Source organism: Protomyctophum parallelum (assembly GCF_964188405.1).
Source record: "Protomyctophum parallelum genome assembly, chromosome: 7".
NCBI classification, from domain to species: Eukaryota; Metazoa; Chordata; class Actinopteri; order Myctophiformes; family Myctophidae; genus Protomyctophum; species Protomyctophum parallelum.
In genome coordinates this window covers 9,052,793-9,124,881 of record NC_139705.1, presented here as the reverse complement: position 1 = coordinate 9,124,881, position 72,089 = coordinate 9,052,793, and the positions used below count along the sequence as shown (strand labels likewise).

General features: G+C 41.2%; 3 protein-coding genes across 3 annotated transcripts in view; all 3 read left to right on the top strand.

The window, feature by feature from the left end:
• Nucleotides 1-19,038: 19,038 nt before the first annotated feature.
• Nucleotides 19,039-25,940, top strand: sall4 (spalt-like transcription factor 4; the record flags this gene model as incomplete). Its single annotated transcript, XM_083768986.1, has 5 exons — nt 19,039-19,105; nt 21,293-23,355; nt 23,752-24,178; nt 24,278-24,576; nt 25,506-25,940. 5 exons carry the CDS (start codon nt 19,039-19,041, stop codon nt 25,938-25,940), a joined length of 3,291 nt encoding a protein of 1,096 aa, XP_083625112.1.
• Nucleotides 25,941-28,083: 2,143 nt separating this feature from the next.
• On the top strand, nt 28,084-64,414 carry atp9a (ATPase phospholipid transporting 9A). Its single transcript, XM_083768364.1, has 28 exons — nt 28,084-28,207; nt 31,152-31,296; nt 33,256-33,369; nt 33,600-33,708; nt 35,418-35,476; nt 36,501-36,552; nt 37,728-37,822; nt 38,148-38,228; nt 38,358-38,433; nt 38,880-38,956; nt 39,163-39,323; nt 39,530-39,672; nt 41,791-41,903; nt 42,939-43,148; nt 46,008-46,169; nt 47,228-47,320; nt 47,945-48,028; nt 50,465-50,635; nt 52,259-52,357; nt 53,377-53,466; nt 53,671-53,815; nt 55,116-55,180; nt 57,232-57,387; nt 59,009-59,073; nt 59,383-59,491; nt 60,117-60,174; nt 61,025-61,228; nt 62,438-64,414. Exons 1-28 carry the CDS (start codon nt 28,140-28,142, stop codon nt 62,572-62,574), a joined length of 3,141 nt encoding a protein of 1,046 aa, XP_083624490.1. The 5' UTR covers nt 28,084-28,139; the 3' UTR covers nt 62,575-64,414.
• Nucleotides 64,415-71,554: 7,140 nt separating this feature from the next.
• Nucleotides 71,555-72,089, top strand: part of nfatc2a (nuclear factor of activated T cells 2a) — a 27,295-nt gene continuing 26,760 nt past the window's right edge. Inside the window, exon 1 of the mRNA XM_083769095.1 lies at nt 71,555-71,865. Coding sequence (XP_083625221.1) covers nt 71,799-71,865 — 67 coding nt within the window. The 5' untranslated portion in view covers nt 71,555-71,798. The remainder of the gene's footprint in view (nt 71,866-72,089) is intronic.

Genomic DNA, 72,089 nt, shown 5'->3' with positions numbered 1-72,089 from the left:
ATATATTTTATATAATAATTTTAATTATTAGTTTATACTAGGCTACTCCTGATGTATACTATCTACTTCTACTATGACTGTGTGTTGTAGATCAAGTGAAATACTGTATATCCTAGATATACTTGTAGTGTATTAGAAATTCCAGCTGTGGTGCTGCTGAGGTGCATTGGAATCGTTGGTCAGCAGAGAATGTTTAAAATGGACAATATATAAATAGACCATGAGTCCAAAAAATACTGGTTTTCTCCCCCATCTGTCACCTGCCATAATTGATTGCTAAACCTTAAAAACCTGTTGGACTTGCTGGCCCATATTCCTTCACTAAACAAATGCAATTATGTGACTCTTTGCATAGCATTTCCAGTTCAACTTCAAATCGCATGAGCAAAGCTAGAGTGAGACCACACTGAAAGACGTGTGTGTGTGTGTGTGTGTGTGTGTGTGTGTGTGTGTGTGTGTGTGTGTGTGTGTGTGTGTGTGTGTGTGTGTGTGTGCGTGTGTGTGTGTGTGGGGTTGGTGTGTGCGTGCGTGCGCGTGTATTGGATGTGTAATTGTAGATAAGCCATAGATGCTTGTGTCTCCAAAACTTCTGGTATGGACCACTTGGACCTCCCAGCAGCCAGCAAGAGGTGACAAGTAGCCAAGCCGTTATGTGATCCAAGAGGATCATGTGACTACTAAAATGCCACTATAATCCAATATCCCTGTCTTTTTTTGTGGGTCCCATTCCAGAACTCCATTTAGGGAATCCCTGTGGTATGCAACCCAAAGTCAGTGATCCTGCTTTACAAAATGTTGCTAGGTCGTTATCATGTGAAGAACAGGCAACAGGCTAAGTTTTTTAAACATTTTCTTTACCCTGCCATACAAGTATCAGTTGATCACCGATTTTCTAAGATTTTGCATGAAAAAAACGATTTACAAGCTCACAACACGTAGTGCATGTTGCTGTGCCTCCCTCAACTTGTAGATTGGCTATTTTAGCTGTTTGTGGTATGGCGGAGTATAGGGGCTTAAGTGGTTAACTAACTAGCCCATAGATAGCTGTGCGGATATGCAGTGACAAGACAAAAATAAACTTAGTTTGGCCTTTTATGTAGATACCCCTGCCCCCTTCCAAATTCACCTCTCCCAAGTCAAATACACCCATCCCCCTCCTCTCCCTATGGGAGGAGGGGTGGTGGAGAGAGATCCCAAACCAAACCAGTCAGTGAATACCTTTTAGTGGTCAGAGTAGAGTAGAGTAGGGCATTTATTCCACAGTAATGCATTCCTTTTCAAAAGAGGATGCCATCACTATGCAACACATGGAATGCAAGCTGTGTTATGGGCATTTATGGCATGCCTCCGTGTGCTTGTGCTCAAACAGAGAAACAGGTGCTCACAACATTCTAACGAATGACAGTGGCATGAGCAGTGGTCCCAATTGGAGGGAGATAATACATTTGACATATTTGTCATAAATCATCATTCTTTGAACCCCATGAAAGTTTATGTACAGAATATCAAAGCTTCTCTAGAACCTCCAACCAAAAATATGCATTACTAAATGTTTGCAATCTGTTTTTACGGCTTGAATAATATTTTTTGCTCCATATACCGTAGCAACATGGAAATTGAGATTCTTAGATACAGTATATTAATTTCAAAATACAGTATATTCTATGATATTTTGTCCTGGAGGCATATGGTGAATTTAGTTTGCTCCCCTTGTCCTCAGAAGACCCAGGTGAAGAAGGTAAATAATCAAGGTTATACCGGTTCAGTGATGTAATTACACACTTTTTGTGCAAATAGCTGGCCGCAAGCTGCACTGCGTCACTGCAGATTATATATGCCCTCTTGTTAGGACGTAACTTTGATGATTTACGTATTTGTCATTTATGTTGCTGGCCAGTTCCAGGCACTATAAACACAGGCTAATGACGGAGAAATGCAGCTGTGGCATGTCTGAATAGAGAAGCCTACAATTAACAAAGATTAATAATGGTGTGGTCTAGATGCTGCCCCTCCTCTATACTGCCCCCCCCCCCCCCCCCCCAGGCAAAGTTCTGCAAGAGGGAGGGAAAAAAACTGTTTGTTTGTTTTCGCCATTCATAGTCATGCTGATTATGAGAAACTGGAGACGTCGCATTCTTCACTGCATGGAATTTTAGGTTTTCTTCTCTCCCCCCCATCACCTTTCATCGTCAATTCATTTCAAATGTAATCAAAGCGGGCAAATGTGTAGGTCTTGTAAACGATCCATTTGTGAATGAGAGTGTACAGGTCCATTTATACACTCAAAATTAAATTGGCTCTCAGGAATTTTGAGGTAAGAACTGCATGTGTCACTTATGTAATCCTGAAAGCCCATTTTACCTACACCCCACACATACTTTATAATGATGTATTGTATAATGCCCCGCTCTGACACGAGAGGCACTTGTTTATAGATACATGTGGAGAAGAAATTATATCCTCAACCGCACTTTAGTATGACAAAGGACACGGGACTTGATCGCTGTGTGGCCTGCACTTCCCAAAACCCCACCTGTAGCTTGCACAGTATTGATTGCTTGAGAGAGGCCAGCAAAGTCCACTTCTTCAGTGGTGTTTAATGAAGCTCAACATCCTCTACCAATTCACTCACTGTTTCCCCTGAAACTGGACACTTGGGACCATGTATCAGCCAGCATCACCTTTTCTTAGGAAGTGACTGGAGCGTGGAGCGAGAGCATTCGCACCTCTTTTAAGAGCGAGACAATAAGGACAAGACAAATTCCCTGCTGACCAGCTGTGTGGTGCAAAACACTTCCCTTTGTCTGGTCCTTCCTACTGTGATATAGGGGCTGTCATATGCTGAGTATTTGTTTGACTGTTGTAGATGGGTTTTTGAAAGCATGTTGGGTGGAACAAAACAAATTTGTATGCGTGGGAAAGTCAGTAGAGGAGAACTGGAAGGGTATGAAGTCAAATGTACGCATTATTCCATACCCCTCTCTCCGCACTCCCGAGTCCTCATCTTTGATGCGACAAGTCAACTTTCTGTGATTGAATCGCCAGGAATTTGGATATTGTACATTTAGCTGCAAAACAAACTCACTTGAGTGAGTTGACGTGCAAATCCACACATTTCAAACTATTTCAAACTCTTCCCTTTACAATGGACGTATTTCTGAATTTACTTCTATTTGTAAAAAAAACAAAAAATGAATAAACAGAACATAAAAAAAAAAAAGGCTGAAATGTGTGGGTTACACATCTATCGTCATCTGCTTTTCACAGTGACTGTATTGTATTGTGTTGGGGAGGGGGGCAGATTCCATGCTCTGACACCAAAAGCAATCAGCTAAATGTGCCTTTGTGATAAGTCTCAACCCCAGGCCTTTCATCCCCTGGACATTTGGACTGAGACACAGACAGGTCAGAGTTAATGACAGGCTGCCATTGTACCTTTTAATGTACTATGTGTTGATTAAAGGCTATTTACCGCTCTCCAACGTGGATAACTGTTTTGCATGGTAAAATATAAACGATGGTATCATCATGGACATCCAATAATTAAATAGTACAGGCAGACTCACAAATATCTACAGTCTCGCTGGCCAACAATTTTGCCATAATCAAGAGAATAATATCAAAAATAGTCTTAAATAGTTATGACCACTTCAACTAACCTTATCATAAGTGACGTGCCATACCTGTACCATATGGATCATATTCTGCTCTCCTCACAAACTGCTAAGAATGAACAATTCTTTTTTGTGGAGATGGCTGACTGTAATGGAATACTTGTTAAAAAGAGAAGAATGTGCTTTAATTTGTCAAGGGGATCTGAGCTGACAACTTTAGTAAAGTCCACTATAACAACCTTCCAGGGCCCCTGACCCAGGGAGGGGGCGACCCCTGACCTTATTTGGGCCTCTTTTATGAGGACTTTTTTTCGGCTCCGGCCAGATGGCTAAACTATCAAAGGGTTTTTTTATGAGAAAAATCTGCAGGCAAGAGTGGAGTAGTATATTTATCTCATTGTGTGAAGGACGAAGCCTCTGTAACTTCCGACTCAGTGGGGTTGAGGTGGAATTGAAAACATGGACGGGCGTGGTGTGAGCATGTGCTTACCTCTACCGAAAATTAGTTTAGCATTTTCTGTTGCTTTGGTAAATATAAATAATCATTTAGGCGACAAGAAGGGTATTCTTGCTAAACATATTGAGCGTCACTTTCCATCTTGGATTTCTACTTTGTGTCTTAAGCACGTGCCATGAACTTCACCGTTATGATATTACTGATAATTTTCAGTGTTTTGCATCAGTGGGCTCTTTTCAAAGATAATCTTCACGTTGCCCTTCATTTGTTTGTGTCTCTCTATTGACTTTCTCTTTCATTGACACCTAGCACTAAGAGCATCAACAAACATCAACTGCAATATTGATTTGACGTCTGAAACTAAAATAACGACCCTGGCTGCGTCATTATGATGATTTGCAATAGATGTTTCATTCTAAAAGATGGAATTAAATGAATGACTCGCTGTCTATTGGACAATTTCATATAACTGCTTCTCTTCCACCTAGAAACAAATGCTGCCAAAATATATAGGCAGTGTAATGATTTTAAAAATATTTTTTTTTAAATGAAAACAAAATCTATATAATCAGCACCTAGAGGTTGCCGGAGGTCTGGCTTGATCACAAATCAGAGGAATTTTCATGTTTGGAGAGGAGAAGAGTTGTATGGGTCCCTGGGTCACTATAACTCGCTCCGCTCACGTCACTCATGGTGTGTCTTTATGAGCGATGGACTGTTTTGTTGGATTAGGTTTCTGGGGAGCCATTCATACCAGGCGCAGGTATATAGGCATGAACAGAGGGAAGGTATAAGAAATGTTTATTTACATGTGGTGGCTGAGATGCAGGAAGAAATATAGGTTTATTATGCATGGCCAATATGTTTGTTTGTGTGTAGTTATAGGTGTGGTAATTTGGCCATTTTATGAGCTTGCGGCAGTTAAGCTGCTCTGTCTGTGAAGTCGTGGTAGTTACCTGCTCCAGGATGTAACTGTAATAATACACAGACACACACACACACACACACACACACACACACACACACACACACACACACACACACACACACACACACACACACACACACACACACACACACACAGCTGTTGTAAGCATTACACGTTTGCTGTCCACAGCAAAGCAAATTCATGAACCTTTTTGTCTTCTGTGAACTATAACTAATATTTTCCCATGTTTGATGTGCGCTAAATTGAGATAAGCATGTTCTGTAGCATCTTTACATCACCGGATTCATCTTGCAATCAATCAAATATTTGGAGAGAAAAAACAACAACACAGATCAATCACTCAAGATGTCTTTTTTTCCCCCAAAGTTGTACTCAGCTTGGTTCGCTATACCCTTCATAACTGGAGTAACCTAAGCTGTCCCCGGCCTGGTCGTTTTTAATGTGGCCATTCCTGCTCTTGATTGCACTGGAGCAGGATCTGAAGTCACTGGAAGCAGTTAAAATAATAGGAGCTGACCATGTGTTTGAGGTTATAAGAAGGGGCGTGTTGGCCCCCTGACACAGACCCCAAACAAGCACTATGGGAACAGTTGCAGTTTGCCTACATATTATGAGAATCTGGAGAATATAGTTCTATAAAATAAATGGGCTACAATACAGTCTTTCTTTGTAAGGTGCAAAATATAGATCAAAAGTTTTGGGAGGTATGATTGTAGTTGTCTTCCACTACACATTTATGCCCACAAGTTATACGGAACATATTTGTAGGTTTGTACAGTACACATATACATAAGTTATGTATTATATTTGTAATTGTGTATATATGTTTTAAGACAAATACAATAAGAAATATACAGAGTTTCCAACAGGGAATTTGTGTTGATACAGTATGCACAAAAGCTATAGCCTACTACTGACACAAAAAATAAGACAGGGTGGGGGCTAAAGATTAAATCAAAAACTAAAATGAAACTACAGTGAATGTACAGTCTACGAATATCCCAATAATACAGTAGGCCTATCTGAAACAAACAATAGTTTAATAAACGTGAAACACTTTTATTTACACTCTAAAAAAAATACTTCAGTTTCTAACCAACCAAAACTAAATTTAAGTTACTAGAGGCCGTTGGAGCCGTACTGTGGAATGATGAGCTGTACTTGGAATGATGCAAGTTGGAAATGAATGCCCCACCCAGATATTATGTCTGTGTCCATTTTATGCCCATATATGGAGGTCTTTGTCAGGCATGCCAAAATATGCAGTGCAGACGTCAGAATGATGTCAGAACCGACCCGCTCCATTATGGACACTGGGCAGGGGCCCTGTCCAGAGCCCGGGCAGAGGCCTTTTGGGGCGGTTCTGGACAACCGTGGATCTGACCGACTCGACACCGGGCACTGCACCCCCTGTGGGGATGTGGAACGCGTGAAGTCGGTTGGGCGAAGTTGGCGAACGGTTCTCGAGTTACGTGGATTAGTACACACACAGAGACAAACAGAAACTTGTTGCATTTATGGTTAGATTAAGAGAGAAACGTAAATCAGTAATCAATATTTTCCCAAAAATGTCAGTACATGTGGGTGTTTTAAAGTCAGTCTGTACAGCCTTCCTGTTTACCTTCCCCTGAGGGGCTCCCTCTTGGGCTCAGCACATGTACACACTACACATGCATGCACACGCGCATACTTAACTTACCCCCCTCTGCACACTCACACACATATACGCTACATAGCTGCGCCCACCCACTTTCATTCACAAAGAGATATGTGGTCATGGAGGTGGAGCTAGAGTTGACCTAAATTTGTATGTGTCACTGAAAGAGCACATCAGACGTCTGTGCCGCAGTGAAAGTCACTTGTCAGTCCAAATGATTTTGTTATTGTGCAATAATCCACCCAATGTCACCTGCTTTCTTCTGTTTTTCTGCTAGTCAAAGAACAATACTCACACATTGATTCTATTCTTTGACCAAGATGTCTGAAAATGTTCAACTGTATGGTTCATACAGTGTAAAGTCCAAAGTGTTAATTTAAAAAAAAGACTCATTACCCATAAATGTTAGCAGAAGAATGCAGTACTGAAGAACTGCAACTATTGCAGTTTGTACTTGCAGGAAAGTTTCAGGAAACCTCTCGCTTCTGAACATTTTCTTTCTTTGTACATCCCCTAAAGTTTGAAGATACAAAAGACCCCTCGGGTGCAGGCCAGCCCACCCTGCAGATGGAGAGGATCAGAGGCTGTCAGCACACTTAAACGAGCCAAGAGTCGGGGCTTCAGCCCCGTGGGGGAGGACAGCGCATGAATGGAGCGTTTCCACCAGGCTCTATAGCCCCCCGCTGGGCATTTGTAAAATGATTTGTGGCAAATTTGTTTAATCAATATGGATGCGGGGGTTTGGGATACCTCCTGTGCACTGTTTTCTTTCTCTTTTTGTCTGGGGATGCATCAGCGGGTCATTATGCATTAAATAGCTTGGAGCTTATGATGCTCAGCGGCGCTAACTTGGTTTGTGGGTGTGCCTGTCTCTCACTGTGTGGTTGAGCACAATTACTGAATGGATAAGTAATATACCTGATCAAAGGGAAGTAACCCATCAGAAGATGTCAAACAAGCTTTGCGAGTCAATAATACTGTATATGAATATACCGTATTATGAATGATTGGAAGGAAGATCAATTATCAATTCTGTTTCCTCCCTTTTGTTTTTGACCACATGAACCATAGTGTCCCTAATCTGGGGAGAACATTCTAGAAACATAACTGAACTGCAAGCTTGCAATGTTTATCTTTTTGCCAAAGTTATTTGGTGTAGAGAGAAAAAAAGGAGCGACCATAGACTCTTGAGGGACTAAGTTAGCTATAACACTTTCTGGATACAGTTATTACTGATAAAGTGTCTTAAAACAATTGATCCACATAAAACATGTGTTATATCTCTCCTTGGCAGAGATTTAGATCCTTTTAGTTTGGCATAGTTTGTGATTGTTCAGGAAGAAATACAGTATCAATTGTTAGCACTGATGTATTATGTGTGTGCATTCGGAACGCTTTCTTTCACAAAAAAAAGCTTAAATCCTTGCTCTGGCATAGGAGAGCAACAGGAGTCTCTATGCTTTGGTGTCACCGTGTGCATGGTGGCTTAGCATACAGGCAGGTGGCTTGAATCCTACTCTACCTCTGTCCATGCTGTCCATGTGGAACCAGAGGATAAAAGGCATCACCCCCCCCCACACACACACACACACACACACACACACACACACACACACACACACTTTTCACCCAGATAACATTTTTGTCCACCTGAGCAAGAGGGTCAAACAAGCAAATACAGTAATCGTTCAAGTTGTGATCAACAAATCCATTCTAAGCAATGACTTATAATTCTGGTGTGCCAAAGCAAGTGATAAGAGAGCATCTAAGCTTTTAGAACATCCATAACTTAAGTCTGCATACCTTTCTGGTTGCCACGTCCTGTTGTTATTTAAAGCCTCTTCCATTGGGGTGGTTTGGTCGATATAAACTCAGGAGAGCATGTAAGTACTTTTGTCACAGACTTATTGACCCGCTGAGCTGAATAACTTTGAAATATCCTCTCTCTTTCTCCCGTGCTCTACTGTGCCGCTCGCGTTGGCCAAATCGCACTTCTTAGACAGATGTTGGCAGAATTCCTAATTCCGCTCCCATTTTCTCAGCCTGTCAGTTTTGAAAGGGGGAAGCAGGACAGAAAATAATCGGCAGAACATCCCATAATTCTGAATGGAGAACAGCAGATGTGTAGGTGGAGGGGGGTTGCTACTGGGCCTCCCCAAGGCCCGTCCGACCATTGTGCGGCACCGGAGCCATTTATGTGGTTGCCATGACGACAATAATGCACTTTTATCCATTTCCCCATGTGGGGCACATAAGATGTCAGGCTTGCATTTCTTGTGATGGCAAACAAGTTTTGTTTTCTATGAAGTCATGCAAGTGGAAATATATCCAAAGGTTTATCATTAATATAGCATAATGAAACAAGTTTGTATTGAGTGTTTAGAACTCTGTATACTATATACATACTGAACAGGAGATTTGTGTAGATTGGCTCATGAGAGTGAATGTTGTTGTGGGACGACTGTGGGGACAAAGTGGTGAGTAGATTCACTATTCCTATTCAATGGTTTCCAGAAGGCTGACAGGTCTTCTACTGGTCGATGGTCGCTGTAAACCTACAGTGAAGAGCCTTAAAACACACCAGGTGTCTTATAGTCTTTGAGCCCCGCTAAAATGACCACATTCATTGTCAAGTGCTTTGTGCTGTGTGTCTCTTTTGTATTCAGTCAGGATGTTTTCCCCCCTCCTCCTCCACCGAAGGAGACTTGCATGTGCCCTTTGCTTATTCTAAATACTGTACATCCGTCAAATATTATATTGACCTTTTTAAATTGCTGTTTTTCCAGTTTCCAGTTCTGACTTCAAGTTCTGACTTGAAGACTGCTTTTTGAAAGGTTATACATAAACAATGTTGATCACATAGACAAGATAATCCAAAGTAAACACATAAAATCTCGTCACACCTGAATAGTTGAAATGTCTATCTCAACTCTGCTTTGTCTAAAATGTGTAATAGAAGAAAAAATATTTGAAAGTGTCTGACAATGCATCTTTGATGTACTGTACAATCATAATGTGTCATTTTCTAAGATACTACAGCTATGCTACATTATATTAATATATATCAGATTACATTTGGCAATTAACAAGCAAACAAAGCATGTTTGTTTTCTCTTTGCTTTTAACATAAAATGTAGCCTTTTCCTAAATGTGACAGGTAGATTATTTTTTTTACAGATAATTGTCCATATAAATCACTAGACTTCTCTATTCATGTGGTAAAGTCTCTGTACTATTGTATAGGCAGCCGGCATTCATATAATGATTTATATATTTTGCCTTGATGTATAGGAAATCACCAAAGTGGTCTTAAACAAGTAAACAAGAGCTGATTGTGAATTACAAAGTACACTTTTTTTCTTATGTTTCGTGTGAAATCTTTGTGAATGTGTGTGCACAGTGAATATGCATCTCTCTGTGTCGGTGTGTATGGGTGAGTGTTTACAGTAAATAAATGTGTATTAATATTATTTATATTTATATGGACTGGGGTGTATGTGAGTGAGTGCATATTCTCATGAGCGTGCTTCAATCATGAATGTTTCATCAGCACCATACTATACCAGAACCTCATCACTTTGCCATCTGGCTGCAGTTTCCACAAAACATAATCAATCAGTGGAAATCAGCATAACATGTGGGAAGGCCTGTATTGTCAAACCCTATTTGAGTTCTATCTCAAATTTACCAAAAAACTTTATCAGTATACAATAATACAATATGTGCTTACAACATTGGTGTCAGTGATACACTCACAAAACATGTTTTTTTTAAACTCCCTAACAATGCTGTTGAAGGAAAATATTTTATTCCTTTCAATTAGGATGATGTGATTAGTCAAACATACATTAGTTTACAAGATAACATACAAGATAGTTTGTATCCTTCCACTAAAACACAAGGTAAAAATAATCACAATGTCACTCAGTGCAGTATGGTACCACAATGTGTGATTATTGTTGCTATTAGGTTTTGTAATGTATTCATAAGGACATATACTGCATAACGTTGCTGGCGGTGGAAAAACAAATCACACCCATGTGAAGGGCCGGGCGCTCTTATCATCGTATACTTCATCACGGCGTAAATTCTGCATTCATTGTGAATGGGAATTTTTGTGTATAGGACAAAATAATGGACAAATAGTCCGATTTGCTCAGACACATAAATTCTCCATCAGATTCATACGTCATCATACATCATCTCATTCTGGCCAATCACAATTTGCATCCACACTTTTGTCTTCAATGTTTGTGTTTACACAAACCCTCAAAGCTGGACATAGGAGGGGCTAGCGCCACTCAAACAATGGCTTGGCCGGCCAGCCAGTAAACCACAGCCATGTCACTCTCCATACGGCCATATAGGCAGGCTGTCACGGCGTCACCCACATGACTCGGACATAACCATTAACAAACCTGATATGCCTATAGGCATATATGGCGAACCGGTTATCCAGAGCCACAGATCCGACCTATATGCACCTAATGTGCATAAACTGTATGGGACCGACCAACTTCAAAACTCTGCCTTCACAACGGCAAGGGTTCAAAGGAGTGCAGTGCCCACCGCTGAGTTGAGATAATTATGCGGTTATCCAGAACCACGATCCGACTGATATGTCCATATGTGGGCATATATGGATAAGGATATCCACTTATCCAGAACTGCCGATCTAACCAATGTGCCCATATGGGCATTCCAATATACAGGGTATGTAGGGGCATATACTAATGACATCGAGGATCTCCATATACAGTATGGGCATAAAAGGGACACTGCTAGACTATTCTTGCGTGGCTCGACTGTTGCCTCCCACACATTTCAAATGCTTCTGGGCATTTTCGTGAACGAGCAGATGCCAGCTTCCTTGTTCTGATTAAAATTTGGGGAGGTGTAGTTCCAGACTCTATATAGCATTCGGGGATTAAACTACTGGTAGAAAGACAGATACCAGACAGAGATATCCATACTTACTGGCTGCCTTTTAGGGCATGTAGGGATAGCAACAAAAGATCTCCACTCCTGTCTGTTCTGGGCCAGAGTCTTTATAGAACCCCTGGTAGCCGGAGAGCCCAAAAGCTCAAGTAATAGAGATTAACCTGTGATGTCATGACATACTTTTCATTTGTGTTTTTTCTATTCACTTGGTCATTTATAATGAGAGGTCTGCTCTGCCGGAAACATCACCAAAAAAAAAGTTATGGCCATTTTTGTATACCACACCATAGACAACCAATATAAGGCAAAATGTCATCATACTTTTAAGTAGCATGTGACATGTCAAACTAGGGTGTTTTGATCATTCTGAATCCATTCCAAGCATTCGTTTTGCACGAAAAACACTCCTTGGCCTAAATTCGGCCATATCCACTTGCCCAAATGTGCTGACCTCATCATCACATTTGTCCTGACCTCAGCTCTTCAGCTCTCTGTACAATGTCCTATGACAGGTGTTCTTGGGTCGGCCTCTTTAAGTTTACCGTCTGGCGTCCAGTGAAGTGAAGGGCAGTTTGGGTGATGTTGTCCTGCTTTCTACGCATTACATGCCCAATTCAATTCTGCCGAATGATGTTGGTTTATAGATATGGTTTGGGTCCGAATATTCTCTGTAGACAGACAGTGATGTCACTGTCTGCACCACCATTGTGGCTCACAACGTTGACTCTAGTCGGTGAAATGATCGGTTGTGAATAGGTTTATTCTGTCTATGGGGGGGGGGGGGGGTTGGGATGTTCAGCATCATCAGCTCTGTTTTCTTCTAAATACTCAGACCTACTTGCTTTGCAAAGGTGTTCAGATTACAGGTTTTTTCTTGTATATGTTGATGTGTGTGAGAGATCAAAGCCACGTCATCTGCAAAGTCGAGATCGTCCAATTGTGAGATATCCATATATGGGCACAAAAGGGACACAGACAGACGGGGTACTCTGACAAAGCCCCCGATGTAGGTGTGAGGGCACGCTGGGCAAGACATACTCGCTGTAGACTCTAGAGTGTATCGGCGGAAGTAGCAGGATTTTGCCAGAAGTAACGCTCAAGGAAATTACGTTGACGCTTTACAAATCTGTTTACATACATCTGACAAACGGCCTGACACTTCAATGTCAATGGCGTTTAATGTTTTGATGTTTAATTTATGTCATAAAAAGCAGACATCTGACGTCATTTCTCCGTTCACCGGCAATGGCAAAACTTGAGACGGGCGGGGACAAAATTTTGCTGACATTTGACCGGAATTCTCTTACCGTGGTCAATGGCAAATCTTGAGACATGTGGGGACAAAAGCTGTTTATAGAAGGGGCTAGCACCCCTTAAAAAACACAGACACATTGTGACACGTTGTGACTTGTGAGCTTGTAGATCGGCTATTTTTGCTACTTTTGTGCGACAATATTGCACAAAGTAGTAGGGCATTGAAGGTAGGTTAAAATGATATTGCTTTGTTAAAATACGTGTTAGATTGTGTGATAATAGGCCTACTCATTGCTAGATTTAAAGTGTTTGTTCATTAACAGGGGGTCTCCCTGTCTCTCCAGCTCTTTAATAAACAGAAAATAAATTTTCATGTTGGGATATCAATTTTATTTAATCAGGAGAGAGCCTCACACAGGATACAGGTTAAATAAGTGAAATTGGAAGTGATTACACAAATAAATGAGCAAACAAAATTGGAACTGGAACACTTCTGTTTGCTAAAGAGCTGGCGAGACAGTGAGCCCCCTGTTACTGAATACGGTAAACACACTATAAGACAATAATAACTATACGAATATAGTACTTTAACCTTTTAACAAAAAATCACTTACAAAACAAAAACAAAAAAAGTTCAAATGTGAAGATAAGAGGTACCTGATAGTGACAATATCCAATCCACTTTATTTATAAAGCACATTTAACAGTGTTGAACCAAAGTGCTGTACACTCACCCAAATATACTAAAAAGCAATAACAATAAACAAGGCGACATAATGCAGTGGAAACAGCAACTCTAGTCAGCATGTTCGGACGCCAAGAAGAACAAGTGAGTTTCCAAACGTGATTTAAAGGACAACTTTAGTTTTTTTCAACCAAGGTTCATGTTTTAGGTTGTTATTAGAGAAACTAAAAGATGAGTGTTAATCTTTTTTCATTTGCTGCTTTCTTTCGTTTTAGGGATTTTAGCTGTTTTTGACAGGGGGGCGGGGGCATTCGAGCATGGGGCTAAATATGCATTTTTTAACACAATTTTATGGTGATTTATTTTGGTATGGTTTACTATAGTCCTAATAAACGCCAGGAAATTACATCTGGCCACAAAAGATCACAGGATCTACTGAATGTGAAGGTAGCCTACTGGGAGAAGGCTTATACTGTGTGTATAGGCTCAATATGTCAGTTTGTCACATTCAATAGATCCCGTGATCTTTTGTGGCCAGATGTAATTTCCTGGCGTTTATTAGGACTATAGTAAACCATAAAAAATAAATCACCATAAAATTGTGTTAAAAAATACATATTTAGCCCCATGCTCGAATTCCCCCGCCCCCCTGTCAAAAACTGCTAAAATCCCTAAAACGAAAGAAAGCAGCAAATGAAAGAAAATTAACACTCACCTTTTAGTTTCTCTAATAACAACCTAAAACATGAACCTTGGTTGAAAAAAACTAAAGTTGTCCTTTAAACACAGGCAAGGTTTGGGAAGCTCCAACATGAGATGGAAGAACGTTCCACAGCGTGGGCACTAAAACGGAAAAATCGCCCCGGGATTTCAGCTTTGTGACTGGTGGATAAGTGACTGGTCAGTAGACCTCAGTCAGGACCCCCTTGTAGATTCTTTAGGCGACGGGGGCGATGGTGGCTCAGGGGTAGAGTAGCCGGGTGGTAAACGCAAGGTTGCCAGTTAAAACTCTGGCTCCCCCGGAGTTAGTGTCGAAGTGTCCTTGAGCAAGACACTGAACGCCTAATTGCTCCTGGTGTGCTGGTGTGCCTTGCTTGGTTTCCGCCGCCATCTGTGTATGAATGGGTGAATGTAATGCACAATGTATGTAAAGCCCCTTGGATAAAGGTGCTATATAAATGCACCATTTACCATTTAGGAGGTACAAGCTCTGATATGTGCAATGGTGCCAACTGCCAACCCATTAAAAAATATATGCAATACATGTAATGTAAATGTAATGCTACTTAGTGCACCACATACAATATAGAAATTTGTATTTGTAGTTTTGACTTTTTTTCTTCTCCATAAAGCATAAAATATTGTAAAATAAAAGGAAGTGATTCCTAAAGTCAATAATAAAATTAATACATTTAAAAAATGTACACTATAGCCTAATCTATTCTACTCAATGATTACTATAAGGTAATGTGGTTGGACAAGGCTGACTGACATCCTGCAGCCCCTCTCCCCAGCACTTCCCACCCTGTAAATGTTTATGGCCATGGCACAGATTGCATCTCAGATTTGAAGGATTGGCCCCCTGTTGACTCACAGCTTGATGGTGACTGCCCAGATTTCTTTCTGTATTCGCTGTGTCTCAATTCCCCTTCTAACTTCATCCCCAACAGCACGCCATTCAGTATCATTTCACACAATATTGTTCATGTACAAAGTGACCAAACACAAAAATGTAAATGCACACTTTTAAGACGTTTCAGAGAGATCTTTATGGGTTTCACTTTGTCTGATATGGGACTTCAGTTTTACTGAACCCACTCTTCTGGTAGCAATGGTTTTAACACACAGACTCATCATAATCGACAGACGGCAAGGTGAGAAGTAGACACACAGTGGGGTTCACCTCATACATTAATTCCTTGTTCCCCCGATCTTCTATTGTTTGTTGATGGAAGCAGTTGTCATAGTCATGTGATAACAAAAGCCTGACTATTAGGGTGTTTACCTCTGCACAGGAACCACTGGGCAATTCTCCATTAAATTACAGCCATGTGTGGGCCACTGCACTAACCCACTAGCCCCCTCTGCCACAGAAACACAGGCTCACACCCATGGCTGAACAAGGATATATGTTGACTGTTGCTAATGCTATAAATGGAGATAAAAGAAAAGACCACAGTGCTTTACTTTCGTAAACAGAAGAAAACAGAATATAATTCTAAACAAACTCTTGTACATTGCAATTATTATTCATACCTACAAACTCAACAGGCTACTGACCAGAGTTCAGTTGTTTGTGGAATGCTGTGGCACATAATTTCCTCCAGCCCAACCCCCACTTCCAAGTCAACAGTGTGAGACAAATAAGCAGTCATTTTGTTATCTCTGACAACTCACATCTCTGGGTTTAAAGACAGACATAGACATTTATACTTCCTGTGTCCTTACCTACTGACTTGCTTTACATAAGCATTTCTGTGCTCCGCAAGAAGCCGACTGAGCACCCACATGGACGTGTGGTTCTTTGTTATTATTATTAGAATATGTAGTAATTATATTTGTATGATTGTGATTTTTAAAAGCAACAAAGGAAACATCCGAGTTTCACAAAATGCATACATACATATGTGTGTGTGTGTGTGTGTGTGTGTGTGTGTGTGTGTGTGTGTGTGTGTGTGTGTGTGTGTGTGTGTGTGTGTGTGTGTGTGTGTGTGTGTGTGTATGTATGTATACATGTATGTGTACATTACAAATTGTCAAAGGACACATCTGCAGGACCCTTTTCCTTGTGTTTCTCTGCTATAATACATTGCCCTTTGATAGACGATTCTCTGCAATCAATCACTCGTCAAAGTGTGTGATTGAATGCAGCACTAAGAGGCAACTAATTAAGCACCTTGAATGAACCACTAGATAGACAGATCATAATGTGACATTTCTGAAATGCCACAAATACCCGAATCAGTGCTACTCTGAGGTTATTGTTAATAATGAAAGGATGAATGACCTTATTTAGATTTTTTATAAAGATGTCCATACTTTGCTTCGGGTTATTAAAAACAACCCTCAAAGCTCAATCTCAGATTTCCGGACCACACAAAGACAAACTTTGTTGTTCCTTTAGATTGTCTTTGGCATCACTTGTAAGATAATAATGACTTAAAATATTGACAGTTTAGATTAGAAGAAGGACTGTTCAGGGAGGTTTTGATGGCATTTATTACAGTGTTTAGTTTAGGGACTGTCATGCTGATGTGAACTAGCTCATCATTCCAACGCTGCTTCGTGCCTTTCATCTTTTACTGAGTCCTAAAAACATGTGTGCAATTTACAATTCATCAGCAAGTGTTAAGACTGTTATTGTTGGTCCACTGTAAGGCCTGTTTCCATTGTAAAGACTTTGAGTGTTCTGCTGGAAAAGTACACATCCTCACATGCCTCTCCAACAGCCAACATTTTTCTTGTCATTTTTCAAGTACCCACAACTCCATGTATGAAGCACGAATGAGAGAGGAGGGCATGATATAGAAAATGTGCCTTATGTTCACTGCCTCAAGGACCTGGTCAAGGTTTATTTTTCATCTGTATAATGTTGTCTTTGTGTACCGTGGCCGTGGAACATTGGTTTTTTATTAAAGCCCTTCTAAATAAATATATAAAAAAATGGCATTGACCAATTCAAAGATTACTATACATTGGGAGCAAGGAAATTATTACCACTTCAACAACAGGCATGAAAAGGCCAAGGTTCCGTCCATAGGCCTATACAGCCCCTACAGTATATGATTTGTATTGCTGGGGGGGGGGGGGGGGGGGGGACCTATATATATATATATTATTTTTTTTACTTGATTTTATATCTGACATACCATATACATCGTGTTCTTACACAAAATGTGTTCTATAAATCATGCTGCTTCATTTTCGGAAGGAAAGGCCAGTTTATATCCTTCGGTTCCCACAACTGCAGCTTTATGGCACAATTGTGCACAGTCTGAATTGTTTAGAGGACTGAACGCAGCAGAAACCGTGTATTCAAGCATTGTTTCTTATTGGGGCTATAAACTGTCTAGACAACACTCCCCTCTTTTTCACCTTGAAGGACATTTGTTGTTTTTTTCTGAATACATTGGCTTGTCTGTCTCATAATTATCAGCCAAGGTATCATAAATTCTACTCTGGATTTATGCATGCTTCATTTAACTTTAGAGACAAAATTAACATCCAAGCCTCTGTAAGAGGGTGACCTAGTGCCACGATTAAGCAAGACATACATTGTTTTAGGCTAAAGCTAAATGTGTAGTGTTAATGTATTTATTTTTCAAAGAGTGTGCAAATTGACCATTATGTGTCCATTTTGTACCAGTATTGGGTCAATTGGTATGTGAGACACCAACACCTTTCTGACTGGTGACCTGTGACAAATTGAGTCAAAGCATTGTATTCACAGCATACTGTAAATCTAAGAAGTTTCATTTTCATTGAATTAAACATTTACAAACTAATAAAACCTTGTGCATTAGTCTTCTTGATAAAAAATAATTAATAACTGTAGTACACAGTGTTTATTTAACTCTGAAGAGAGCACAGTCCATTTGTTATTCTTGTCTTGTCTCTACTGTAAACTTGTTAAATGTTTATATTGTGTATTTACACCCCAAATATTCTGGTACTTTCTCAATGGTTGCAAACAATTCTTTCTCGCCCAGAACATTCACCAATCCTATAATTATCATGTTTGTTTATCATTGAATATGTGAGTATACAGGTTTTTAAGGAAGAATGTTGAGTTTTCCATCTACCAAGCCGATTAAGAAGCAGGTATGTTTTCACAATGAATATACATTGAATCATAATCCCATAATAATACTTTGTTTATTCTCAACTGTCTTTATCTTACTGGAGCACAATTTCATTAGTCAATCAAAACGTAAATGATCACATCTAAACTGTTCAATCTATGCAGAAATAGGACGCAGTTTCTTTTAGTATGCCTAGAATTTAGAATGTGGCCTTCCCCAAACAGCTGACTACGATGAATTAGGATGATATTCTGTACAGAATACATCGAAATAAATGTAGGCATATTATATTTAGACTGTAGGGTAGGCTTATTGGCTACCCCTGCCCCGGACTGACTGCCCGGAGGTAAATAGACATTTTCGTCAGTGACAAAATTTTCATGAACAGGGACAGACCTATTGCCCTCCCTCCACCATCGCGTCCACCCACTAGTAGCTCTACACCCGCCCCCTCCTGGCACTCTGCTTTTCTCATCAATAGGTTGCATTTGAATAATGTGTGAGCTCTTGGACTGGAGCCAATCAGCTGTCAGAGGACCATGATAAATCGCAATGCATTATTGATAATAATAATTACGTTGACATGCGCATTTCTACTCAAGAGGCTAATTTTCCAACCCGGAGAATTTGTAAAGAAGGGAGGAAAATCGTAGCGTTATTTGCCCCCGATGGTTGCACCATGTCGAGGCGCAAGCAAGCAAAACCACAGCACATCAACTCGGATGAGCCTGGGTCGTCAGTAAATGGTAAGTTTGGACAGAAACTACACAAAATTAGCGATAAGTTGACCATGTCGTGCTGCAAACTTATGTATATATTTATCGAAGAGTTCGGGGCCATTTTACATTGTTCTGTCGCACTTTGACCTGTAGCCTTATGCTGACCCTTGGAACTGACCATGTTCCAAGAATAAAGCACTAGTGTTATGTCTTATGTTGGCTAAAAGATGAGCTTATCGTAACTTTTTAACGAGTGCAGGTGGGGTCACGTACGGTATGGCAAAATACGCTGTAGGTTCATCACAGTTTGTCAGACGATTCAGACTGACTCAACTTTTTATTGAAAACAATGTGAATATATGTGAATTAAACTTTATTAAGCTTTGAATCAGACGTCTTTTTGCCAACGTGTTTTCTACTGGTGTATAAAATACAGTTGAAAATGCAGTTGCAATTGTGTGAACGGTGCTCACCATCAATAACCTGCTTGAGTATAACTTTAATTCAAGCGCAGCGTGGTTATTTATTTGATTGGAAACTAGCTGTGATCAGAGCCGGCTGTGATGATAGCATAACTTTGATCTGTGTGATTTCATTGGTCGTTAAAAGTTTTTTTTTGTGGTCATGTCATGTTAGTTTTGACTGCGATTGACTGGTGAATAATGGGCTTGGGTGCTTTTTTGACTGAGTATTGGATGGTCGTCTAAAGTTATGGACTTGTTGCATTTCGGGTATACAAATATATGACTAAAAATGTAATCATTGTTCTCCACGTTTGTTGCTTAAACGTGTGTAGTATGTACACGCGGACGGGTACCGTGCGTATATAGGATATGTTTTAAACAAAGGTAACCAACTTTGTATGAACTATGAAATGTGACTAGTGGGGAGTAAGCTGACCTAAAGGCAATAAATCCCCCAGTTTTAATGCATGACTGTTTCCTTTCGTACATCTGTGGAGAGGTGGGGGATGGAGCAGTGGTCTTTTTGTGGAGACAACCAGGGTGGGGGTGCGTTTGGTGTTGCCATATGCAATGCCATATGCAATGCTCTTAATGTACAGTTCACCTGAAACCTCAGATCAGACTTCTAGATGGAGACGTTAAGTTGTATATTAATCGTTAAGAACATTTATTTTCGGCATTTTGTAGCCTTTTTTAATTTTGTAGTTTAACTTGCTGAGTCTCAGTAGTATATTGAACGAGTAGTCTCACCTCGTGTCATGAACCTAAATAAAGGTGATCTGATTCAGGCCATGCGCCATCAAGTGGTTATGTCCTTTCACTTCATAATTTCTAGCCTAATTGTGTTTCACGTTTCGTGCTGGACTCGTTTGACTTTGGTTGGTATACTATAAGATATTCGTTTTAAGGACTTTATTCATTTAGCCCCAGGCCAACAAGTATGCTGCTCATTTTAGCATATAGCCCTACTTGGCACAGGAGCATTTTGCATGGCAATGCCTGCAATATTGTGGGTCTGTGCCTCTGAATATACTGCAATGCAATATGCATGTTTATTTTTCACTTAACGCCTGGTGTGCAATTAACAACTAACTAAAAGTCAGATTCGTTGACGAATGCTAACATGACTACACCTTTTCTGGGAGGCTGGGAGCACATTATCATTTTGATGGTTGTGTGAAATGAGCCCTGGTGACCAGACATTATGAAAATATATCCTATAGCTACAATACAGTCTTTGGCTTGGCTGCAAAAACGTTTGCCCAAAATATATATCTGAGTGGTTTAAACTTACTTTGACTTTACATAATGCAAGACAAGCTGTGTTATTGATAATTAAGTTCGTTCTTTAATCATCAGTAGCCTATATCGGATAAGCATGTATTAAACAGCGATTTAGGAGTTTGTCTGGTTTATGCCAACATTAAAAGTTGATCTCTGTTGCAAATAAGTGCAGTGTCCTGATGGGGTTTACAGTAGATGTATGCCCTCTGCTGGCTCTTAAGTGCAATTGGCAAGTTCAAGTTTCAACTGTAAGCTGACATTCTCTAGAATAGATGCATCGCTTACCTGTTACTTCTCAATTACATTTGGCATTATCCACAACTGAGGTGTAAGTCCACATCATCAGACCTGCGTTAGGACATGCATTATGTGATTTATTTAATGGAAATTATTAAGTGTGGTTATATTCCTAGTATGCTGTGAATTTCTGTTTGAGATGTTAAACTTGATGTCATTCTGTTTTTAGGCATTGCTCCAGATGGAGAAAGTGAAGAGGCAGGGAACGAGGTGAAGAGGTTCAAGATGGACGAGACCAGGGTCTGCAACAAGTGCTGTGCTGAATTCTTTGATGAGGCAGAGTTTCTCGACCATGAGAAAAATTGCACAAAAAGTCAGCAGGTGGTCATCATGGATGCAGAAAGGCATGAAGTGCCTGAGGAATATTCACAAGGTTCTCCTGATGGCCTCACCAGTGACCATGATGATAGCCAGTCCAGCAGCCATTCCCCATCGAATATCAACACAGAGCTTATGGAAAGGGAAGAAGAGGAAATTAAATTGAACACGGAGGATTCAAGCCAACAGGAAGAAGCAGAGATGTCTGCTTGCTCAGAGGTGCCTTTCCATGCCTCGACCAAGGTGCAAAATTCAAATGTCACCCTTGAATCAATGCCTTCCACTAAAGTGGCTGTCACGCAGCATACGTCCACCCACATATCTGCCCCCTTGTCCCAGATCACACAGCACGCTATTCCAATGATTCTAGAACAGTTGATTTGTCTACAGCAACAGCAGCTCCAGCAGATACAGCTCACCGAACAGATCAGAGTTCAGGTAGCTATGATGGCTCCACAGGGTCTCCACTCAGCAGTGGACCCCCTGAAAGCCCTCGGTGCCCACCTCTCTCAACAGCTCTCTGCTGCAGCAGCTCTGATTGGTAAAAGAACAGGCTGCCAGAGCCTCTCTATAGAGACCCTGAAGCAAGGAAATCTACCTCAAACCCATGGCATGCCTACCTCTCTGGGTGGAGGAACGGGCACAGTGTCTTATTCTAAAACAGACATTTCGAAGGACATTCCAGATCTAGCAAGCCGCCTGCCAGCACTGCTGCCCCTTTCTCCGGCAGCTATGGCTTTCCCCAATTCTTTCCCCAGCCTCCAAGCAGGTGCTGAATCATTCAAGAAATTAAAGGCAAAAATGCCTAGCCTGCCATTAGACTTGCCAAAGACTGGTGAGTCATTGGTAATCAGACATAAGTGCAAATACTGTGGGAAGTCCTTTGGGAATGACAGTGCTCTTCAAATACATGTGCGTTCCCACACCGGAGAGAGGCCCTTCAAATGTAACATCTGTGGGAACCGCTTCACGACCAAAGGAAACCTCAAAGTGCATTTCCAAAGGCATAGGGATAAGTATCCTAATATTAGGATGAACCCATATCCTGTGCCAGAGCACCTTGACAATGTTCCCACAAGTAGTGGCATTCCCTATGGCATGTCGATGCCCATAGAGCTCTGCAACATGGTTGATCTGAAGCCCATTGATATGAAGCCCATACTAGGTCCTCCAGTTACCGGGATCCACCCATCACCCATGCCAAGTTTCAAGCCCACATCTGAGACTTTTAGGGCTGACCCATTCACCCAGAGACCATCTCCATCCACAGCAGGGGATGGGGCATCACTTTCCTCCAACATGTTTGGCCACGAGATGGGGTTGAATCAGAACCAAGATCCCAACATGAATGGAAATGCCGTCGCGGGAGAGCAAAGCTCCGGAACGGCAAAACTCCAGCAGATGGTGGACGGCCTAAAGAGAACCAGTGACCCAAACGAGTGTGTCATCTGCCATCGGGTCCTCAGCTGCCAGAGCTCGTTGAAGATGCATTACCGCACGCACACAGGAGAGAGGCCCTACAAGTGTAAGATCTGTGGCCGTGCATTCTCTACCAAGGGCAACCTCAAGGCCCATTACGGAGTCCACAGGGCCAATACCCCTTTGAAAATGCAGCACTCATGCCCCATATGTCAGAAAAAGTTCACAAACGCAGTGGTTTTACAGCAGCACATTCGCATGCATATGGGTGGGCAGATCCCCAACACCCCAGTGTCAGAAAACCAGTATGACACCGCTGGACCAATGGATTCATCTGTAGCAGACGATAAGCCCATGGATGCCACCAGATTCAACAAAAGCATAGATGAACTTGAGGCTGAGCTGGACGCCGAGATGGATTCTGATGAGAAGATAAATGACACCTCAGATTCCCTCCCACCGCCAACTTCTGAGGAGGAGCAGCAGCCTTCTCCAATGCCATCCATGATGCAGCAGCAGCCTCCTCCAATGCCATCCATGTTGCAGCAGTCTCCTCCTCCAATGCCATCCATGATGCAGCAGCAGCCTCCTCCAATGCCATCCATGATGCAGCAGCAGCCTCCTCCAATGCCATCCATGTTGCAGCAGCAGCCTCCTCCAATGCCATCCATGTTGCAGCAACAGCCTCCTCCAATGCCATCCATGTTGCAGCAACAGCCTCCTCCAATGCCATCCATGTTGCAGCAACAGCCTCCTCCAATGCCATCCATGTTGCAGCAACAGCCTCCTCCAATGCCATCCATGTTGCAGCAGCAGCCTCCAATGCCATCCATGTTGCAGCAACAGCCTCCTCCAATGCCATCCATGTTGCAGCAACAGCCTCCTCCAATGCCATCCATGTTTTCCAGCTTGGATGTTCTGAAGAATCTTACATCAGCACTCGCACTGAAACGCCAGAGCAGCACGGCATCAGAGAGTGAGAGGACACCCAAAGAATCCCCCTCAGCTCTCAGGGAGCTGGAATATCAGAACGGCCGTAGTCCCGCCGTCTCAGACTCGGCCATGTCGTTTCACTCCTCTTCCCCAGTGAATTTCAATATGGGAAGCAGCCTGTCAAAATCTCCTGACTATAGAATGGCTGATTCTGAGGACTTTAACCACAGCGGCTCGAGGCCAGACTCCGACAGTGGCGCTCAAGATGGCAATGAGTCGAGTGGGGCCCTTGACTTGACAGCACCCAATAGCTTCACACCTAGAACTATTAAAGAAGAACCAGATCTGTCCTTCTCTAATGGAGACTTCCCTAATGGAGACTATGGTGAGTTTATTGTTTTATTAAAAGTATGAACAGTTGTAACTTGTAAGGTTGAATGCAGAATATATGTAATCTAACCCCCCCCCCCTTCCATCTCTACAGCTGCCAGTCACATGCATTTCATGAGGATGCCTCCAAGTCTGGCCGGTCTTGACATGAAGATCCCTCAAGACAATCCTCTCGGACCCCATTGCTTGTTTGGTTCCCAAATATCTCAGGGCACAGGCATGTCTAACTCCAGTGCGGCGCGGCGATCAACTAAACAGCATTTGTGTAATGCCTGTGGGAAAAACTTCTCTTCAGCCAGTGCCTTACAGATCCATGAGCGTACCCATACAGGGGAGAAGCCGTTTGCCTGCACCATCTGTAGCCGTGCTTTCACTACCAAAGGAAATCTCAAGGTAAGACGTTTTACCCTTGTGCATATGATCATACTGTAACGGTTACGCATTAAGACCTGAGGCCGTTTCTACAAATGCCTTCTAAATCAGTAGTTTTTACACAAAAACATATCCCATTTATGACAAGTTTTCTGAAAAACTGCAAATATTTATTAAATTACAAAACATTAATGTTGATATATACTGTACCAAAATGGGTTCCCAACTTGAAAGTTGTAGTTACAAAAAGGAGTTCCCACTAGAGACCTGCGGATGAGCTATTTTGTCACCCGAATCAGAGTGTGCATATTCATATTTATAATGCGCCCGTTATCCGACTGCATTAATTAATTAATCCAATTTATATATCCGCAACCACCCGCAAAACCGCTGCAGGGACGCAGTCTACAAGCTCACAACGCGCCGCTGGTTCGTTGCGACGCGTTGTGAGCTTGTAGATCGGCTATTCATAAGTTGTCAAACCCCACTGCTGACAGTTGACCAAAGTTGCGTAGTGCCATGGTTGTATATTCCCATTTCCATGGCAACAGGGCTTTCTTTCATACTCTTAGCTGCCTGTTAGCCTAGCAGCTAGCAGACCACTCTGTTGTTGTGGTCCTTCCTTAGCCAATATAGGCGTCTAATTTGTGCCTGATGAAAAATATTAAAATACTACTAATGCACACAAACCGAGATTTTGTGTGTTATGGGATAGCAGATGTACAAGCAGTGCGGCACGATATGACATGCCGTGAGCTTGTAGATCTGCTATTTTTGAATGGCCAACGCTAAAATCTGAAATGACACGGATGCTTTCCCAGTTTTAATGGGCTAAACTTCAACCGTTAAAACAATTGGCTCAATGTGGGGGTTTTTTCACAGCAATGTCCATCGCTATTTTTAATACTAATTTTTGTGTGGTTTTTTGTGTTTTTTCTTTTTTTTTTTAGGTACATGTTGGAACACACATGTGGAACAACACATCAAGGCGAGGCCAGCGTTTGTCTTTGGATAATCCCATGGCCCTGATGGCAATGAACTCGGAAGCCAAGATTTTGCCAGAGATGATGCAGGTCCCCAAAGAGCTGGGCACTCCACCAATTAACTTTGACCCATCTCTGTGGAACCAGTATGCTGCTGCCTTCAGCAGTGGCCTGACTATGAAGGCCAATGAAATCTCTGTCATTCAGAGCGGAGGCATCCCACTCCCAGGGAGCCTCGCTGGTGGGCCCTTGGTTGGATCTACTGGAGGCCTCATGAAGATGGATGGGTCTCACTCTAGCATGCCAGTTACCATGGCTGAAATAGAAAAGAACAGCCCTGAAAGTGTGCCAAAATCACAATTCCCACATTTCATGGAGGAGGGTAAAATTGCAGTTAATTAGGCTTGTGACTCACCACACAGAGTCAATGATGGGTACAATCAGTTTTCATAGTAAACCTTCACTGAGCATAGTTATGTTTAAATTAATTGCTGTTTTTTCCCTTCCTGATTTGAACAAATCACAAGTGTTATTTTCTCAGTTCAACTTGATATAACTACTGTAGTTGTATTTACTGTTTTTTTGTTCATTTTTTTTAATATGCGGGTATTTTTGTTCTGTGACTTTTAGTTGCATATTCAGAAATTGAATGTATAACTTACTTGAAACTGCTTTACTTCAGACTGTCTCCCTGATGTACTTTTTGAAGGATTTATTTTACTCTAATTGTGGAGGGAAAGTTTCAGGGAGTGACTGATATTATGGACATGATGTTTTAGTGTTGATGGGAACAATAGTGTAGCTAACCATGTTCATGACTACTCTTCTATTGTGCCAATTTTGAACTTTATGGATTGTACAGTTTTGTAGTGTTACATGTTCTTTTGAAGAGTTTTGTCATGACTCCAATGTTCTGGCAAACTTTGTCTTGTTCCACATCAAGGCACTCTTGCTCAACCATCCATTTTTCGTAGTATGGTTTACGAGTGTCATTCACAAACGTCTTTTGTTGGGTGCTGAGATTCAGTAGTAGGAAACTGTTTTGCTAAGTGCCTACATGTAAATGTTGCTGTTGACTTTTTAATGCACCATAAGATTGTAATGAAGGTTCTGTTTGTGATACTTCCAATATGTTGTAGCGTTTAAATCTTTCATTGTAGCGTTTCATCCCAGTTTACAAGAATATCTAATGTTTTCAGCTCCTTGTACTGCTGAAGACTCACTTTGGATTGCTGAAGGCTACAAACTTCCCAAATGTTTTCATACCTGCACTTTATATTTCCTGTTTTGGTAAATAACTTTTCTTTTTTTGGGGGGGCGGGGGGGGGGGGGGTTACATTTCATATTTCTTGCTTGTTATAACCATGATGGTCATACTGGAAGAGGGCAAATAAACATTGTTGTCATTTTCTTTCCTTCTCATGTTTTTGTAATCTTAGGTTTGTTAGTTGATTCTGATTATTTTTCCTACATTATTGTGTCAACTGTCATAGCATTTGTACTATTTATATTGTAATATGTTTTGGAAGGGTAAATGTCTACCTCGTTTTGTTTTTCTTTGAGCCTTCCTAATCTCAGTGCCCTGTACATTCTCCAATACATTGAGTATGTGATATTATCTCATTCTCAACCTGCTGAGTTGGATCGTACTGAATGTACCACTGGACACTTTACACATCTCAGAATGGTCAGAATAGTTATAGGCTCCTACTGTACATTCCCCATTGATGTGCATTTACCAAGTTGTGCCTTTCAAAATGTGTCAGAACTGCTTTAAAGTTGTCTCCTACAATTCAAGAAAGTGAGCCCTTTTGGCTTGTTTACAATGTAAATGTTTCTCTCAATTTTTGTTCCCTCACCTACATGTTTTGGTTTTTTGAAAAATAAAATCAGGATGGCTTTTCAAATGTTATTCATTTGTATGGTATTTTAACCATAGACCCTACCAGTGTAAAAGTGTTTGGTTCAGTCTTGAATGTGTTTGGTCCCTTGCCTTGCCTAATGTTTTTTTTCCATGTTGGCTTGATAACATTTGCATCCCTCTCCCTGATTTCCCTCAAGTCACCTTCAGATTGGAACTTGCTGATCTCCAGTAGCCTACTGGCTATTCAACGACTTCTGTGTTCTGTTTAGTCTATTATCCCATTATTAATTTGCACCCTCGTATGAAATACATTTGCATCCACAACTAAAGCATAATGCCCAACGTAATTGTCTTTCCACAATCAAATTAAGTCAACTAGCCTGTTTTTACTATAGTGTATGCAGGCCTCTGGGAGAAAAAACTAGTAGGCCTCTCTAGGTATCACTTAATCACAATTAATAGAATTACTATGGTCCATAGATCTTAAAAACCTTGAAAATGCATGAGCTAATGTAAATTGTTACGCTAAATAATATAAATTCATTAAAATCCCTAATGTTTTACTGGAAAGACCAGTGAATAGTTGCCCTGGTTACTGTCGCCCTGCCGTTGCCTATACCAGAACCCAGAACCAGACAATCCCAAGAGTGACAGAACAGCCTCCGCCCAGAACATAGATTAGAGACAGCGAGGTGATTGTGTTGTGCCCGCAGCTTCGACTGTCCGGAGCTGCAGGAATGACGGACAATATTCCGCTACAGCCCGTGAGACGCCAGAAAAGACACGACAGTAAACATAGGAATGGGTAAGGGCATTGAATGTGGAATATAACATACGTCTAAATAACGAAGTAATCATTTGGCAAAGGCAGATGGGACTAACGCTCGTTCGCTAATGACGATGACACTTGTTTACAGAGGCGCGGTGGGTCGGCATTGTCCCGACCCGTACTACTGAACGATATCGTGTTTTATTTCTACATTTTAACAACGCGAATGCTAGTCGCTTACTCGCTGCGGTTCACTTATAAACGCGTTGATATTGATTAGGCTATGTTTCCATTCATTATTGCTAAGCTCAAAACAGCTACAGCGCCAGAAGACATATCCTTGTTCCGGTTGCTGCTATCAGAGCAAGTCAAGTGCAATAATGACGCCCATGCCAATATTTGCTCTGTTCGCTAGAGGACTGACCAAATTACTGCTATTATAGACCACAATTTAGATGTTATTTTAACTACCGTTTCCTAAATCTATCTGGGGTGTTATGAATTATTGTAGAATTACTGTAACTCGCACATGACCAGGCCTTTTGATGATGGAGAAACACCTAGCTGCTATCGCGACAAGTAGGCTAAACTGCCACTGCCAGTAGAAATGATGTCACACAAATGAGAAACACACTTATTACAAAAAATGATAGGTATTCAAACGCCAAAACATATCATGGAACTGTACAAAAAGAGCAATGTTGATTTGTGTGAAATTGTGTCAAAATAAGAAAGAAAGGCCCTGCATCCAATTCACCTGCCTCAGAGTTGGAATTATGGTGCATTCGTAAATATTAACGATGCATATGCCTATGTTATTTAATTTCAGATCATGTGATTGCAATGTTATGTAGATCTGCAGTAGTATACCTTAATGATTAAGGTTTTTACACAGAAGCATGTGCTAGATAAGATTATACAGAGGATTAGACTAGACAAACGTGCACAACTTGAACCCCTGGAGGTCAAGAATCGCTTGTGCAGTGTCATCTCTGACAGACTGACACTGGGGATCGTCTGCCGGGAGCCTGGCCGGGACATGTGGCTTGAAGACCATATGCTGTACTTTAATTGCTTTACTTTGTAGGCTAAAATAACACAATCCACGCAAATATACACAATCTCACAACGCTTTGTAAAGTTGTGAGCTTGTCGATTGTCTAAATTGATTTGACTAAGTAAAGTAAAAGTACCTCAAAATTATACTAACCGGTAAGTATAGTACTTGTGTAAATGTACAGTACTAACTTACTTTCAACCACTGCTTTCTTATTACTTGCGCAAGCAGAGCGTGCAAGTAAGCAGTCAGGTGCTACGATGCGTAATTGCGTATGTCCGGGGCCAGCATATGATATGACGTCATATGCTGGCACGAAGCTGACCGTGCAGGTATGTTTTCCGTCATGCTACGAAGCATATGTCCCATGACGTGATGAAGATATGTACCAATGTCCCTTAGAATGCACGTGATATGATGTCATATGCTGGCCCGGGACATACGGAAGCAGACCATGCAGGTATGCTTTCCGCGGATGTCCCATAACGTAATGAAGATTATGTACCAACGCCAGGGTCTAATTGGTTTACGATGGTGACGTAATGATATGTTTCAGTGTCAGGGACATACGCATCAAACCACCCGAGTAACCACATTATACCACTAACCAACTAAAATACATACATATAGACATATACATATATAGACATATGAGCATATGACGTGATGAATATATGTACCAATGCCAGGGTATAATTGATTATCGATGGTGACGTAACGATGACATGTCGGGTGGACTAAAGGTAATGCCCCTATGTATACTTGTATGTAATCTGACACCACTGCCGTAACAGGCATAAGTAATCATTACCATACTTCAAAATACTAACGAGCTAACGCTAGACCTTTCTGGCCTAGGTGGGAGGGCCGCGGCTCAGATTTGCGCACACCTTGATTGGTTCACCGATCTGTCCGTCAGCCCCGGTCTCTCCTCCCCCCCCCAGTGCAGCACTGTTATTGTGTCGACCATAAGCAGAAACCACTGGTTGCTGGAGTATACCATTCTAACGGACTGTCAAAGTTATTTCCACAGAGTCGGCACACGTTGGTTTTTTTCTTAGGTGTGGTGGGTTCTTCAGCCATTCTCCTCATTTTCCTCGCATAGCCTCGTTTGAAGTTCCACTGGTAATGATTTCCTCACAGTGTTATTTTGAGGGGTGCACACCGCTCAGAGCCCTGACGTCATATCATTTGGAGCGATCCCACTTTTAGGCCAGTGCAGCCCATGCGTAAATCCAGGCTTTCATTATTCGCGCAGACGAAATGAAAGCCTGGGTATCGAGGCTAAGTACCGTACGTAGCAAATAGCTAAACCTAATAATCCAATATTGCAAACGTTCCTTCACAGAGAGGCTGAGATTTGAAAGTTTGTAGCAGTCTACAGTACTTGCACACTCCGCTTGCGCACGACACTAGTAGGCCATTTATGGCCTACTAGTGTGCAACAAGCAAGTAGGCACTCGACAGAGTGCAGTTCTAGTTAGGTTTGCAATCAGTATTTGATAGTCCAGGAAGTAAGTATTGAAATCACTGCATGCTATGAGGTCAGCGGCCTCTGTGTTAATTAAAATGGAATGTTTGGGTAGGGTGGAGACGAGGAGGGACTGGAAAGAGCATATGAGTGTCCAATCCCATAGTCCCTCATGGTCACATTGCTCTGTCTGCTCTGTAGATTTGTAGCTTCAATAAGCAACGCATGAACAAGATGTCTGCTTTTTGGTTTAAATTAGCCAAAAAGGAGAGATTATCATCTCTAAGCGATATCGTCTCTTGAACAAAAACAAATTTCCCCCATTTTTTTTACACCTGTAAACCTGTGATATGCCAATAAAGATGTTTCTGGTTATGACAGGAAAAGCTGACCATATATGCTTTTCGAGTCCAGTTATAAAACAATGAAACCATTTGGCTGCTCTTCCCCAGGTGCTGCCCATGGTCGGGATGCTGTGGCATGGGGGACTTCCGTCCCCGTACGGTGTGGCTGGGCCACCCAGAAAAGAGGGAGCAGAGGTACCCCAGGAACGTCATTAACAACCAGAAGTACAACTTCTTCACCTTCCTGCCTGGGGTGAGTGTCAGTCAGGGGTCACTCCCCTACCCCTCTCTCTCTCTCTCTCTCTCTATCTCCTCTCTCGCCAAGGAGCACTATTATATATCCAGGGAATGTGTTCAAATGGAATTATGGAACCTTACATGTACAATTATATAAGACTCTGATCTAGACCTTTAGCCTTGTTACACTCATGTCTTACCCTGGATGAGAACGCTTGCAAAATGCCTATAATGTATGAGATTGTTGGCATACCTCTGGATGCTTGGAAGCATGGCCCCTGATGGATACCGGAGAACTCGCCAGTTTACAGACTCGCCGCGGTTTAGTGCATTTTAGTTTTACTTCACCTTCATTTACATTGAATTGAATTGAGAGAGAGAGAGGATAGTTGTTTAGAGTTTACACTAGATGAAGTGGTAATGCTAAAGTTGAAACACCAAAGTACCGAAACAATGTAATTCATTAGTAAACAATATCCTGAATTGGTAGGCCTAGTATTCACATACTCAACCTTTTATCATTGAATAGCTGACCATTTAATCCCACAAAATAATTTGATCACTTTGGAAATGAACTATAACATCTGTGGGTTTGACATACTACACTGATGAAGACGGCATGTTAGCATAACGATGAAGACATTGATGAAGAACTTTCGCTGCGGCAAGTTGGTAAATTGTCGAGTTCTCCGGATACCCCCCTGATGACACTTGTCACAGAATGTGACTGCTGTCATCAGGTCATGCCAGCAGTCATTTTGTGACATATGTTCAGTGGTCTGCAATGCTACAGGTTCTTTGAGGACAGATCTGTAGGCAGAGCTCGCTGTGCTTTTATGTAGATGCAGTCATTTTAAGGTGTTATATGTTGTTCTGTACTTTTGCCATTTAAGCCCGATTTATACTCCCGCTCCAGAAATGTCAAATCTACATGGTCCAATTATATTGTTTGTTTCCAAATGTAATAAATCATATGTGTTGCACAGTGCACACAGATTTTTAGACAATGTGTTGTTGACCACGTGCTGGCCTGCGTTATCATAACATCACTATGGCCCTCATTTATCAACGCGGTGTACACCCACATTTGGGTGTACACCTTGTGTACACCTGGTGTACACCTTGTGTACACCTGGTGTACACCCATAACCCCGTTGATAAATGAGGGCCTATGAGCCCACCCAAAAAAATGCATGAAAGTTCAGTGTGTGTAGATTTTAGATAGATAGATCTTTATTGTCATTGCTTGCATGAAACAACGAAATTCAGTTTAGATCTCCTATAAGCTACAGGTTTGGAAATATCTTGGACAGAGGTTACTAAGTAATGGTTTCTTACCATCAGATTGACTGAACATTCTTTACATAATTATGCATTTGTTTCCCACATTGACTATTAACATCTTAAGAGGCTTTTTTGTATATGAAGTCAGACATTAATAATAATAATAATTTACTTTCAGTTTAAGTGTCAGATAATATATTGCACTTAATGTGTAAGTCTATCTGTTCGATGGATGCTTATTCTTTTCTTCCAGTTTGCTAAGTCGAACAGTTTGGAAAATCCCCTGCAGTAGCTACAGTATGAGAATGCATAAGCATTCCCTTTACAGTAATCTTGCACCTCAGTTCTAATTAATCACAGTTGCAATGTAACATGACAGTTAAATTATTAATAACTTTGGTGTCAAATGTTTTAGCTGTTTGCATGGTGGGTTATATAAGTGTATTAAGACTTTTTGTATCAATATCTGTGAACAGTTTATGGAATCTGACAATTGACTGCATGCCATGCGTTGATTGACTTCGGCCTCTTCTAATATACTGTAGTGTACACTACACACTAAAATTGTTTATTCAGAGACCGAGTTAAATTAGCATTGAAGATTTGACTGTGTAGCCATAATACCTTTTACTTTAAGTAAACAAACTATTTTCATTCTGTGTTTCTATAAAATATCATTGTGTGTTCACAGGTGCTGTTCAATCAGTTCAAGTACTTCTTCAACCTGTACTTTTTGCTCTTGGCCTGCTCTCAGTTTGTCAACGAGCTTCGGTTGGGTGCCCTCTACACTTACTGGGTCCCTTTGGTATGTTATATCTTAAGTCACAAACACTGTTTTGTGCAACTACTGTGAAACTTTAAAGAATTATACCTGTTTTATTGATTATTAGGTAATCATTTCTTACTATAATGAAATGTTCAGGTGTTGGCTGAGTGTGCAAACAAACATTCAACAAGTATAGCACACTATAGTATAGTGTTTGTCACTGCCATTTTGAAGAAAACTATGATTAATAGTTGTTTTGCCTTCTCTAGGGCATTGTCTTGGCTATTACGATAGTAAGAGAGGCAGTTGAAGAGATAAGATGCTACCTCCGAGATAAAGAAGTGAATTCACAGATTTATAGCAAGCTTTCCACAAGAGGTAAGAATTTGACACCTGAATTCCCTTTTCTTTCTGAAACGTGGTGTTTTGTTTTCTTTCAGCATTAGTATCTATTAACTGTAGGAAGTTGGTCCTGTTAAAACTTATAGGGGCTAGGGGAAATGTGGAGTAATTGAAAGCAGAAATGTAAAAGTGTACATGAGAGGGCTTGGGATAAAGTGCTACTAGCAATAAAAAGCAGGAGACCTCTTGTGGTTTCCATCACTTTGCCCCTTTGATGTGGCAGCTTGTTTTACCCATAAACACAATGACTGGTTGCCTCCATGATAGTGGCCCCCGCTGCACGGGGGTCTGTGGTTTATGGAAACTCTGTGAGGTAAAACGGCTGTGATTTCTCTCATGAGGAAGGTAAGAATCTAGTTTTCATAATGTTTTGATATTGCAATAACATCACGGCAGTCTGCTTGATCAGATACATAAATAATAAATAAATCACTAAAACTGGTTTTCAATCGAATTTTCGGTGATCTTTAGCTTGATTAGTGTATCTGCATACCTCAACTCAAATAAATTTTAAGAATTCTGTTATTTGCAGGTCCCTATTCTTCCTAACATCTTTTCGTTCCTTTTGTTAGTGGAACAGAATACTATGGGAAGTGTTGTGACGCTAATGCATAGCAATATTAATGTGCTTTAATGTCTTGCATATGCAAAACCCAGAGGTCACAGCAGAGGTCATGGGTCAGTGACCCCTGCCAAACAATTTTGCCTGCTCATTCCAAATGGAATGGGAGAAAAGGCTCAACTCTGTCTCCCCCAGCATTCTTTCAAATCTGCATGGAAAATTACTTTCCCAAATTGCAATGGGGGTGACTGGAGGGGCATGTTGAACAACAGCTCACTCTGCTTTGTTACCCAGAGGAGATGAGTAGAACACTAAATGTATTTGCACGGCCATGGGAAGTGAGTATAGTGTTTGGGTGTTAAATCCTATTTCAAATAACAAAAATAGCCAGTCTGCAAGTTCACAATGGATTGCACTGCACTGCACTGCGATGCGTTCACTATAAAAAAAAAGAAGATCCTTTGCTTGCCCGTTTTTCCTCCCGGAATTTTCCCCAGTGAGGGGGATAACTGCTACAACTGCTATTGGCTGTTTGTATTCTTTTTGGAAAAATATAAAAAGATACTCCTATGGAAAGGCTTTATCATTTTACTTATATTGACCCTATAAACAATTTAGTATAAAGGTTTTGCCCATTCAAATGGTACCTCGTCAGATACACCCCAGATAGCCTACAACAACTTCCGTGAACCGACTTCACTGTAGTAGCCTTTTCATAAATTATATTTGTACTTAGGCTGTCTGCTGTCGTGAAAGTTTATAGATATTCAAAGTCCAGCTGTCTGCTGTCCATTCTCACCATTCTCATTCCGGGAGGAAAACAGAAAAGGGGTGAGTTGTCCTGTTACCCTTTGGGATGACATTAATGGTAACAGGATGTTCCACAGTGATAAAATCCCTTAACTTCCATGTTGAACGTTTACATGGATGGTTTGGATTTTTACTTTGTACTGTCTGTCTGCATTCACTCAAAATCCGATTTGGAATGTCCACTGAGTGATTGATAACTTTGAATCTCAGTTGTTTCTATTCTTCAACTTGCCTTCACCCAATGAAATGCATAGACTATCAATAAAATATACACTCATTAGCCATTCACTTTATTTAATATTATATCTTTCAGGCACCGTGAAGGTTAAAAGCAGTGGGATCCAAGTCGGAGACCTTATAATTGTAGAAAAGGTTTGTATGTTTATATACAATTTTATTTGTGAAATGTTGCCTCAGTCACTTTTCTAAAGTTTCCATTTTTATGACCAAGCATAATGAATGCCTTGTTAATCTTCTGTGCTGGACTGGTGATTGAGGTGAAAAGAGTTAGTAAAGATTTTGTGATCTTGTGATCAATGCTTAGCTTCGGTCTGTCAAACTCAATGCATACACAATTGACGCAAAGTTATATGCCTATAATTGGCTCCCAAACAAATCAAATGAAGTACCATTTATTGATACGATTTATTTTTTTAACTTGAAAGCAAACTAACACTATTCGATTGTTTAAAAGATGTAATTAAGCCCACCTTTGGTGGCATTCGGCTTCAGCTATCTGTGTCCTTGCTATCTTGTAGACTGGATTCTCTAAAGTCTTTGTACATGAAATATGAGATGCAAGTCTTGTCTTCAGTTTCCAACGGGGGACTTCTTTTGGAATCACTCACTTCAACACAGCTGAAGGAAAGGTCACATATGTTACTGGTCCACATATTTCACTCACATGATTGAGTGATTCAGAGTTTGCTGAATTAAAATGATAAGATATGGAAGCCGTAGAGCTTAAAATGAATGGCAGACAAAACAAAATCCCAGAGGTTTTTGCAAATTACCTCAACTCAAGAGCCATAATACATCTTTATTAAGACCATCGACCACTTAACAATAATCCATGTCCAGTCCAATGTTTGGAAATCTGTCAAGATGAATCGGATGGGGTATTCATCTTCCAATAATTCTATGTAGCTTTTGTAGCTGAGGGACTGGGTCAGGCAGAGTGTAAAACCTGTTCAGGGTCCTGTTCAGGCCATGGCAGGATGATTTGCAGGAGAGCTTATTATTTTGACTGGCTTGGATGCAGGTAAAGTGGCACATGAAAAGCTCAAAGTCCTGCTTCCCTGCTTTCTTCAGTCAAAGTGCAGAAATGGAGGCAAAGTGCAGCACCAGGATGTCATACTGACGGCATGTTTTTCTTTCTGTCTTTCTTTCTACGCAGAACCAACGCGTTCCTGCTGACATGATCTTTTTAAGGACTTCTGAAAGAAATGGTAAACATCTGCTGGTCATTCATCCAGATCTCCACAACAGGCTAGTTGGGCTGGCTGGGGGAAATGGCCTGTTTAAAAAAAGGTGCTGAGGTGCTGGGATTAGCCCTGAGCCAGGACAGGAAGTCCTACAATGTCTAAATTGTAATTGGGTCCAGTACTAAGTTATCGCTCAAAAGTGTGGTGTGTGTAGTGTACTAGTGTGATGGTGATGATGGGTCTGGTCAGAGGAACATTGGCCTTTCTTTTAGTCCGTGCCGTATAGTGAGGCAAATTTTGTCTTTCAAATGATAAGATAATGAAAAGTAAAATCAAGGCAGGTAAAACAAAATCTGGAATGCAAAGAGAAAAAGGCCAGGCGATCAGGCCAAGATGCCTCATTGGAATAAACAAATGTGGATCAGAACAAGATTTGTTGGCGAAGATGTAGTGAAGCGCATTGCAGTGTTCATTTGCACATATGCAAAAAACACTCATGTCCAATCCAAAATAACGTCCTCTCACAACAAACAGGCGCAGCAAAACAAACAAACAAAAGAATCTCCCATCTTACATTCCCGGTTGCTTTGCTTAAGACTTCTAGCTTTTCAATCAGGTGGCAGCTTGATGCCTGTTGTCATTACCTCTTCCTGTTGGGGGAAGAAAAACAACAGCTTTGTTTTACTGGAAATAGTGCTTGGTTATCTCTCTTCCATGTGGAGGCCATTAGGTCAATTATGAAGAGTTTAGGCCAGGACTGGGAGTTGTGGGCAGGATGAAGCATGCAGACTGGTGGTGGGGGATGGGCAAGGCTGGATTCCTCCCTACATTTTTACTCTCAACTTGATCCCAACAGACCGTAGCATGCAGCTGAGAGCCATTCATAGGAAGTGCCTATAGTCATTTGTGACTACATAATACATTGCACACGGTTATTGGTTTGCCAATTAAAGTACTACTACAATCTATTTTAAAGCGTGTATGCACATCAAAACAGCATGACAAAAGTTGGTTGCTAACTCATTAGCAGGTTGTATAGGTGGTAGAATATTACTAGGGTATCCCTTATCTGTATCTGTATAATGCCAATTCCATGGATTGTAACTGAGCTACAAGATAATGTAGCAGTGCCCCCTAGAGGTGATGTGTTCACATCTCACACAACAAGTAGCAGCTGCTTTCTTTCTCTCTTCTTCCAGGCTCTTGTTTCCTGAGGACCGACCAGCTGGATGGAGAGACAGACTGGAAACTACGCCTCCCAGTGGCCTGCACGCAGAGACTGCCCACTGCAGCAGTGAGTCCCAGCATACAGAGTAGGCCTGGCAATGAACCAAAAATATATAGAAACTGATATTTAGAACCAATAACCGACTTATAACGGAGTAACTGAGAAGCAAGGTTTATTTTTTCCTTCTGTTATTATATATCAACGACAAACAATTCTAAGAATGTATTTTAGTTGAGGTCAACCCTAGTACTGTTACGTTTACTATAACTTTGGTAACACAGTCTATGAAGCCAATGTCTATAATGCATTATGAACATACTTATAAAGCATTATAATCTACATCTGCAAAGGACATGTTCCTAAGACACGTTATCATTGCCTTGCCTCACAGGACCTTCTCCAGATCAGATCATATGTGTATGCTGAGGAACCAAACATCGATATCCACAATTTTATTGGTACTTTCACCAGGGTGAGTTCTGACTGTCCTCAGAAATATCCCTATTTCATAGCTACCTTTTATGTTTTTGACGGACAGTATTTTGTTGTTTAGCTACGATCCCTCACTCAGTGTATTTGTACATTGCCTTATCTTTTATAGGAAGATGGAGACCCTCCGGTCAATGAAAGTCTGAGCATTGAAAACACACTATGGGCCAGCACTGTCATCGCCTCTGGTAAGTATCTGACTGAGCACTGGTAAAGCCTTCACACTAGAGCCAGATTTAAGGGTCTGCTTTTCCTATACCACCGATTACCAAACATCGCCACTCTACAAGCTCACAGTGTGTCGCAAGATGACATGTTGTGAGCATGTAGACCTGCTAGTTTTTAATAACTTTTCGAAATGTCTAAAAATAGGGACGTTAGTGGTTATCAGGACATGACAACTGCATAATTGCTGTTAACAATGTTGTCAAATAATTACTGATATGTCAATTTGGCCAATATATCACTCTGGTCCTAAGGGGCTGTATCCACAAAGTGTTTTATGAGCAGAGCCCATATCTTTGGCCATCAAAAGCCTCCCCCCAAAAAAAGAATGTAAGTCTGGGAAACATCCTATCAAGACCGGGGGCTTCTCTTATATCCTGAGGTGATTTGTATTCCTTTCTTTCTCCAGGCACCGTGGTGGGGGTCGTGATTTATACAGGCAAGGAGATGCGAAGTGTTATGAACACCTCCGACCCTAAGCACAAGGTGCAGTTGTGTGTGTGAACCAAAATTTGAAGGCCTGCCTTCAATTATTCCTCATATACGGTAGCTTACTGAGAAGTATATACTATATAGATATACTATAAGTACATTTACTTGTTTTGAGAACAGTGACGTTTGATTAACTGTTGTTGAGAGTGTTGATTCAAGTCTGTCCCTGCATGTCCACCACCTTTTGTGGCCTGTAATAGGTGGGTTTGTTTGACCTGGAAGTGAACTGTTTAACCAAGATCCTGTTTGGAGCTCTGCTGGTGGTCTCCCTCGTCATGGTGGCCCTTCAGCACTTCGCCGGCCGCTGGTACCTGCAGATCTTCCGCTTCCTGCTGCTGTTCTCTAACATTGTGCCAATCAGGTGGGACTCGTCTCTTAAAGGGAAATGTTGTATAATCGGGCATACATAATCCTGACCCGATAACGTAAAAACAACCCATTTGATGTTATTGGAAGCTTTCACGCCAAGCCCATTTCTGTCCGTTTCCTCAGATTTAAGGGAACTTTTATTTAATTTAATGTGGTTTTGACTTAATTGACTATTCTAATTGACTTATTTTTATCTAGTTTGCGTGTCAACCTGGATATGGGAAAGATGGTTTTCAGCTGGATGATCAGAAAAGACTCCAAGATACCAGGGACAGTGGTTCGAGCCAGCACCATACCCGAACAGCTGGGACGCATCTCCTACCTGCTCACCGACAAAACAGGTTGGAATGGTCGAGAATTATATTCGTATACCAATGTAGTACACAAATCTGTTTTTGGAAGACAATGACGTCATAGTACTGACATCATAGACTGGCCACAAGAAGTCCGACAGCAACACAGTTATTAGACCCCTTATTATTTACTTTTTCTCATTCATGAGTCCAATAATTTAATGTATTTCTATATTTTTACGGCATGGCTCTGCAGTAGTCTGGTTGTCTCTAATATTTATTGTGCACAGTAGGCCACAGATATACCTCCACTCACTGTTTGTGGGGTTTTTTGTATTTGGCTTTGTCAAATAAGCACTGAAATAAAATAAAATTTTAAAGACAGAATGTTGGAGTAGTGCAATGAGAGAGGCCATATCCAGTAGCTGGGTGTTTTCCTTCCCTGGGGGGACTTACTCTGTGCTACTTTCAGAGACATTCTTCTTATTGCATCCTTAAATCAAAAAAGCCCTGAAGGCACGCACGCACGCACACACGCACACACGCACACACGCACACACGCACACACACACACACACACACACACACACACACACACACACACACACACACACACACACAGTAGCATGCCTTCCGCAGAACACTTCCTCATGAACAACAGGCACCACTACCTGTCAGATTTACAGCCACCCAGCCCAATAAAATGATCAGCCATTTTCCCATCCAGAGCGCGAATAAGAGCAGTGCGGTGTGCAAGGCTCATACATCAGCCTAATGTATGTGCGGGGCCCCTGAGGTCATTTTGATATACTGACGGAAACTGCTTTTAAAGTGAGTGTGAGGTTACAAAGGGCATGTATAAGGTAGCACAGAAGCTTCTAGCCTTTTTTCCTTTCTTTTTCATTGTAAATTCACACCTACTGAAATCACATTAAAACCCAAATATTTACTCACTGTTTCAGAGTAAATATGAATGTTATTTATTAACATACCTTTCATACACTTCAAGGTTCTTTACTGTACATATAAGGCATAAAGTCATTTACCGATATATGGGCGGTATATCATATCGCATGATATTACCTTACCTCGTTGACTGCTATCGGCATATCAGAAATTAGTTGACATTCACTGATGACAGTATTTATTGTCTCCACCAGGCCGAAGGCAGACGGACGTAAGTGCAGTGCATGTTTTGCACTCCGTCCGTGTGTGTGCGTCCGTCTCTCCATCCATCTGTGTACAGCTAATCTCCGGCACCGTTAACCCGGTCGAAGCCAAACTTTGCACACACACTCCCTAGATGCCAACGATGAACCTCTGCCCCAAATCTTCCAGAACAGCCTGTTATAGCGCCACCAGGAGACAGATGGCACCCTTTTTCACATTGGCTTATTATAAAACACATTTTTTGATAATACTCCTCCATATTTTGTCCAGAAATCCCACAAATTGTTACACAGTGTCTCTATAGTCATGTGCTCAAGACGGATCTGTTCAATATTTCATATTCCGTGATTGGCTAACATTGGCTTTCAAAGTTTGCAGGATTGGCCCGTTTTGAACAAAAAGCCTCAAATCATGAACGCAGCGTGCAATTTACGTGAAATCTTTCACAGACGTTCCTACTAGGCTGAGGAATATATCCCACCATTGGCCTGTTATAGTGCCACCAACAGATGGATTTTTGCAAAACACATTTTTTGGAACAAAATGCCTCAAATCATCCAATTGCCATTCAAGGGGTAAGAACAAATGGCACCCTTTTTCACATTAACAAAGGAAATAGAGCATGCACCTCCACTCTAGCCCAGGTGCTGGACAAAAGGCAGTACAAGAGGAAACCCTTTTTCACATTGGCTTATTATAGCGCCACCAGGAGGCCACAACCTGACCTGCCCTGGTGGAGACCTGTGCCCCGAGTGAATATGCAGCCTACCAAGCTGCATATTCAGAATAGTTTGTTTCTCTGGCACAAAAGTGGAAATAAATATCAACAAAACTAAATAAATAAATGTCGGAATTGGTATGGGCTATCGGCCAAATTGTTATCATCCCTAATTTGAAGACAAATATTTAAAGGCATTTAAAAGCATAAAATACAGAATGAGAAGACTTGCACTATTGTTTGTTTTTATATAAGAAAAAGTACACTGTATTTCACAGGGACTCTCACACAAAATGAGATGGTGTTCAGACGCCTCCATCTTGGTACTGTGGCATACGGAATGGACTCAATGGATGAAGTACAGAGCCATGTTTTCAGCGCATACACACAGGTAAACCAGAGTTATAAATGTAACTAAGGTTATGAAAATGATCGCCATAGACTGTTTTGATATCTGGATATTCATTGCGGACATGCAAACTCGGTTGCGCACTGAAAATTGAAGATCTACAATCTCGCAACACATCACATCGCAATGATTTGAGACCTTTTAAAGTGGCTATTTTCGGTGCGTGACTCGCCTGCACAACTAAGTAAAACTCAGGCTTACTGAACATCCAGTGGCAGTGCTCCATACCTCCTTTTGGGGCGAGAACAGAAATCTGCTGAAGATTCAGAAATTTGGGAATGTTTTGGGAAGAGAATGGTAGAGAAAATACCCTCATTTCAAATGCTTTGGAAAAGGTTAAAGAAAATAGTCGGAGCCATTGTTTTAAGATGCATATTAGTTTGTGATTATTGTTTGGTTGAATGCTTCCTGACCTCAGATGACACTCTTTGTCCATTTGACACCAGGGGTTAGCGAAGCAGGAAACAGGATTAGCCCACTGCTTTAATGACGCCACCATTAACCCCTGGAACACACACTCTCCAAAAATAGCATGCAGGGCCATCATGCAAAAAGCTAATTGATCACATTTTCTTCACACATCTGTTTATGTTTACATGCTACTACTGCCACATTAATGATATGGTTGGCTAAGTGGTTCTTTATCCTGTGGAAAAAAATGCTCATCTGAGAAAGAGTTTAGCAGCTTTCTCTTTTTTTTCTCTCTCTCTTTTTTTTAGAAATACTTTATTTTATTTGTTTCATTACTGTTTAAACTACATTTATTTAACAAATGTTTTATTACTATTTTATATTCTGACTTTATTCAGACCTTGTGTTTTGTCTTGCTCTATTTATTTATTTACAAGAATTCCACTGTCTGCTACTCTGCTGTGTTGCTAACAATCTTGAACCGAGTGCAAACTTTCATGCTGTTTCACTGTTGGTTGTTCTGTTTGACTGTAGGTGTACTCATTAGATAACTGCGGGTGTGTCCTCTGCTCAGACTGCTCTTGTCCTTTATTTCATCCTCCTCAGCCCACCCATGACCTTCCAGCCTCCAGAGCTCCAGCGGCCACAAAGGTCCGTAAGACCATCAGCAGCAGGGTCCACGAGGCGGTGAAGGCCATCGCTCTGGTCCACAACGTCACACCGGCGTATGAGTCTAATGGCGTGACGGACCAGGCCGAGGCAGAGCAGCACTATGAGGATACCTGCAGGGTCTACCAGGCCGCCAGTCCAGATGAGGTATGCAGAGTGGCGTTTGTTATTTTTAATCTATTGTACTGTGGACAGGTTAGACGGATATGTTTCCTTTTCTACTGTATACTCTTGATTGTATAGAGAAAATGAAAAATCATGTTATATGGCACAAACACGCCCACACACTGCCATATTTCAAGCAGGCTTGTCGGAAAGTCGCCATTAAAGCAACGAGAGCTAATTCTCCCAAGGCCAAACACTTAAGTATGATCAGAGAATAGAGTTCCGATCTTGAGATGCAGGCGTATTGGGGTTTATTTCTGTCATGATCTTTATCTGTGTGTCTTCACTGCTTTCTTTCCCCCCCCCCCTTAAACTGGAACCTTGAAAAGACAAACGGCATTCCACTTTTATGTCCTTGATCATTATGAATCTTTGAACTTTAGGAAGTGGGCTGTGGAATCCGACTTGATCCCTTTCCTGCCGTGTAAATACGGATTTCCTTAATGTGCTCCCCAGCCCATTGCACTTATCCCCCATTGAATGTCCTCCGTGATAGTACATATTTTAATATGGCTGACTGCATCTTTATGGCCATTAGAAAAAAATGCACTTAATATTGGTTAATTGTAATGTTGGCAGCCTAGGGATTTAAGATGATTCTGATTTGATATTCTGACACTGATAATGACTCTGGTCGAGAATGTCAGCTATATGTCTAAAACAAGCTGGGGGGATCCTTTTCAGGTACATGATCACCATTCTCTAAGGCTGGTGTGATCACCTTGTGCCACACAGTGAAGATGTCTCACTATAGGCTTCTAATTAGAATAATACAAGCATAGAATAAGTCAATAATTCAACAAAAAAAACCTAACACAAATGAGAAAATAATTGAATATTAATAATAAAGATGGGATAAATTTGGACTATCTGGGAAGACAAGTTTTCAAACAATAATGGTTAATACTTTTATTTGTATTTTCTTTTAGTTAACAAAAGTCTCTTCAATTGATTAACTCAATAGCCCAATTTGCTGACCTGGTCGATCAAAAAGAGGTGGTTGCCTACCCCTGGTCTAAAACATGAATGTAAATATCCTATTTCATACAGTGAAAGTTTATGCTAATTGCTAATATTAATCGTGAGACTCCCATGAAAATGCTGTTGAGGAATCACTTTCTCATCATCAATAATGCAGAATTAGTCACTGTGGTTGGTGATTATTCACCAACTAAACTGAACTGAATATTAATATTCAACTTCAGTTTGCTTTTCTATGTCTTTCAGTAAGTCTACTGTCTTAATATAGACATGTTTTGGCTGTGACGGTCACAGTCACAATGCAAGTGATGTTGCTTACATGGTTGTTACTTGTTAGTATAGGTATAGGACCTACCCTAGCCAAAACTACAAAAAACTAAAACAAATCTAACATGATCTAAGCTGCAAGGGTGCTGTGTGTGACGGCTGTGTCTCATGACAACGCACTAGATTCTATTAATCAATATTTGCAAATTACGAGACAAAAAAAATAATTGTCTTTCATAATTAATTTGTCTTTCATACTGATACACCCATGACGAAGGTTATATACGTCATACATATTAACTGGATTAACTGGATAGAAAATAGGACCACCAGGCTGATTGAGAGTGATTCACAAATATGGGACATCTGAATCATTTTCTTCGTTGACTTTTTCTTCATGAAAACCTGTCAAGTATAGTGGTTATGACTCATACGCAGTACCGTTCATCTCGGTAGCAATCAGCTGCAATTCAAGGCACTGGCATTACGAGGTGGTGGTGTTTGCGGTGGAGGCCAGTTCATAAAAATGCCTCCATGGTGAATATTTCTAGACTGTGACTAAGACGTAATCCTCATATTTCCCAACTTGGATGACAAGCATTACGGTAGTTGGACGTTTGCTGACGTTCAGAGTGCACTCTGCCAGGCATTGTCAGACTGCATGGTCATGGACGGTTCACCTAAATAAGTGGTTCCGGAGCTGCAAATTCTTTGATTTTGGGATAATAATCGGACCCCAACCTAGGCCCCACGCCCCTTGACCCCCCCCCCCCCCCCCCCCCTTCTCAAAACTCTTAACCCTAACCCCCCATCTGTGTACATCCGTGTGCACTGACATATGTCATTAGACTTCTGTCTCAGAAGACATGATGTATTGGGTTTGTGATCTTGTTCTAATCCCTGGTCTGGAAGTTATTGGGCAATTTGGTCTGCCCCCTCACACACACACACACACACACACACTTCCTTCGCATCCACCCCCCAACAATACACTAATGGATGTCATCTGTTGTGACCTTCAGACAGAGAGGAAGAGGCAGAAGCCAGAAAAACAGTGTTTTCATCAATAATAATAATTTAAAAAAAAATCATCTTTCCCAGTTTTTCAATCAATAGGCTTGAGTGCTAAAAAAGCCTGAGTATTTATTGATTAAGATAAGGCTGAATGGTTAGATTGCTGTACTCTCGGACAAACCGCTCAGACCAAAGTGTCCTTGAATGTTTCTAATTTATGAAATGTTCAAACTAGAAAATAAATAAATAAAACAAAACTCTTGATTTATCTGTATTTTGACTGCATCCTTTGGTTTATGTGCCCCCCCCCCCACCCCCTCAATACAAAAAGCTTTCCGTAATGGTATTGATTTTTAGTTTATTTTTCCCCATCGGCAAAAAAAGCAATATCAGCCGTCCGTTCCGTCTTATCCATCATTTCCCCTATGTTGTCAATCAAGGTTCTCTTTGTTTGTGTGACCTTCTTTCCACTAAACTGTGGTCCTTGTCTTTGGGGCTGTGGTCGGTAGGTGTCTCTGGTGTTGTGTGACCTTCCTTCCACTAACCGTGGTCCTTGTCTTTGGGGCTGTGGTTGGGTAGGTGTCTCTGGTGCAGTGGACGGAGAGCGTTGGCCTCACGCTGGTGGGACGGGACCAGTCCTCCATGCAGCTACGGACCCCTAGTGGTCAGATTCTGAACTTCACCATCCTGCAGATATTCCCTTTCACCTATGAGAGCAAAAGGATGGGCATCATAGTTCGAGTGAGTGCAGAGATGATACGATTTAAGATTAGATTATCCATCATGTATGTGTTATATCCATTGAGCAATTATGCATTGAATGCCCAACATTCAGATTGATTGATTTTTTATTTATATTGACTATTGTTTGAATGTAAACTAACCGTCACTAGGGATCATTGGTTGTTTGGCGGCATACACCCTGGGACTCCACCAAGGATGCTATCTTAAACAATTTAAAAAAATGAATTCATCTGAGAAAGGGTTCAACTTCCAGTGAACTCTGACTTAAGTCTGATGATGACTAACCTTATTTTTGTTGGCTTGGCGAGATCTGCTAAACGTCAGGAAGTCTGCGATTGAAACCTTGCTTCCTCATCATAATCGTTTCAATCTTCTTTTTTGTAATGTCCCTTATGGATATACCAAAATAACTTTTCCCTTTAGGCAACAGACAACAGTCTTAGTTGGTTTCGGGTTCTTCCCTGAAAACAATGAAACGATGCAGCTTGCATGAATGTCACCCACTTATTTAACCTGCACACCTGTGATTTAACAATAAAACTGCTCTCCGACTTGGACATGCATGAAGGAAGCATGAGTTCAAGTCTGTTGCTCTCCCCAGGCGGAGGGTGTGTAGAGCCCAGGATCACATTAGATAATTGACACAGGGATGAAAAATGTGTTACAAAATCGTGGGATAAAATGTTTTGGGGAAGAAAGTGATTCACACACTTCTGGCTCATACATGTGTGGACCAGTGGGGCTACAGTGGAAGTATACGTATTATATTTACATCGTCGTCTCTCTATCTCCATCTTAAATCTTGTTTTGTTGCGTTGTTGTTGTTTTTCCTCAAAAATTAACACCGTATTTGTGGCACATGTAAAATGATGATTTCCGCAATAATAACACACCCAAAAAAAGGGACGCCAGGTTGAAAATGGTTGAGTCTGTATGTGGGTTTTATATAAATGAAAGAAAGTGTGTTTTGTACATGGGTTTTACACCAGACGGCGACAATACAATTCTTATAGTGCAGTGGTGGATAATGATGAATGAATTGTTTTGTTTTCCAGGATGAAACGACAGGAGAGATCACGTTCTACATGAAAGGAGCGGACGTGGTGATGGCAGGGATTGTCCAATATAATGATTGGCTGGAAGAGGAGGTAATAATGAGCACCTCACCTGTGTTTGATTACTGAGTTTAACCACATTTCAAACATCCTTTTATCTTGTGTTGGTTTGTGTCATTAACCCATTTTGGGCGGGAACCCTTTTGGTGTTTTAAATAATTTAGCTATTGAAAAATAGCAGATCTACAAGCTCATAGCACGCCACTTGAGCTTGTAGATCTGCTAATTTTTAAGTGGTGCAACCACTTCTACATCCAGCATGCAATGTCCATGTACCTGTGTACGTGTGTGTGTGTACCTGTATGAGCACGAGTGGTGTGCGCATGCGTGAAATTGGAACGAGAGAAGTATGTGACATGGCTGCCACCTGCTGGACGCACGGGAGTTGCACCACTTGGTTCACACTGGTGTGATTTTTTTTTTATCGTGGCGCAAATCATTGAATATATATTTCAGACGAAAATATTTGCTTCTGGGGGGTCCCTTGAACTACATATTTTGAGATGGGGGTCCGTGGCCCAATAGAGATAATTCTGGGGGTCCTTGACATGAAAAAAGTTGAGTACCACTGACATAGAAACATGGTTTTCAGAAAAATGTTTAATATAAGGTTAATATCGTTGAAAATCTGTTGTGTGCCTCTCTCTTCGTGTCTAGTGTGGAAACATGGCTAGGGAAGGTCTCCGGGTCCTTGTAGTCTCCAAGAAGTCCCTGACAGAGGAGCAGTACCAGGACTTTGAGGTGAGCAAGCGGCCGTTCATTGGGTTGACTTACATGGATCTGAGACTCATGCTTAAAGATGTAATCTGGAAGTTATTTTTTACCACATGAACCTGGCCTCCCTATTCTGGGGGGGGCGAACATTGGGCAGGAAAAAAGGCAATCTACAAGCGCACAACTCGTCGCAACACAGTGCATTGCGAGCTGTAGATCATCTACTACTCAGTAAAAAAAGATTTGGTGTAAGAGGAAAAAGGAGGGGGCTTAAGAACACCCCTCGGGTAAATGGTTAACCATTCTGTATGGTAAAGTATGTTAATACAATATAACTAGCACTTTGGAGGTGGTCTCCCTACCCCTCCAAAATGTAGCCCCTGGTGACGGGTAGGACACCTACTGGTTGACAAGTAGCACTGCCTGAAGCTCATAGGTGCAATTATCTGCTCCGGGCAAGCGGCCAGGCTGTTAGCCTCTCGGTCTGTCATGGAGATGTCCCTGGTGGCAGTGTTGCAGGTTTACTAGCTCTCATGCATCATCCCCGGGTTCAAATCCCAGGTAGGACATAAAAAGTTATGGATAATAGCATCTTCTACAAGCTCACAACGTGACAAATTGCCAGAGATCTGAGCTGAGTAGATTGGGCCTCGAACCACAGCCTGTGGTTCGAGGCCCACGGGCTGACTCCCCTAACCTGACGCTGCCAGATCCAAGAAGCTTGCTACACAAATTTGTTTCACAGCTTATTGGGATCTGGGATCGCGGAAGCAAATTCGATGACGGGGCTGTTCCTTTTTTTCAAGATACTTGGTAGATGATTGGATGGGACCGTCTGTCTATCACCGTGTGGGCGTGCAAACACAACCAATCATATTGACGTGTCTATATAGCTTCACATCCGGTTTCGCACGTATCCCGCCCTTAGCTCACGCTGATTGGTTCGAACCACGGAGCGGTTCGGTGTTAGCTGAACTCCCTGAGAGGTCCCAGATGGTTGTGGTGTTGGGGAACATGGTTACCCAATACCGCCCCCATCTGGCAAAGTCAGGTTATGACTCCCCCTGTCCGTCTTAAAATAAGCAAATTTTGGTGTTTCAGTTTGTTTTGACTATGTTTTGCCAAACACATTATGAATGACATACGTTTGCCAGATATCAGAGAACGTCCAATAGCAGCTCCTGGCTGTACTCGCACTATACTCCAAGCAGGGATGTACTCGGCGGGATAATATGGAATTGTGCGTAGGCATTTCATTAACATTGTTTTTAAATGTCAAAGGCTGTCGTCTGGTGATTAGGGTCACCCTCTGGACACCCCATCCTCCCACGCACACGCCCATATCCCACCGACACGCAGCCCACACATGCATATTACCTCCCATTGTTTGGGGCTGGGCAGGGCAGTGCCTCCCCTTCGGCAGTCGAGGCCCCAGGCCCATTTTTCTGAAGTGTAATTGTGTGAACTTGGGGCTGGGCTGAGCTGGTGGGTAGCAGTGAGTCATGCACTGAGTCACACACACACAGTTTGCGTTCCTGTATGAGTCACATACAGAATTGTTTTTGCTTTATCTCACCAGAAACTTTCTCTCGAGCATTTCAGATAGGCGTCGACATAGCAATTACTATCAATAACATATTTCAGCGATGCAGCAAAATCCATAGGGTTACTTTGACTCCGTGAGTGTTGCTGTGTACATTGTGTCATAGTTAGCAGTAACCAACAAGTTATTCATGCAGTATGCAGCTTAGTTTTGGTCTCGGTAACATTGCTGCCTTCATGTTGAGCTGTCTTATCCCATTTTGGGACGGGAACCCCTTTTGGTGTAAAAATAGCAGATCTACAAGCTCATACGAGCTTGTAGGTCTGCTATTTTTTGAAAAATCGTAAAAATGTGGCGCAGATCTTTGAATATATATATTCTTTCAAAGTGAATGTTTTTAACTCTGGTCTAAATGGGTTATATCTCACTGCTGGCTAGATATATGACATTCTTACTTTTATTTCCCTGTTTTTCTAATGGTTTTACTTTGACCACATTCATTGCGAACGCAATGAGCACTAACTATGAGACCCTGCAGATCATGTCTGTCTGTCTCTGTGTGTCTGTCTGTCCCGCTGTGACACCACCCGCCCGCCACCAGAGGGCGCAGCTGTAGCACACACACACACACACACACACACACACACACACACACACACACACACACACACACACACACACACACACACACACACACACACACAAACAACCACACACACAAACAGTAGAAAACTTAAAAAAATTACTAACTAAAAAGAAAAAAGTACGTAATTTATTCTAATTGTTATTGCAATTTACGAGCTGCGTTCGCTTCCTGCGTTTGCGCGTCTTACTTGTAATAGTATCCATTCACCACCAAACATTCTCACCACCTACCTACGTTTACACCAGCCCTTCCTCCTCCTCTTGCTCTCCTCAAGGCGCGGTACATCCAGGCCAAGCTCAGCGTCCACGACCGCTCCCTGAAAGTGGCCACTGTGATCGAGAGTCTGGAGATGGAGATGGAGCTGCTGTGTCTGACCGGAGTGGAGGACCAGCTCCAGGCCGACGTCAGGCCCACACTAGAGATCCTCCGTAACGCAGGCATCAAGGTCTCGCAGGCCTATTTATTCTTGGTTTTCTTTTTTTTTCACTTAATCTTTATTGATGAAAAGACAGACAACAACAAAAAAAGACGACGAAAAAATAAACAAAAACAAGGCTGCATTATTCATATTACAAGATACATTCATTGAAATCCTCATACATTACCGCTAGGCTGAAAGAAGAGATCCCACTTTTCCCACTTTTTATATAGAACTTATCCTCTTGTAGTCTTAAGTGTGAATGTTAGTTTTTCCATAACATACAGAGTTCCTCAGTAATGTCCAATCCACATGCCATAAAACACAATACATTTCCCAAACTTAGGATAATAATTATAAGTTTGGGAAATGTATTGTGTTTTATGGCATGTGACAAGTTGTGTTTCTTCTGTTTGTGAATGAGGTGCTGAGAACATGAGACTGTTGGCTACAGTACTCAAGGGAATGCCCAATTATGTTATGGACCTTCGTCTAGGGTGAAGGGACATGACACAATTTGAGAGGAGACAGGGTTGAAAAGAACTTCAATTTATTTGTAGTAGCCCTTTTTGGTCAACAGCAGAGACAATTTGTACATTTCGGGTTCAAAACTCTCACCTTTTGGCTTCAGAGTGCAGGTGCTATTCTAACAAAACGAATCTAACTGGAAATCAAAAGTTTACCCCTACCTAAAGGCCCTAACAGAATGTTAAACAAAATTACAATTCTAAATCCCTAACTAACCAAAATTACAATACATTAACAAAAGAAAAGACCTGGCACCCCTACATGGTGGAGGTAGGAACCGGGCTTCTTATTTAACAAGGATAAATGATAAGTTACAGACTTACAAGAACAACAATGATATAAACGAAACATCTCTAAGGCAACTTACAGGAGAATGAACAGGACAACTAACAAAAGAACAAACTAAACAATAAGGCAGGCAAACGGGTGGAGGACTAGAGGGATCGAGTCTCTGCTGCAAACATGCTGTCGTCCCCTGGTGAAGTCAAGTTCAACTGAACTTTTATAGAGCAACAGGAAGAGTGCCCAGCCAACAGGAAACTGGTGTTGTCGGGGAGAACCAATAAGTAAGAGAGGGGCAGGTCCAAGCAGAGACCTGTCACTCACAGCCATGTCTGTATGCATTCCCTTTCGTTGGTGGGTCCTGTTGGTACCAGCGTCGCGTGATCGCTTTCTTACTTGTTGCCTAAGAGGATCTTGATTCAATATTTATGTATTAGAAACTCTTCAGGGATATTTCCCAGCAATATAAAGGAACAAGTCTGAGGCATCTTAAAACACAGAATGTAGTGGATATCCTGCCAGTATTTCTGAATTTTAGGACAAGTCCAGAATATATGAGCGTGGCCCGCCTCCTTGTGGCCACACTGTCTCCAGATACTGTTGGTTTTCAGTGGGGTCCAAGGAACCCTAGGGGTTCTAGAAGGGATACCAGCCGAAGGAGGGGTAGTTTAATTTCACAATGATTTCACTTAAAATGATTTTAACTAAAAAAAGGTTACAGTATGAGACTATTCTAAGATTACAGTAGCCACTATGAGACACCTGTGCTCCGGGGATCACTTTTTCGAGTTATTCTTTTGGACTACAAATCTTAAATACTATTATCTGATGTCTATTTAGGTGTGGATGCTGACGGGGGACAAGCTGGAGACAGCCACCTGCACCGCCAAAAATGCCCATCTGGTCACACGTAACCAGGACATCCATATCTTCAGATCTGTGAGTACAGAGGAGGGACCCCCTCTTTCCTCTCATGTGGATATAAAGTGACCAATAGTAGATTTTAGTACTCGTCCCAGGGCTTGTCCACAGTTCAAAAGGGCACTCGTGGTTTCCTGACTACGATGACCTGTGGTGCATCCATCCTTTGCATGGCCACGGCCCATTTGCTAGCGGCCCATTACGGTCCCACACAACTACACAAGCGACCAAGCCAGGATCCACAGCTGAATAAATCACCTCCCACCAGCGTGGCTCCATCCAAGTCACTGGCACACAGGACAAACAGGCCGCCGCTCACACTGAGCGGCGGAGACCAGCTGAGCCACTCCCAGAGGGAACACACCGAGGGCTCGCTTCCTAATTTGTTTTGCAGATTTTAGGGTTCTCGAAAACCGCTTTGATAGATCCCTTGACTTCCCCTCTGGACCCTCGCCAGAGCAGACGGAGAGCCGACCATATAGGAAGGTTACAAATTGCGTACAACAGTGGTTACTGGAAGAGCAAAACAATGGCTGGCACCGTTTGAAAACTGCTGTCCCAGTGGACACGGGGGGAGTGCTGACTGGGCCTGTAACACATGCATCTGGAATAAGTTTCCTGGTTGACCCCAATGCCATGATCGGGATTGACGTATGAATTGTTAATAGCTGAAGGATATTCATACCGGAGCGTCAACAGTTGCTGACAGATTGATCATATGCCAAGTCAGTGCCACATTTTTTAAAAACAACTCTATATTTGAAAGTGGCACGTTCTTGGAGTCCGCTTATTGCATAGCATATTTTTCTCCCCCGTGAGTTTAGTTGTCGTTGCGAGATGATTGTTAAATCGGTTATTGTAGGCCTTCCCGTGATTCTAATCATTGCAAAGCAAATGTCAGTTATAGTGTGTCGAGCCGTCACACATTTATGCGGTGGGTTTGATTGCCATGAAGTTAGGACCGACTGCCTTTTGTCCTGATACTGTTACATTATGCACGTGCACGTGTGTACTATAATATGGTGTCCCCGTCATAGGTAACGACACGAGGGGAGGCTCACCTCGAGCTCAACGCGTTCAGGAGAAAACACGACTGTGCGCTTGTGATATCCGGGGACTCACTCGAGGTAAGTGCCACGTGTGTCTCCACGTGCTACTGAAAGACCTTAGTTTAGTGGTATACATGTGGTTGTCATCATTGTCCAAAAAAAACAACACACTAACTGTAAGTTGTGACACGCTGAAAGATAAACACCCCACAGTCGTTACGTCGTGCACCGTGTGCCGCCGCTGCTCAACCTGTGTGTTTTTTTTCCGCTGCTTTGCCACAGGTGTGTCTGAAGTTCTACGAGTATGAGTTCATGGAGTTGGCGTGTCAGTGTCCCGCTGTGGTCTGCTGCCGCTGTGCTCCCACTCAGAAGGCCCAGATAGTGCGGCTGCTGCAGGAGCGCACAGGCAAACTGACCTGTGCTGTAGGTGAGTAGTAGCCCATGACAGGCAGTGTTGTTTTTGGCAGCAAATTTCAATTTTAGTTTTAGTCGTTGTCTCTTGAATAGTTTTCAATTAGTTTTAGTCACATTTTAGTCACCTGGAATGTTCTAGTGTTTAGTCTAGTTTTAGTCGACTAAATGTCATATGATTTTAGTCGACTAAATCTACAGTTGATTTAGTCGACTAAAATGTGTTTCGACAGGCCTTGATGTCGTTGTAATGACATATTTTACACTTTGGTTGCATGTACAATCTCACGTGAGATTGTATATCTGCTATTTTCAGCATGCAACCCAGCATAAAACTGGATCTCTTGTCCACTAGTCCCTTCCTAACATTTTAGTCTAGTTTTTATTTGTTGACGAAATTGTCAGTATATTTAGTCTTAGTTTTAGTCATCATAGATTCGTTTTTATTTAGTTTTAGTCAGTGAAAAATGGTAGTCGACGAACATTTTTCGTCTTAGTTTTAGTCGACAAAAACAACACTGCATGACAGGCTAGAGACACAATCCATAACCCATTTAGGCCTGACCTCAAAATAAATAAAAAATCCTCCAGTTTTCTGAAATAAATATTTTCACGATTTTTCAAAAATAGCAGACCTACAAGCTCGTAGCGCGCCACTCGGTGACGCGCTATGAGCTTGTAGATCTGCTATTTTTCAATAGCTAAATTATAACATAATGTTTAGAACACCAAAAGGGGTTCCCGCCCCAAAATGGGATAATATGCTTCTGCAACTTTTTAGGCACAGTGGCACACATTTGAAGCTTTGTTCCCTATTAGTTTTTATTCAGGGTTAATATTACATACATTTCAGGAACACTTTGCCATTCTCTAAAATGTCCACGTTCATAATGAAATGCTGAATTGTATTTTAGTTCTGTGCAACTTCTACTACATGGTTCCCCAAATAAAGGGGAAGATGGACATAATATTTGTTTGCAGGTTAGATAGATATGGCCGCCGTTAGTCAAATTTGGACATTGACAGCGGAAATATTGCTTACACACCAACATCAGGAACATAATGGCTCACAATACGAGCGAACCTCAGCTTCCATGCGGAACTCAGAGCCTTTATTGGCTTGGTTCTGTCAGTTAACCACCCTCAAACTAGAGGTGACTGTTGTCATTTTAAGGGAGTGTCTTACAAGCACACACACAATGTGTTTGGTATGTCATTTTTAAGGGAGTGTCTTACAAGCACACACACAATGTGTTTGGTATGTCATACACAGATATGTGAATCCTGACACTTCCACGTCTGTTGTTTTCTCTTAGGGGACGGAGGAAACGATGTCAGCATGATCCAGGAAGCCGACTGTGGCGTGGGAGTGGAGGGCAAAGTAAGACTCTCTTCCATCTCATCGGCTCACGCTGCTGTGCCGCTCTCACACTTTGTCCCCGTGTGTGTGTGTGCTTCCTTTTGAGATGGCTGTCACAGATTGTCACAGATGTAGAGCGACGTGCACAGATGATTCTTCTCCTGTGAAAGTCTGTCGTGTGCTGTGCACAGAGAAAACCCAAACACGAGTCATCGTCCTTATTACGACCTTTGACCCTATATGGGGTCTTGGCTCCAAAGGAGTAATATATGTTGTGGCTGTCAAGGATCACAAACCAGTTCAGGCAAAAAGGTGTACATTTATTGAAAATCTTCACAAAATTCACAATAACAGGGCAAGCATGAATATGTAGCTTTAGGGTGGCCAACGCTAAAAATAACAAACAAAACACCCCCCAACCCTACCTAGAAAAGAAACAATCCTAAACTACACCAAAAAGAAAATTACAATCTAGGCTCCCTGACTAAACATTAAACAATGGGTCAAAACTGGGGCACCAAAATAAATAGCAGCACACCCTTACCATACAGCTTCCCTGGGGTTTGGGATACTTGGACAGTGGTTATGAGTTGAGTTGATTACTAGTAACTGTGGCTAACAACCTTGTCAGACTAACAACTTTGTCCTTGTTATCGGGGCCCATAAAATACCTGGACGTAACCATAATCCACCAAATTGATTCCATGATCACAGAATCAAAGACCTGTTGTTTTTTCATTGCTGTTCATTTGCAAGTCCCATTCATTGACCTTAATACTTAAATATCTCTATCTATCTGTCTGTCTTATGTTTCAATATTTTTATTAAACAGAAAAGGACATGGACAATACATGAATGCATAAAACACAACATAACACACTTAATTAAGTTTTGTTAAAGGCATTTCTAAGATCAGCCATGGTCCCAAAGCAGAAGGCAGCCATGCTTCTACGTATTCGGCCAAGGTGCCCCGTAGGACACATGAGAGCCTCTCCAACGGTATTAAGCGTAGCACTTTTTCAGACATGTCATAGTAGAACACTAGGAGGACTGTCATCTATCTATCTATTTATTTATTTAAGTGTGATATTTATGTCTGCCCCTAAGACATAATAAATTGGATCTAATGGTATTCTAATTCCAATCAGTTTCAGAATTTCATCTTGAATGGATACCCAGAAGGGTCTGATTAGAGTGGGAATGTCCACATGTGGGTGCCTTGTTCAGTTTCAGCCTGAGGCCTACCATATAGTATGGTAGGCCTCAGGTCTACCATTCTGAAATTTAATTTAATAATATTTGGACTGCTGGACAGCTGACAGCTTCACTCTTAAAAAAAAAGTAATTCAATTGAATTTCTTTGATGCTGAAGTAGGCCTTAATTTCAAAGTTGATTTAAATGAGATGAAGAAAGTCACCACTCGCACCACACATTTCTCTGCAAATGGTTTTAATACTGCCACATGTCGACAGGTGTGTGTAGGCTAAAGAGGCTTTAGGGAAACGGGTTTGTGTATTCATGCAGGAGGCCTTACGTGCGCAATGAGGACGGGTATGGCTGTGCTCTAGTCTTGGTGGTGTATTTCTATGTTGTTGTGTTTGACAGTGTTTCCCAAAAAAGGACATGCCCTGCAGCCAATTAGGCCGCACACAGGCTTCATGTGCGGCCTAGAGGGCAACTGAGCATGTGCAACACCATACCTCTTACACCGTGGTGTAAGAGGTGTCCTTAGGGAAACCGGGCCATTGTAATTCAACCAACACTTTAAAGACATGAGGGCCAGAGATCTATCCAAGCGCACCCCAAGGTATTTTGGGTCTTGTTGGAACTCAAGGCGCTTGTTGTCAACGAACACATTGATTTCCCTCTTAGCCTCTCTGTTGTTGTATGCCGCCGACACTGTCTTGCCTGTGCTGAGCTGCAGGCATCGCCTGCAGAGGTAGGAAGCCAAGATGTCCATGTCCTGGTTAATCTTCCATTGCCTTCCAGGTCGGTCATCGCAGCATGAGCTTTACCAAAGACCTTCTATAACCTGCGTTCTTTTCTCTGTTGCTGTGTCTCTCCCTGACAGGAAGGAAAGCAAGCGTCGTTGGCCGCTGACTTCTCCATAACTCAGTTCAAACATTTGGGCCGACTCCTCATGGTCCACGGGCGGAACAGTTACAAGAGGTCTGCAGCCCTCAGCCAGTTTGTCATCCACCGGAGCCTGTGCATCAGCACCATGCAGGTAGGCAGGATGGGCCTGTGGAGGTGAATAGGTTTTAATAGGTATATGGGTAATGCACAATTACTAATGAAAGGAAGGAGGAAATCTGCACACAGTTTTAAAAGCTCCTACAATCATAACGGAGCACAATTGCTATCACTTTAACCACGTTCACCGAGGTGTCCATTGAAAAGTGAGCAATTTGGATATATATATTGGGGTGCAACGGTTCACTTAGCCCACGGTTCGGTTCGTACCTCGGTATGGAGGCCACGGTTTCGGTTCGGTTTCGGTACATAAAAAGACAAAACAATATATAAATAGCAATATATATGTTTTAAATATTTTCCCCCTATCCAGACACAATCCAGTATTTTCTGCCTTTTCATTATTTTCAAGAAGAAAAACATCTTATGTCGCCATATACTGTGCCTTTCAATATTATATTCAAGGGGGAAAAAATCACCCTATGCACTCACCCAGCTGCAAGGGAGAGGGGGGGAGCGGGCCAGGGGGAAATCAGACCTGTGTGAACTGAGTGGTGCAACTTATACTAATTCAAGCCTTGACATGAAAAACTTTTGAGAACCACTGGCATGGATAAATAAATCCAGGGCATGAACAATGACATTGAGAGGATTGACAGCAAGCTAACGGGATCAGATCAGAGCCAGGTCAGGGAGTTGAGGGATGGTCAACATCAACATTCATGATCAGAAGAGTGGGCCCTGAACCTACATCTTCAGTGCATAAAGTCCCGTGTCACAGTCCCAACATCAGCCCACACTGGGGCGTAGCGGGAGAGCCCATGACTCACTCTGGCTTTACAGAGGGGGCCACCCTCCACATGGCACACATTATAACACCGACCACTCCCACAGCTGTGACCCGTTTGGTAACGGACCTACCAATCTGGTTGACTGACTCGTTGACTGGCTCTACCCTTGTTAAAGAATCATACTACAATTAGTCAGTGAGGTTACCTTCTATGGCAGTGGTTTTCAACCTGTGGGGGGCCGGTGGATTTTGACAGTGAAGAGACAATTTAACCCTTTGGGCGGGAACCCCTTTTGGTGTTTTAAACATTATGTTATAATTTAGCTATTGGCGCGCTACGAGCTTGTAGGTCTGCTATTTTTGACTGACATAGAAACATAGCTTTTTCAGAAAACTGTCAGGATGTAGAAGACATTTTTAGAGACATTCTCAGGTCAGAATGGGTTAAGGACCGTTAAGACCTTCTTTTTTTATACCTAAAAAGACAAGACAATTTCTGCATGAAAAGTAATTAAACTATAGTATAAAAACTGATCATACATTGCCCATATTGTCAAAAGAAAGAGGCAAACATTGTGAAAATAGCCGATCTACAATCTCACAATGCTTCGTAGATCTGCTTTTGTATTGTTCATCAGTGGTTGTTTGTTTTAGTTATATAATTTGTTTTCTACAATTCCTTGTACATTTTAAGATTGTCATTTAATCATAATTAATTTAGTCCATTAGTGATATTTTTTGTGTTTAGCATTTGAAAGGTGACGGAAACGGTCTTCTTCCATTGATGCCATCAGAGGATTGATGGCAGCTAAAGGATAAATGATGATTCATTCATTAATCTCTCCTTTTTTTCTTCTCCCCGCAGGCCGTTTTCTCATCTGTTTTCTACTTCGCCTCTGTCCCCCTCTATCAAGGATTCTTAGTTATCGGGTGAGCCAAGCATTATGAATAGCGATGACTTATCACAAGAACATTTGGCCTGCTGTTTCCATGGCATTTCATTTGTGTAAAAGGACTGTCGCATTGACAAAACAGGAAACTATGCAATCTTTATGCTGTACTGTAACGCATCCGAGAACTAAATCAAAGGAATTAAGTGCCCAAATAGAAGTGAGTGGCTAAAACAGCTTAAAACTTCATTTTGGATCAAAGTGGCTTCCCTGGATGTTTATAATTAAGCTTCAAATCAATGAAGCCCAAACTTCAGCAGTTTAAATAACAAAATAATTTCTATTTCAGCTACTCTACTATCTACACCATGTTCCCTGTGTTCTCTCTTGTGCTCGACAAAGATGTTAAGTCAGAAGTCGCCATGCTTTACCCAGAACTATATAAAGACTTATTAAAGGTATTTATTTTACAATCAAAGATCATTCATACTTTGTCGCATGATCCTTTTAACAAGTCGTTTGACAAAAATAGCGATTTATGTTTTTTTTATATCTAATATTAGCCAGCTTTTCACATCTGTACTGATTCAGTTTTTTGCGCTCTTATTCGGAATGTTCTGCAAATTAGACACTATACACACTTAGTATTTACTAATATTATACCTGTTTTTTTGTATTATTTCATTCGTTATTTTCTCTTTTTTAATTGTTCGTACAGTGTGGTGGAGTATGCCACATAATTGTTTGAGCCCGAACAATAAATATCTTGAATTCATCTTCTATCCAAAACCAAAACCATTACTCTGAACCAAATGGGGGGAAAAAAGAAACTGTGTTCCAATGGATTCAATGTAGATATTTTTTTGTCTCATTCTCTTATTAATACTTTGCATTGGTTAAATATTTATAAAACCCACTTAACCACTTTCAAAACTGTTCAACATGAACAATGTTCATGTTGAATTAATGAATTAGTGAATTAATTTAATTTACAAAAGAATACATGTAAAGGTTTCAAGCTTTCTGCCGACAGCAACTATGGATATGAAGTCTAATCACTAGTCATGTTGTGTTTCTTCACAGGGCAGACCATTGTCTTTCAAGACATTTCTAATATGGGTCATAATAAGTATCTACCAAGGTAAGGAAGAACACATAAATGTAGGCAAGTGTAAAAACTGCAGAAATGTGGTATTGGTAGAGAGTACAGTGGCATGAAAATACAAACACATGGCACCAGGACAACTGGACAATGTACATCTTACATAATATGTCATGTGTTTTCAAGCAGCATTAGCGAATGTCCACTAACATGTAACTGCATGAGATATTTATACTATACTTTATGTGAGACTGTGGTATGTGGTATTAATACAGTGTTTTACCAACAAAGCTTACCTTAAGCTGCCCTTACAAAGCTACCAGAAACTACTGCACTCTGCATTTTTCATGCGTAAAATCTCCCAAACTGCCCACACACTTTCGTCTTAATTACTAGAAGAGTTTATTTATGTCTGTGGTGGTTGTGGATGTTAAATAACCTGAGGTGGTTTTCCGACATGGGCCATTTATGTTGCAAAGGCGTTGCCAGAGCCATCCAACGTTACACCCGTGTGCCCTTTGTGTACAGACTCACTCCCAAACGTCTCTCTGTCAAAACAGACTTTATTTGATGGATGCTCCACTTTATTCCAGATCCATCTTGAGCTATCTTTTCAAATCACCAGGCCCAGTTTCTTAGCATTCTAGAATTGTTGTTGTTTTTGAAGGCCTAGGGTTGCAATGGAAAATCATGAGTAGCCCTTATTTTTTTAACCTTTTTTTCTCTCCCCAATTTAGTAGTTATTACAATTAATCCAATTCAATAAAATCAACGCCATTACATACCATTTGACCAAAATATATGGCACAATGAGCAACAAGAGCATACAAATATTACCAAGAATCGTCATCAATGATCATAAATAATCATGAAATCTTTTGCCTTACAGGCAGCATCATCATGTACGGCGCCATGTTGCTCTTCGAGTCAGAGTTTGTCCACATCGTTGCCATTTCCTTCACTGCTCTCATTCTAACTGAGCTGCTAATGGTAGCCCTGACCATTCAGACGTGGCACTGGCTCATGATAGTCGGCGAACTCCTCAGTTTGGCGTGTTACATCGCATCGCTCGTCTTCCTACATGAGTTCATAGGTGAGAAAACACATGCACGCATGCACAAAACATTTCTGCCGAGACAAGAGGGTGACACTTTTATGGACGGATATTGAGATTGGGTCAGTATGTTTCAAATAAGGAAAGGGAAAAACAATGAGCCGCTAATTTATGTCAATGCACCCTCTGACTGATTGATGATATTGGGCTTTTCCTGACCTTGAAATACTACGTCAGCATTCGGCAGTGACAAGGACCAGTCCAGTTTTGTCATGCCTCTGGTGTCCAGTTTGTCCCCTATTAGGAAGACTGAAGGTGAACATAGTGACACATTGTGCTAGAGTGGCGAAAGCATGGGCATACCATAGTATCAAAGAGGAAATGCCATGCGCTCCTGTCGGTTTCCTGTCCCAGCTACCATTTGCTGCCAAGGTCCATGTGTTTATTACAGACATGGAGGTGCCAGAGTTTGGTAGAAAACATAACAAAGTAATTTTTTTGTGCTAGTGTCACAGATTTGTGAGCACTATAAGGCCCTATAAGAGGAAAAAGATTTACTTTAATTGAGAAAATAGTTGTTTATATTTATATATAGTTTGTTTATATTTTTCCATAACAGTCTATTTCCTGTCAGGCTGTTGGGGATTTATTTACTTGTTCTGACAGAAAAACGCTGTGTTTACTTTTGCCATATTGCGTCTGCAGTGGTGACACATACAACACTCTCATGGAGCTTTCCTAACCTTTACTTTAGGCCTTTATGTGTGGCATGTAGTTCCAATTTCAGCTAGGAATCTCGACCACTGAGAATTATGACTGGAACGTGGTCAAAAGTACCCTTTTTGGGTCTTGAGGTCAAACTGAAATTAGATTTTAAAGACGGTTATTCTCATCTAACATTTTTAAAGATCTTTTTTCTTTTGGTTAAGTCAGCATTTTCCTCATTCAGTTTGATGTTTCCAGGAAATCCATGAATATTCATGTCAAGAGGTCCTACAAGAGGGTTATGCTTGATTCATTGTGCAGTTTAACTGTCAGGAGGATTAATTAAAATGCCATATTGTCAATGCCGGGCAGAAACCAATTAAAAATAATAATACTTTTCAGGAAATGTAAAAACAATAACCTGTGTTCCAATTAATCCAATCTCGTTATTATTATGGTCATAAGCTCTTGTATGCCTAAATCACACAACTTGTAATTTGACAGTGCATGCATCTGACCTTTGTATGTGTTTTGTCGTGTTAGATGTGTACTTCATCATGACAGTGTCCTTCCTGTGGAAGGTGACTGTGATCACCCTGGTCAGCTGCCTGCCGCTATACATCCTCAAATACCTGCGCCGGCGCTTCTCCCCACCCAGCTACTCCAAGCTCACCACCTAGAGAGAGCCAGCGGAATGTCCTCTCCTCCCCACCACCACACCCCCCAGCCTCGCTTAACTGTAGGAATACAGAGGTGCATGCCTCTCTCTCGGCTAACACGGGCTGCACTTGGACCAGAGAATCACAAATGGCCTCCAACCCCTTTAATTTATTGTTAAAGGCTTGCATTTGCAAACCTGTGACTGTGGATAACCCATTTGACTTGGAGGTGAGGGTGTTTAGAGTTCAACAGTGTTACACGTGTTTGCTGCAAAGGGTTGACAACACTCCCAGGGATTTGTGGGTAGCTTTGGGTAGCACTGATTTTAGAGTGCATCTGTATTGTATATCATACAGACTACAGGCAACTACAGGCATTAACATTTTCTGAAGAGTTTAAATGTAAATATGCGGGTGACATAACTGATTAACACAGGGCTATCGTGTCTCTTTCAATCAAGCCATGCGCCGCTAAAATAAAATGCTGATATTTTCCCTTCTAATTCAACCTATGGATATTGAGAAAAAGAAAGAAAGAACAGAGAAAAGAAATTGAGAATGGTTACTTACTACACAACACGGTTATGCAGAAGTTCAATCAGGTTTTGGTCTTGAAACATCACAGTTGTGGCTACAGTTAGTGCTTTAAACGGCAACGCTTTTATTATTGGAACTGACGTAGCATTTTCTCAGGACTCTACTCACGCTGTCCTTAACGATTGGTCATCTAAATAGAGCTGGAGAATTATATGTTTTAAAAAAAGAAAAACGTTTTACCGACCAGACATAAAATACACGCCTGGGAGATTTGTGTATTTGTTTGTACGTCACTCCACTCCAGTGCTACAGCCCAACATGGCGGAGGTGTTGTGGTTGTTTATTTAGCATGACCCACACAGTCTCTGATGTTAAATCTGTCTTTGTCTTTTTGTACGGATGCTGAATAGTAAAAGATGTTTGTGTGTTGAGGAGGAGAATGGTCAAAATAGCCACAGACGGGTATATGGGCTATTTGCAGTCAGACCTTCCGCCATGTCTCCTCACTGGCCTGCGTGTTCAGCTGTGTCTTGGCGGTCTTGACCCTCTCATGTGGGCACCACAGAGGCAGACGTTGACCACACTTTAGCATTGCATGGTGACTCACAGTAGTTGTGACCTAAAGCCATAACCGAAAATACTCCACTGACCGATGTACGGCTGCCCCCCCCTCTCCCCATCCACTGCTATACTAACACCCACAGATTATCTGTAGTAAGAAAGGAGAACAAATAACAACTACGCTGCCATGTAGAATTTGAAAATGCTCGCTGAAGTTTTGCTGCACATTTGTCAAATTTGAAAAAAAAAGAGAAAGAAATGCTTTTGATCCGTTCCTCATGGTGGTGCGGTGATAACAGTGTAAATAATTAGTGTTGTAACATTATGCCCTTGTTTCTTTTTGCCTATACAATGTAACTTTAACTCAGTCAATATCGACTGAGTTAAATGAGCACTGAGGATTTTAATGTGTATTAGCAAGTGCTGTGCATCATTGAAAGGTTACTGTGTTGATTTAACGGTGAATCCTAAAGTAATGTGCCATAAGTAATCATTTCATGTACTCCTGTACACTCCAACTCCCATTTAACTCTAAGCATTTTGCACAGAATTGTGTTTGTACAACTGATTCATTATTGCTTTTTTAATATGCTGTGGATTTGCAAACCATGAATTATGGTAAATGTATGTTAATTATTTGGCCAATGGCATTGTGAACTTGCTTGTAAATATAACATGTTTTAAGGTTTTATTTATTCATTCATTCATTAATTGCACTCTGATAACTAGTAGAACAAAAAGGGAGGATTCTGTACATGTAAATTGGTGATGATTAATAAATGTCATGCTGTTTTCTAGTGCTGCTTTTCTTTATCATATCTTAATATTAATAGTCCAAGAATATAATGTATTGTGTGCATGTGTTTGTCATAAAGTTAGGTGGACCAATAAGCTGGAAGAAGTTCATGAATGACCTATTCTCCCCAAAGAGCAAAAGGGGTAAGTCATGTGTTTGTCATGTTTAATTGGTACTCCCATCATACGACAGTGGTATTTCCGGCTAGCAACACTTTAAAATGTAAAGTTTAAAATGCATTGCATTTGTATTGCTGAACATCCCTAAACAAAGGAGCAGTAGCAACTACTAGCACCATTGTTGGGCAGGTTGACCCCTTAGTGAATGCTGCATTACCCAGGAATGTGTGCAGACTTTTAGTTATGTATGGGCAAGGCATCGTGTTGACATAAAAACACTAATAAACAGCATACTTTTTGAGAAAGTGAAAAACGGGAGTCATTATTTTGGTGTGTGCTAATGAGCAATGCCAGTATGCAAATTCAGATCAAATGCGCCAGCCACTGAGGTGAACCGGGAAGCATAGACAAGATTTTGGTGACAAGAGGTTTGCTTAATTATATGTAGGATGTAGGATCGTTATCTAGTATGAACAAGTGTTTGGCCCACAGTCACCAGATGAGGGAGTCCCTGCCACTAGTACACATCTCTATTTAATCTCTACACTAATGTTCATTTTTAGATTAGGATTAGTATGAGTATTAGGATTAGTATAGATAAGTCACCCTCTTATCAAACACAACTGTTGCTTAAAATATTAATTTAAAGGCCTGGATAACCTAAACAAATAGTTCTTGATTATTCAAGCAAGCTTTCACAAGAAACAAGTTGAATGATCAACAAACGACATGAATGAACATGCTAATTGTCCATATAAAAGTTTGAACATTAGAACAGTACAACATGAAGCCAACTGTATTTCAGATTGTGTATTTTTGTTTAAATTGACAGTGAAGCACCATAGTACTGTATGTGTTAGCTTAATTTAAAGGGATTGTGACATTAAAAAAAAGGTTTTGGAATTGTTCTTATTTTTTTTAGGTTTTCTAATCTCAATTGCACCCAAAAAACATGAACTTTTAACATTCAGTAGATCTTCTGTGATCTGGGGTTTTCTGGCTCAAACAGGTGCTCTGATTTTCCTGCTGTTTGTGATGTAAGATCCTGCAAATCCCATATATGTCAATGGGATTTGCCAGCAGATGTCACTGTTTTCACTGTGTTGCCTGTTTTCATTGTAGCTCAAAAGGCTTCCAAACCCCAAAGAAAACTTCAGACCACAGAAAATCCACTGAATGTTCAAAGTTTTTTGGGTGTAATTGAGGTCATACAACCTAAAAGAAAAATAAATGAAAATGAATGTCATAAAACCTTTAACCTTGTAAGTCCCAGTTCATATACTGTAGTACATAAATTATAGACCAAATCAATAACCGAGGGGAAACTTCTTGTTATATTATTCAGAGAACTGATCTAATCTTACAATTGTTGGAAACGCAGAGTTCTAGATATGTGACGTGTTAAATACAGTACATATTATGGGACGTTACGTCTGGTTGCGTAAAGCATCATCACGTCAACCATCATGATTTTGTGTAGTTCCCTGGGCAACTATGGGTTGTTGGTATTTGCCTGATGAAGACCTAGTGGGTTGAAACGTTGCAATTCCTTGCCTTTTAATAAAGAAAGTCTCGTGGAACAATAGAAACTAGTGGGCAGATGTTTTTTCCTCTTTCAACTAGGGTTGTTGACATTTTAACCCATTCTGAACGGGAACCCATTTTGGTGTTGGCATCATGTTATGCTTTAGCTATTGAAAAATAGCAGATCTACAAGCTCATAGCGTGCCAGCTACGAGCTTGTAGGTCTGCTATTTTAGAAAAATTGAAGAACGACTGACATTTTTAGAATTTGATCTCAGGTCAGAATGGGTTAATCAGACCAGTGTGTGTCCAGTGGAAACCTCGTATGAATCTGATCTTAGGTCAGAATTCGTTAAGCAGAGGCTTCTCCTAGGTTAACCTGCTATCTACTGTATATAGTTGACATACCAGAAGGAGCCCAATATGAAAACATGACCAACACTGTCTAGTAGTCAGTGTACATTTTTAAATTTACTGTTTGTTTTACTAGATTTAGATTTTGCTAAATTATTGAGTGTGCAGCTCTGACTGGCATAAACATCATTTAAATTCAAGACAGCCATTAATACTTGAATTTGTTTCCAACTTGAAAAACCAAACTGCTCCTGAAGAAACACTCCCTCTAGTGTGCAAGAATATACAACCGTATTAAACATGGTACAGACAGGGTCTTATAATTGAGTGTTTCATCCAAATAATACCATAGATCTATAATATATGCGAAATCCAAATTCATCCTTCAGATCAGAGTAGCTTTTTGATTGATTGATTGATTTATTAACAGTTTGCAGAATTACAGTACATTTCAAGTACAACTCAATACAAAAACTGTAAAGCATTACACTTGTTTACAATAGGGCCCACCATTTTCAATTCATCAAAACATTTAGAGACGTACGAATATACACAACTATATAGTAAAAAATAAATCATAGGAGGTAAAAAGGGAAAAGAAACATGCAGTGAGGGGGAACACTAAACGGGTGGGTGAGGGATTCAGATTTTACGGGGGCCAGTTTCGAATTGCAGCCGTCCATAGGTGCCCTTTGAGAGCGGTTTTGAAGGAGTCAAGGGATTCGCATGTCTTAATGACTGTTGGTAGGGCGTTCCACATTTTGGTGGCATAGGAACGAAATGAATTAATTTAATCCCTTGTTTGTGCCGAATCTGGGTTGCACATGGTTTGTTGAACTCTCTCTGGTGTTGTGGGTGTGGACTTCATTGACATTAAGGAAGTATTTAGACAGGTACATGGGTATCTTGGTGGTGTATCGAATCTTGTGGACCAGACCCATTGCAAGGTGCTGTACTCTGTCGTCAACCCTAAGCCATTCCAGCCTGTCAAAGTGGGCAGGGGTGAGGTGGGTTCGGGGAGTGAGGCCAATTAGTAGCCTGACCAGTTTGTTTTGGGAAGTCTGGAGCCTTGTTTTAAGGGCCTTAGAGGTGCTGTGGTACCAGGAGGATGACTGGGTCTTTTGGGAAACTGGGATGACTGGGTCTTTTTAGCTATAGAATACTATAGGCCACTGTATAAGGTCATGACTGCACAAATGTTAACACTGGATTGTATAGTGTGGGGTCAACTTTGCCTGTGTTTTAGCTAACTGGTGAGGCCAATGTACAGTAGTCTTTGCCTCATCTGATTCATGTTAAACAATGAGCCTCATTTGTAATAGTATTGTAAAAAGAAAAAAGTTGAATATGTTTATGAATATTACACTATTTTTGAAATATTTGAAGCCTAAGTGGCCACAATGTTGCCACATTTGGACTGACGAGTGCAACATCAAACCAGTCCAATACAGATTAATTGCTTTACTACACATTGTTATTGTGCAGTGTAAACACAGGATCTCCGCGATGACAGGCTCCTAACAGAACCATTGCTCAGCATGAACACACACACCCTCTTCTATTGCTATTTATAGCTCACGCACTGGAATGCTTTGATTCGTCTTAGCACCGACTGCCGTTAAGGAAGGGTCTCCGATGTATTTCCTCGCCTATTGTGATCTCTAATAACACTTGTGAATGCCTCACAAATCACCTCGCCGTCGACTATCCAAATATTATCCTGGCTTTGAGATGGGTTAGAGATTAAGCACATCTAAATTCAAGTGCATGACAGGCGTGGAGCAACAATGAATAAATAAAAGTGGAAAGAAATACAGTTGGTTTTTGTTCTTATAGAATAATTGATAGGAGTGACACAGTGTTAAATGGCTGGTTTCTACAGACTGTATTCAACTGCTGACTGAGGTTAATCCACTGCAATTGGCTACCGTATACACAAACAAGACGAGCTTGCCTTGCATTCAAGTTGTGTTTGTATTACAGATACAGTATATTTAATATTTTGTGAATGAAGTATATGGGCTGGAAAGGGAAACACTATAGACAGAAAATAGTGTCAACAAGGGAGAGCCAATTTTCTAACGCTGCGCTCAGGAGGGAAAAATCCATGAGCTGCTCCACTGCTTTCCACTGGACTTAAGACACCAGAATTCTTTATACAAACAGTTGAGTATCGATCAGAATCATATTACATAATGTGGATATTCTCTCTAATGTGGATGTATGTAGTTTCCATATTGATGGAAACATTAGTTCATACAATTTGGAAAAAGAGGGAAAATGTTTTTCCAGGGATCACAATTTGTGGCAGGAAGGAAATAAGATTCCTTATTGCACAATAACATAGCAGCACTATCCGGGCTCATGGAACTCTACGTACTGTAGTGGAAACAGAACAACCTTAGACACATTAAAGTTTCTTCTCAATTCATATCTTTTACAGTATTCTACAGAAACATGAGGTCTGCCTAACTGCCTTCCTTAGGCCTGACGTCGAAATTAAAAAAAAGTCTTCGGAAAGAATACATTTTCAAAGATTTGTGCCTCATTTTCACGATATTTCAAAAATAGCAGACCAACAAGCTTGTAGCGCGCCACTCGGTGGCGCGTTATGAGCTTGTAGATCTGCTATTTTTCAATAGCTAAAGTATAACATAATGCTTAGTTAAAACACCAAAAGGGGTTCCCGTCCAGAATGGGTTAAGCGTTCAACTTTTCAGTCACTCTACATAGCTAGTAATTATCTAACAAATTAACAAGGATCTGCCAAAAATATACTGTATATCACTAAGTTGAACAGACAAGAAATAGTTAGGAGTAAAGGAGCCATGGGCAATGTTTCTGGGATTTTGTATACCCATTGAGGCAAAAATCCAAATTTCCTTGGAAAGGATTCCATGAGACATGATATAATGTGCCATTTCCATATCAAAGTTCCACTGCTTGGATTTAAAACTCGCTCACACATGTTACACTTGGAAAACTAAAAGGAGCTAATGCTCTAACCCAGACAACACAGCCTCAATGAGCTGTTTTACAGTGATGGAAAATACTGCATTAACTTGGAAAAAAGTGTGCTCTCCTAGCAAAAAAAAAAAAAACGGAAGTGCAAACTCTGCCGTCTGGACGAACGTAGTTTTCCTTTTCTCGAGTTAGTGCCGTGTTCATTCACTCATTCATAATTTCACTTGCATAAGAGTTCTGTTTGCAGTGGAGGAATTTACATATGGTAGACAAGTCAGAGTGTTAATACCCCAACTCAAACCCATGAGCTCTGCGTGCTGCGGTTTTTACAGCATTTCTGCTGCACCCTTGATCACTCCATAGTCTAGCACAGACTTACACAACAATTCAAAACAGGCCCACTCATTAGAGGGCCCCCAAAGCACAGATTTTCCTATGACTATAGCCTTGAGTTTAACGTCAATGATAATATACGCTGTGTATCAATTTCTGGGCCAACAGCCTACAAAGACCCCCAAGTGTGAAGTGTCTGGGTTTCATGGGTTCCCTGGGCCTGCTGTCTATTGTGTTATTATTTATTTTGTCTTTAAAGCAACCATGTCTAATAAGTCTTGACATTTTATTATTATTAGAACACACCGCATGTTATCCACATTTGTAGAAATGTGTTTTATAAATTGGCATAAGAAGAGGTTTATTATGTAATATTAATAACTGATGAGAATTTCCAAAGCTTACCATAAGCAGTGGCACAGGTGCATGATACAGCAATGCGTGGACATGGTAGAGAAAATGGTAATGTCTCATTTACCTTGGCTGCATGTGGACGGCCCATTTCACAGCTTCCCCTTCTGGGTCACATATGAACTTGTTAATGTGGCGAATTAGCTTTTCTTGAAACATTTATTAGTTTGGATAACCAGCTCCTGTTGACTTAGGGAGAACTTTCCAAATGTAAATGTATTTGCCTGGTTACCCGATGAAACGGCAATGCATTACTTGAGATGGAAAAACAGTTGCAAGTGTATCTTGATAATATTTGAACGTCGTGCGTATATGGGGCAGAGCCTGCCCATGTTGCCTGTTGAGCTGCAGCTCAAATTAATGTTGGAACAGGATAACCTTAAGTTATACATCTATAATATAATCACCAGTGAGAATGCAAGTAGTATAGCTGTTTAACTTTGCTGGCCTAAATTCTATGCTAAGACCTCATGCCTAGATCATATAGCACATTTCAAAGGCTGCATCCATTAGGCCCTATATACATAGTTGTAGTCCTACGACAAGGGATTTAATTCCAATTCCAAAAGGATTGACATAGCACTTATTCTTAGAAAATGCACAGTAAAAGGGAGTTGTTAATAATAATTAATAATGAATAGTTCTGAAAGGTGAAGGAAGGGGGAAACTTCAGACTTATACAAAAGTTACAAAGGGCAAAGAATAATCCTTGGATGCTGACTTGTATAACCTCCGTTACAATGGAAAATGTATTCTCATGACTAATTGGCTCAGCCTATATCAAGTGATCCTGTTATTCTTTTCCCCCCCCAGAAGTTTTTCCAGTCAAGTATCATACTTTATTGTGTCAAATAATAAAGAAGTAGCAGCTTTCCATTAATGGACGCTAGTTCACTATACCAGTGGAAACAATGGAATTCTTTATATTCCATGTTGAAACCAGCAGCATGCAGCTACCCTGCATGGCCTGGTCATAATTGATATTTTTACAGCAGTCAGTTACTATCATTTACAATATTGTAAAGGCATTAAGCTGCAGAGCAGTCGACAAACTCTGTCACTAAGTTTTATGTAGTGTATACTGTATATCGTACATCAGATTGATTTTTATTTTTTTTATTTTCTTCTAGGCAGAGCTATGTCCCACAGTAATTTCTTCATCCCCTACAATGAAGGTCTTGTGCGCTACTGTCTGAGAGAAGCCGCAGAAATGCCTTGGCGCAGCAGCCGGAGACGTCATGGATTCCTGAGTGTGGGCTTTGCAGGAAAGCCCTGAGTCTCCGAGATGGAGCCGGTCCAGGTTTCCATGGCAAAGCGCATAAACAGGAGGAAACACTGAGGGAATCCCGTTATTTTACAGCATTGGAGCATTATAAACACCCAGAGCGGGGAAGGAAGCCGCTCTTGATACTCAAGTAATCCTTAGAGCTAGGAAAGGGACTTTATCCATTGTTGCAGCTGAAGCAGTAACATGTTTCTTAACATATAAAGAGGTTTTACGAATAGCTGACAAGTTTTTGAACACATGGGAGATTTCTTTTAATCTCTTCTGAATTTGACTGGAGTGTTTTTCCCTGCTGGTTATTTGAAGAGGATACGTTTTTTTTTAATCATTTTTATTTTTGTTTTTGCTTTTACTTTGACTTATGCTCCAAATGTTTAGAGAGACTTGGAGACTGTCACAGTACCACACCATGCGGTCGATGGATCAAGGTATGGATGCCGCGCGTGCTGAAGTGTTGTGATTATCTGGTAATCAAACAATTTGATTTTTAATTGATAGAACAATACTAACCTGTTTAGTGTCGGCTATGCTCTTGTCGTCTAGGCTATTTGTTTCATTACTTCCATAAACAGTACAGTAGTGGGCTTGCTACAGTATAGTAGATCATAGCGATGGTTAGTGCGCGCGCCAGGTAGCTTGTTCGCATACGGGA

Excerpts from the sequence above, each read along its gene's own strand:
- atp9a (XM_083768364.1), top strand. The coding sequence starts at position 28,140 with ATGACGGACAATATTCCGCTACAGCCCGTGAGACGCCAGAAAAGACAC. Across the intron at positions 31,297-33,255 it reads TCTTCACCTTCCTGCCTGGG|GTGCTGTTCAATCAGTTCAA; the intron begins GTGAGTGTCAGT and ends GTGTGTTCACAG. Across the intron at positions 38,957-39,162 it reads CCTCCGACCCTAAGCACAAG|GTGGGTTTGTTTGACCTGGA; the intron begins GTGCAGTTGTGT and ends GGCCTGTAATAG.